Source organism: Corvus kubaryi, unplaced genomic scaffold (genome assembly GCF_017639235.1).
Source record: "Corvus kubaryi isolate FWS band 111438036 unplaced genomic scaffold, C.kubaryi_AGA036_p1.0 37396, whole genome shotgun sequence".
In the NCBI taxonomy this organism is placed as follows: Eukaryota; Metazoa; Chordata; class Aves; order Passeriformes; family Corvidae; genus Corvus; species Corvus kubaryi.
In genome coordinates this window covers 11,469,136-11,541,224 of record NW_024581135.1, presented here as the reverse complement: position 1 = coordinate 11,541,224, position 72,089 = coordinate 11,469,136, and the positions used below count along the sequence as shown (strand labels likewise).

The 72,089-nt window shown below is 42.9% G+C and overlaps 1 protein-coding gene across 2 annotated transcripts; it reads right to left on the bottom strand.

The window, feature by feature from the left end:
* Positions 1-31,928: 31,928 nt before the first annotated feature.
* On the bottom strand, positions 31,929-67,976 carry TFCP2L1 (transcription factor CP2 like 1). 2 transcript variants are annotated; one of them, XM_042040786.1, is made up of 15 exons: positions 67,806-67,976; positions 63,427-63,578; positions 50,249-50,325; positions 48,566-48,671; positions 48,210-48,316; positions 47,464-47,616; positions 46,481-46,591; positions 44,674-44,765; positions 43,288-43,336; positions 43,098-43,191; positions 42,181-42,271; positions 41,424-41,524; positions 40,304-40,446; positions 37,883-37,934; positions 31,929-37,456 (listed from the first exon to the last, which is right to left on the bottom strand). In XM_042040786.1, the coding sequence occupies exons 1-15, from the start codon at positions 67,865-67,867 to the stop codon at positions 37,419-37,421; spliced, it is 1,428 nt and encodes a 475-aa protein (XP_041896720.1). In that variant the 5' UTR covers positions 67,868-67,976; the 3' UTR covers positions 31,929-37,418. The 2 variants fall into 2 exon arrangements, with proteins under 2 accessions (XP_041896720.1, XP_041896719.1); XM_042040785.1 differs by lacking the exon at positions 67,806-67,976 and adding an exon at positions 63,853-63,941.
* Positions 67,977-72,089: the final 4,113 nt, after the last annotated feature.

The following is a 72,089-nucleotide window of genomic DNA, read 5'->3' as shown; positions in this document are numbered from 1 at the left end:
TCCGCTGGGAGATGAGGTTTTCTAGGCTAAGATTCAACCCAAAAGGTTTTAATTTTCACCAAATTGATTTGACAGTTTTTGAGTGGTGAAGGAATGGAAGAAAATACTTTTCCCATATGTTCCAGACAGAGGAGCACATTTGCTGAGAAGAAAGAATCCTTGAGGAGACAGAGGGGGAGAGGGGGCAAATATCTCTAAAGGATAAAAATATTCCCAGACACAACACCACCATGAGCTCAGCCCTAACCTTGCGTCAAAGAACACAGCAGCGATGGCATTTGCGTTTACACCAGCTGAGTATCTGGCCCATAGGAATGGAGACGAAAACTTTCCATTAAAATCTTGGATAGGATACATCAGAATCTAAACAACATGGCAAAAGCCTTGTATGTTAAACTCCCTTCTTGTTTTTACTCAAGACTAAATACAGTGTATTCAAAGGCATGGAGAAGACAATCTGCTGCAAGCCTTGCCTAGACGTAATGAGTCCCTGCAGTAAGATATCTCTGCCCAGACCTTCAGTAAGAGTCAGGACCCCCAGGGATCTGGGCTCACAAACCCCAAGGGTTTGCTAATGGCTTTGTGCTCCTGGCAGATCAGCTGCTGAGCCTCTCTGGGTCAGACCAATCCTCCTGTGTCCCACCTGTTGCCTCTTGGCTAAAGTGAGGAAATATGAAGCCCAGAAAGAAAATGGAAAAAGTCAGTGGTGAATAGAACTCAAAATTAGAGTTGCCCCAATCTTAGCAGTTCCAATATGAGAGAAAGACAAACCTTAAAACCATCAGCTTCCTGTCCTGACCGTGGAAGCCCATGGATCTATACCAAAAAACAGCCCACGCTGTGGTGCTACCTTAGGCAAAATTCATAAGGCTTGAGACATATCCTGTTAATAAGAGCACCAGGTTCTCAGAAGAACCCAGCTGCACAGCATGAAGCCCAGAAATTAAAAAACATAGTTCATCTCTTAACTTATTCTCAATAGAGCCTCTAAGGTTTGCAGATTCTTGGTGTCATATGCCAAGTCCAAGAAGTTCCAGTTTCCTCAGCTTCCAAGGAGATTCTCATCAAGAAATCATCATGAAGCTGTGGATAAATGAGACCGGGAGTCATGAGCAGCACACTCATTTTTATTTAATAATAACATCATTATTAAGTACCTGTGTCCCCAGTACTTCATCAAGATTGCCAGATGTCATGCAAAAACCTCTGCCTTAAAGAATTCACAATTTATAAAGATGAGCAGCAAATATAGGAGAAACTAGATGAGGATAGAAACAAAAAAATATATATAATTGAACATCAGTTTGTAGTGAGTAAACCTATAGGTATGCTAACAAGTACCTGTGCATTAACTCCATCTGTGCTGCCCCCTTAGCTGCTGCTAGTCCACTGGTTCTTTCCATTAGTATTTATTACAGACATAGACCTTGGAGAAAAGATACCTGGTTTTGTTCTCTGTTTCTTACAGTCTCCTTTGAAAGCCTGCCATTGAGTTCTGCTGGACACAGGCTCCTTGTAAGTGCATGAGAACAGCTGCAGGACATTGAGGATGCTCATAAGCATTTGATAGGGCACAGGTGAGTAGGGGGCACCAGGCAGGTAATGAAGGGTAAAAAAAAAGCAAACAAGGTCTGAAAGGCAAGACTCTCACATTTGGTACAGATAGACAGAGAGAAGTAATAATGAAAAAGAAGTGCAGATATCTTCAACAACATCATAAATCAGCAGATTTTCTTAGTGGTGATCTAGCATCCATACCTTTAGCAGCAATAGTCTGTGGGAGGTTAGATTAAAAAAGGAAAGCTAGCAGAAGGCTGAGAAGGAAGAGAAAAATGAGAAAAAGATGGGAGAGTACTTTCAACATAATAAAAGTAACAGCAATGTTGACATAGGTTATATGTAGCAGAAAATAGTCATAAAAATGAAAGTAGTCATTTAAGAGTCAGGAAAGTGGTAGAAAACCATTGGGATGGTATTTTAAATCCCAGCAAAGTTTAACAGTAGCTGGTCCATGATGATGAATAACCCATTTATATTCCATGCCATGGACACCTGGAGACATGAGTGTCTGTAGGAAGATAAGACAAGTCTATTCTAAAACTTTCTCCAGTGTAACTACACCAGCATGAAGACACACGTGCAGACAGCTTACAAAAGCCCTCATGCTGGGGCAGGTTAGCCTGAGTGATAGATCTCATCCAAACAAAAGGCTTTTTTTACCATCTTGCTTTTTACACAGGACCTTTGCCAGCACAGCTCCACTGGATTTGAATGTATCCAACTATTGCTGGTCCACAGCTTAAGTATGTTCTTGGAAAAGACACCTGAGATCCCAACCCTGCAACAGGATTGGCAGTGTGACATTCTAAGAAAGGTTTCCTGTATTGCAACCTGCTAATTTACCTGCTATTTTCAAATCTTAGTGATTAAAGACATGACTCACACCCCCTAAGAGCAGTATGTTTAGGTTAAACACGATGGGGTTTTGAAAACATGTTAGGTAATAAACATTGGGCTTCTTTTTTAACTGCCTTTTGTTTAGGGTTGTCAGTTGTGCAGGCTGGAACTTTGATTACAGGTAAAGGTGATTTTTTTCGTCCTGGGAACTGCAGCCAGAGCCAGGTGTGTAGGATTAGCTCGTTGTATCCCCAGAGCAGAGCAGCACTGCAGTGTGAACCCAAGGCAGCACCTACAGTCTGCTCAACCAGCCACCCCTCCAGGTCCAGCCACCAGTGGGGACAGTGGCATGGGCCACACAAGGTAGTGACCCTGAGTCTGAATGTGGTACAGCCCTCTTTCCCAACCACTTAGAGGATTCCTGTGCCTGGCCGATGACTCTAGTGAGGACATGGAGCTCCTTGTGTGGCCTTGGCTCCTTACAGGACCCTATATGAACTTAGTTGAGTGTCTTTGTGTCCAAGTTTTCTGTCCCTCAAAGGGGACACTAATCCCACATGGGACCTCACTTGTCTCAACTATCCAGAGCAGCTGAATAGTATGCAAAAGAGTTGAGAGCTTCACCTTCAAACACAATTCAGTCATGGGTATAAATTCTCTTTCATTTAATTCAACAGCATACTTAATTTTGGTCCAGGATAAGCACATTGACTTGCAGACAAGCACCAAGGCACTAAGGTGTGATGAGCAGTACTTTGCCACTTCCAAAGTTCTCAACCCTTGTGAGACAGAACCTGTCTCTACACCAAAATCAGCTACCCTGAAGAAAAACAGGACGGTTCTGTGCTATTACTGCAGGGTCTGGGCTGTAGGTAGGTGAGGAAGTCCCTGAGTTTAAACATTAGGACTATAGCAACCAGGAAAAGGCATCAGCATGAAAAGCAAGCCCCAAGCAGGAGAAATCACTAACTTGCTGCAGTACTGCAGTAACTGTGAGCACATATCCTCTGAGGACATCAAAAGTCTCTAGAAGAAACTGGTTACCGTGAAGTTTTGTGGGTGAAAAGGAAAGAGAAATGGAACCCATAAATGGTTCCATTTACTTGATGATGGGGCACGCTCATCCCCACCCCTCATTTCCTGTACCACCAGCATATCAAGGATTGTGTTGACCACAGAACTTCTGAGATCAATCCTGATACCCAGCTGAGATGTGGAGAAAATCTTCCCTGGTTTGGATTTCAAGACTTGGCCAGAAGGGAGCAGAAGAGTCCTGCAGAAGTGCCCCGCAGAATGCACGCACTGGGCACAGTATCCTGCACAGAGCCAGGCTTTGCTGTCAGCATGCGGCAGCCAGGCTCCCAACAGATATGACAACTGCAAGATTAAGCAAACTCACCAACATCACCTCACAGCCTAGGAAATCGTAGCTTTGCAGTTCTCTACATGTGCAAGTTGTATGCCTATAGCCATGCCAGTCCCTGAAGACAGTAAAAGTTACCCATTTCCTATCCCACTGCTGATATACTTTCAGTTTATAAATACATGTACACCAGAAGAGTTCAACCCTATATAAAAAGGACACAAACGAAGTCCAATTTCACATACTTTTCTAAAAGTGGAACTGTATCTATGCTTATTGGAAGGTCAGGTTAAGACCAAATCTCCCCTTCCCTACTGAGTTGGATATATCAGTTCCTGTAATAAAATTTCAGTCAAGAATTGAAAAATTGAGTTTTAAGTGAGCACCATGACAAGAATGGCAAGAAGGAATCTGTTTCAAATAATTTCTAGTTAGACACAATATTTCAGAACAGGTTTCACAATAACACAGAACAGTAAACACAGAAAAGCAAGGTTTTGCCTTGTGCAGAAGGGTTTCCTAGACACCAGTTCATGAGGCCCTGTCCTGGACACAAGGCTCCAGTTGCTGTCTGGCACACAGTTGCAGAAGCAGTCCTGCAGCAAGTTTTACAACAGGTTTCTTGGAAGATCAACATTAGCAAAACATTCAATGTAAATATGCCAGCCTTTAACTGTTTAGAGACCTGCTCTTACAGCAGACTCATCTGACAGCAGCTCCCCTTCAAGCATGGTCCAGGTCCCTCTACACTATCACTGAAGAGTCAGTGCCTTATCTGGGGCATTTTCAGACTTGTATCAGAGTAAAGAAAGGTCTTGTGTTTCACATCTGGTCCAAATTCAGGGTGACATTCTTTGGGAAGGCTTAGAACCATGGGCTTTTCTCAACATTCTCATATCACCTGTGTTAGTCACACTAGTGGATGTAGTAGCCAAGAAACTTTGGACACCCAACACAAGCATCCATGAGCATGTTATGGTCCATCTGCCAGAGAGCACTGTGACCACTCACCTGGATCAAACAGTTTCGGTGGCAGCTCTGAGCTAGCCCAGCTGATTTTGCCTGTGAAGGAAGGCAGAATCACATCAGCACAGGTAACACTCAAATCTTGACTGGGCATCTTCAGAAGCATGGTCAGGAACCCTATGGGCTGAGTGATGGATTCTGTTTATCCCCTAAATTCAAAGCGGAGTTAGAACACATCAAGCTTTCCTAACAGCAGGGCTATATACACAAAACTGGGTGTTGATGTTTACAAGAGCCAGAGCTCATTTCTGTTTATTTCTATGCACAAAGAATAAAACGTTTAGGTACTTTTCCATCTCAAATAACTTCATTATTGTCTTTTTGCCTCAGCTGTCCAAGAATGAGGGCTCTGTGTGACCAGAAAAAGGGAAATGCTTGGAAATCCATCTTGTTCAACTGTTGCTGTTCCTTGCTGACATTTAGCCCAGACAATGTGAGCACCACCCTCAGTTACACCCAGCTGGGCTCAGTGACTTCACTGGGAAGCCATGGTGCAGCACGGCTGCAAACAACAGCAAACACAGCTCAAGTATTTCTCTGTGGAGCATGAGATTGTTTGCTAGATTGATTCTTTGCTCAGTATATTTTGGGTGTAAAATATGTTGCTTGCACCTTGCTGCACTGCTCCTGATCCCAGGGGTAATGGCGCAGGGAAGAAGAGATGGGAACAGAGATTCCCTCCTCCTGGCTCTGCCCCAGGCAACGCTCTCAACTCTGCTCCTCTGTTCTTGTAGCTTTGCAGGACCTTGCAAGCTAGAGGTGGAAGAATAGTCTGAAGAGCAGCCTACTGCAGCTGCTATCACTCACACCTTCCAAAATACCCAGTGTGATAGTGAATCAGAGAGGGGTGCTTAGGGGGGACATAGTAGACCCCGTGCAAAAGGATCAGGGACTCAGACTGCTTCTCTGCTGATCAAGTCATGCTGTTTCAATGCTTCAAATACGCAAATCTCTGAAATCAATCAATGTGGCCCAAACACTGACTCAAACCAAGATATGCCCCAGCTGAATAGTAAAATGCAGCATCAGGTGAGGAATGAAGGCAGAAGAAGGGATCATCTCCCCACCAACCACCTCTAGCCAGAAGTGAGCTGGAACTGGCTCGGAATAGCCTAAGAGAGAGCTCTGAGCCCCAGTGCAAGAGCCACAAACCCCACATGTTGGGGAAAGAAAATCCCATCTGCACCTCCCTCCAGCCCTCCCCACACCACACCACCCCAGCCCCAGGGATCCTCCAGGGATCCTCCCACTGTGACATGGTTTGGTTTTTGCTGTGACAACCCAACTCTCCACATGCAGGTGCCCAAGTCCTGGCTCTGGCCTTGGCTTTTCCCATTGCAAGGCAGGCTCCTCGTGCTGACACTTGCAACACCCAGCACGGAGCAGCTCCCAGCCAGGACCTTCAACAAAGCCAGAGCTCTTATGAGTAACAGCCGGTTTTGCTTCACTTTGTCACTGGAAGCTCTGCTTTCAATTCTGGCCAGCCTTGCGCTGCTCAGCTTCATGTACACAGGGCAGAGCACGTCTGAGCTCCAGAGCTCTGTGTGTGTTTCAGCCTGCCCTGTCCAACAAGTGTCTCCCCTCACAAAAATCTAGACATAAATAAAAAAGTTTAACAGCTAGAATGTCCCAGTTAATGATTAAGCAGGGACAGTTGCACAACTTCCCCTGGAATGTCTATGTTGATGGCTGCGGTACACTGACGGGCTGGAATGGCAAAAACTGTCTGACAGCGAGGAGAGGATGGGGTCCAGGTGATGCAGCTGCCACAGCAAGTCTTGGCAGGAGATGGGCTGTCCTTCTGCAGCAGGAGACTGTTTCGCCTGTTAGCGTGTCAGCCCCAGGCTCCAGGGATTTGGGGCACAGGGCTGGTGGTCACCAGCGTCAGCAGGTTGTGGGAGTCCTACCATCATGGAGAGCAGGAAAATAGAGCACTGCTTTGTGTTTTATACAGCTGGTTCACTTGCAGGCATGGGTCAGTGCAAAGCAAATGAAAACCTCATGCCTTAGTGTCCTCACATAGGAGTTTAAAAGCACACAGCACACTTATAAAAGGGCTGTGTCTCCAGGCCTAACCTATAAGTGCCAAGCAAAAATCCATCGAGATTGACGAGTTGGAGGATTTTTACAGCATTTAGCACATCTGACATTATACTGGACTTTAAAAAGCCTTTCAAGAACAAGAGCAAATAAATATCTAGAATAAATACAGTCAAATAGGAGTTCAGACACCCACCTCTTAGTTTGCATGGGCATGTCCTGTACTTGGAAATGTGGGAAGCTTTCAAGTCAAATTCCTGGAAAGATTAGCCTGATGCACAACTCCCAGATCCCACAGCTCATTAGGAAGAGGCTCTAATGCAACACCTTCTGAGCAGCCCATGCGCGTGCTGGCAAGGCAGTTTCCAGTACACAATTGTTGGAGACAAAAATCTGCTTGGCTGGTCACTGGGTCATTTCAGCTTCAGAGACATCACCCAGACACAGACAGCATCCACCCAGCGCTTCAGGGTGACAAGGAACAGAGAAACCTAATGCTGCTGCTAGAAAATGGGTTAGTGAATTGATTCATCTATAGGAATAATGTCCTTATGACACACCTTTTGCTGGTTCCAGCGGAGGGCAAAAGGGCACACGTGTAACAGCCAGCACAGCACGTGGGCTATTTAATGATGTCCTGCAAAGAAAACTCTCCATTGCCAACTTAATTACCTAAAGAAAATACATGAAATTCCCTGATGCAGCCTGCATGAAGGCCTCTGGAGGTGAAGAGGTCATTTCCAGTTTTAGCAATTTTTTCCTCTAATAAATTTCAGATGGGGGATTGCTGTAGAGGCTGTTGAAAAGCAGGCTCACAGAGAGCCAAGGCAGAGGGAGGGAGGTGGTCCCACTGGCAGTGGTCAAGAAGGACCATTTTCAGGCAGACTCCAACTTGCAAGCTCAGAAACCACCCCATTTTTCTCATGCTGAAAAAAACACAGGTCTATGGACAGACATCTGTTGCCAATAATCCATCTGCACCACACAGATGCCTGACTCACCTTTAAATGAGCAAACTTCTCAGTCTTGAGACCAGTTCTGTCCCTCAGCCATGCCTTGGCCACCCACTGGTTCCTGCCTGGTTGAGACTGCAGAAATGCTTCATAACTAACAGCAATTATCATTCTGGTTTCATCACTGCTTTTCCAAGCAGCTTCTGTCTCTGCTGTTTGGAAACAATGCTCAAGGCTACCAGCACCAGATCAATAATTCATCTGTGAATAAACAACTGAGATGAAGGAAGACGGTCAAGGGAGGACCTTTTTGCCGTGGGAAGGTTTTCCGCCCCATGATAGGAACCAGAGACGGTCATGAGAACACAGGCACAGAGAGCAGAGCACCAAGATGGGAGGCCAGACATGGAGCAAAGGGAACCACGTGCTGGGGAGCATTGCTACATTCTGCTGACATTAGTGCTCCTCACCAACTTGTCTACAGTCAGCTGAGAACACATGATCCTTGTAGCCATGGGGGCATCATATATAGACCCCAAAATTCCAGAAAGAAAGCTGATGCAACTTTCTTTATAATGAATTAATGTACACTCATAGACCACTCATCCAAGAGTATCCAAAGTACTTTTCATATGTTCTTGTTTCTTTCCCATGTTCTGAGAATTGAGCAAAAGGTTTTCCCATCTAATTTTTTCCTACCAGCTCATATGAGGATTTTTACCAAATGGACAATGTGTTTGCCAAGAGGTGGAGCACAAAATACTGTGCATTTGTAACAGTATTAGCCAAAGACTCAGATTTTGACAAATATTCAGCCCAATATTTACACGGGGCTGATGTCTCATAGAAATCTCAGCATGGGTCTCTGTCATGTATCCCCATCCTCACAGCAAGGCCCATCCCTCTCCAAAAGAGGGGAAAACAACACAAAACATACATATGCACCTACCTTCCCAGGAAGGGTCAAGGGGGCCATATCATGAAGAATACAACAGCATAAAACCTGCTGACTGGAGCAGAAAGGAATAAACATCAAACATCAATCTTTGAGCATCTGGCCTAGGACATAATTGGGTCTTTTCCCAGGAGTGCACACTGGAGGAAGGTAGACTGAACTTCATAAATGGCTTGGCTGCAAAAACCAGCAATACCTTGATAATTCAGAGAAGTTAAAGCCAGAAGAACGCATACTACTTGTCAGTTCTCTTTCTAATACTGAAATGGCTTCTTCTGTTTAAAATAGTACTTTGGTATGACTAAAACATACCTTTCAGCAAGGACCTTATTCAGTAGTTACCAAGAGGCAGATAATCAATGCCATCCCATAGTAGTTTGGTTAATCACCCTCCCATTAAAAGTTATGCTTTAAGTTCCAGCATCACTCTTCACCTGCAAACCCTTCACGTTGCTGCTCTTTCCAGAAGAAATGGCATGCTGCTCTTGCTGCTGCTTCTACTCAGGGTGATAAAGTGAGCCTGCCCTGCCATGAGCTAAAGACAGAGAGAGTTTCTCACATCTCTTAGTGTAAAAAAGAAGCTTCTCCCAATGCCCCCTTTTAGGGTGCTTTTCTGTGCCCCATTCATTTTTTAAATTTCTTTTGAAAGCTCTAGAGAGGAAGGAAGGCTCTATGCCAGTGTCAATCTCACCTATTCCTGATAAAAGCAGCACAACCCAGCTGAACAGGCAACTGAATGATAGAATTAGAAGCTACAAATCTACTGAAATTTTAGTCACATACTTGACACTTCACCACCACTGAAATGCAGCCAACTTCCAAAAGCACTATTGGTGCTTTAAAACTACAAATACACACCAGTTGCTTTGGCCATGAAAAAAAGCACTGTAAAATAAAGTATGACACAGTATAATAAAACATAATTACTAGAACTGTGGAGATTAATATCCCCCCATTTAGAAGAAGTGCCTTTTTCAGTCTTTAAGAATCATATCTTAAATCCTTTAGCAACCACTTGATTTTATGGTAGTGCCGCTATGTCTGTGCTGCTGCACGTGATTCAGTCTTTCATACAGCCATGTACAAAAGATTATGCTTTGGTAATATTTTAACTGAAGCAAAAATACAAGTCATACAGCTCTTTCATACATGGTAGTATCTTGCTTGTGTACTGTAATTGAAGTGCACTCAGAGCTCATATGCCTGCTAGAGATGTCTTTGGTCAGTACACTTGGACTACTGGTAATGAATCAGTTATTAAAATCACTGTGGAGATCTATAGCACAAGTCACATTAGATCACAAAACCACAAGAACAATTTTTCTAGGTCACAGATAAATATATTTGAAACAACTGTTGGTTCTCCCCTCAAAAATGTTTGCAAATTCCTCAAGTATCTCATAAAATCTGTATTTCTCAGACTGCCCTGGCAGGGATTTCAAGTTTGCACTTTGTATCATCACTGAGGAGTTCATAAAAAGCAGACTTCCAAACTGGACATACTTTTTCTCTTTCAGCCACACAGTGATCCTAAAGGCATTGCATTTTTTCCCTGGATCCGCCATAAGAATCAAATCAAATAACTCACAGCTTGTCACTAGATTAGAAATTAAAGATGAGCAGGAGCAACAACCAGACTAACAACTTGCTAATCTGAACAAGATGATCTGATCTTATTACAGGAAAGGTTTTTCTGGAAGCTCCTGTAAGAACAAGGGTGTTCATTGCTACTCCAGACGCTCTGCAGAAAAAACACCAACCTTCAGCTAGGTTTGTAATTGCCCCTCAGCGTGAAAACTGCTGTCAGCAGGTGTAACTGGTGGGGCAAAGCTGAGAACTCGAACCACAGACCACCTTTGCTGTGGAAACTGATGTTGTCTTATACAGCCCAGGTAAGGAGAAGCCCTGTAGGAGTGTGAGCACATGTGTGCAAATCATGTCTGAAAACACAGCTGGCCAGCTCTATAGTCAATTATTATTCATGTTTTCTCAGAACAACTTAGAGTCTCTTTAAGTGTGGCACATATGAAATTTTATGTACAGGTGTTTAAAGACTTAAAATTAGGACAGAGGAAATCTGTGTTTCATGGAGGAAGTCAATGCTCTGATAGGGATTATACATTGTTGAATATATTGATTTTCAAATATAGATGCTCAGAACTCTTATAAAACTGATTGCCAGCCCATTGTAAAGCAAGCACTATGATAAAGGAAGGAACACAACATTTTCCAGACAGTGTCAGCATCAGCACACCACGTCTTATCTCTAAAAAGTAAAACAGAAGATTTACAGCAATAAATTTCCAGTTACCATATCTGTGTGAATAATTTCCATCTTGTCACTAGACGAACAAAACTCTATATAATACTGAGCAAATGACCAACACAGCAGTAAAATACCATTGATATTTCTATAGGTATTTGACAGCTGAAAAATGAGTCGAGATTATTTACTGAGCATTATGTAAATGAAAGTACTACCTATATGTAAGCATACACACATATGCATACATTATGTTTACTATGCAAAAACTTACCCAAAATTTCTTCAGCCATGTTGGTTTGAATGGATGCCATTCCCTTCTCACCAGCTGCTCTAAAGAGCATTCCTTGGCTTTAAACTGTAATGTGTTTATGGAAAACTGGCTACAACCAGCTCAAACAGGTTGAAATTTATGTCCTTTCTATCAGCAATCAGTCTCTTGCAAGGAAAGCCAAGGGGAAATGATCCTTGACACACTACTCTGGGTGGCTGTGAAAATCCTTCTAATTGTACACTACTCCCAACAATGACAATAAGTAGATACTATTTGCCAATAATACTGATTGCCATCAGTCTGGGGTTACTATACTTTCACACATATAAACTGCATCTCAGATAACCCATATATAAGAGTAGGAGTGGTTGTGAATGTGTCCTCAGTTCACCTCAGCATTAACTACTTCCCACAAAGTGGGAGGTGGAGGCAAGTGCCAGGCAAGGGGTTCAGGTATTGTGGTGATGCAGCTTTCCCTCATGATGCATTACATGTCTGTGGTCTCTTCTACTGCTAAATCACAGTGACTTTTCTGCAGGTGACACATGGATTTATATGTTGCTACTTTAAAATACCCATAAGATAAAGATGAGGGTGCCCGATGACATGTCTCTAGCTGGGCACACAAAATCCTCAGCCACTTGTCCCTCTAGACAGTTTCCACACACTGGGGAAGATAAAGGAGTGATATCATGCTGGTTTAGGTGGTATCAGGAGAACACTCATAGCCACACAGTGGGCATGGCTGCACCGTGCAGCAGGCAGGGAGTACAGCAGGCTGCAGTGACAAGCTGAATCACAGAATCTGTCATTTAGCTTGGAAAAGACCTCTAAGATCACTGAGTCCAACCATTAACCCAGCACTGCCAAGTCTGCCTCTGAACCATGTCCCTAATCACCACATCTACAAGGCTTTTAAATACCTCCAGGCGTGGTGACTCAACTGAAATACCAGACATTTCCAGCAAACTCGAATCTCCACAGACTAGTCCAAAGCCTGGCAGAAGTCCTGCAACAGGACTTTTTCCAAGGGAGAATCTTATCTGTGTGCATGTTTGCAAAAACATCACTAACTAAGGTTAGAAATTAGGGACCCACTGGGCCATTCAGACCAATGGTCAATATTGGTCAAGTTGGCAGCACAGGCAAAGACCTCATGCTGATGGAATAAGAAAAAGTGTCCTTCCTAGGTCAATGCATGTGCAGTTCTTTAAATTTAATGAGAAATTAATCTGCATTTTTATTTTCATTTCCTTGAGCTGGAGATAACACAGCCCAAGCAATGATTTGTGTCAGGTGTATTTTTTGTGGGACAAAGTTCACCTGACTTGGGGGCGGCAGTGACATAGGCTACAGCTCTGTTGGGTTTTAAAGAGCTTAAGGTGTTGTTTAGGCAAATACCTGCTTGACCTCACTGCTAGCAATCCAACAAGCCACTTTAAAACATTTTAAAAATAATTAAATAACTCCCAGAAGGATTTTGACTGATGCATGTTTAGCCCTTCTAAGGTACATTTCAGTTCCATTAAAACCTGCAGATGTTTTGTGAAACAGAAAGCTGAAAATAAAAATGCTTGGAATGGCAGAATCCAGGACCAAAGGAAGTCAAGATCTGTAAACATATTAAGAAACAGCTAACATCAAGCTTAACTAGGAACCTGCCTGAAATTAGGCTGCAGGAATGCTCCCATTTCAACAGTATCACTCTGATCCACCTGAGCATAAAAAACTGCAGCTTTGCACAGGGAGACACTCAGAGAAGACTGGGGATAATTCCCCACTTTCCAGAAAAAAAGAGGGATACGCTTAAGGAGAACTGGGCTCAACTAATTCAATCTCTAGCATTTAAAAGCTAATCACCAGTGTATGCTGGTCACATAGGCTCCTTCTGCATATCAACAGGATTCACCCCAAATGTGTGGGGAGACCTGAGCAGGCTGGAGTAGTTACTCCATGCAAGCTGACCATAGTGGGATATGAAACCCCCAGCTTAGATACTTGACTTTTGGAGGACTAAAGATGACTCCTAAGCACAGTTTGCCATTTTACCTGGAATGGTTTCAGCACCAGACAGCGCAGGACTGAGCACTTCCTGATCTGCTGGGAACAGGTCCAGTTTTCTTTACTGGGTAACACCATGGCTTCCTCCAGGCCGATACATCCAGGTTTTCTTGACATGGAAAACCAGACTGTGCATGTCAAGATCTTATCTCTGCCAGGTCTTGAGACACAGCATGATTAGGCACTGGGTCTGGCAGTCACAGTAAAACTACTTTTGATCCCATGCAGTTCCAGAGCCACTGCCTTTTTTAAGTATTTCAGTTTCTCAGGCGAGGGAGATGGCATTTTTCTGGAAGGCAGATCTGTGTGGAGCTGCATTGCTGAATACTGAGGGTTTCTTTCAATGACATCTGTCTGGAGTGACTGTGGAATCCTGTTCAGCTTAGCTAAAGTTATCATCTGACTACCTCCAAAATATCATAAATTCATCTTCAAGGAAACGTTTGTTCTGAGCACTGACAGCCTCTCTCTAATAAATGTCTTCTAGAAAAGGCAGAGTATAGTAAATCTCATTTTAAAAATAGGAATTATGAACATTTAACAAATCTGGATCTTGAGAAAAATACCCAGTTAATTCAGCATGTTTGGTAACAGCATTACACTGTCACGTCCCAGCAGATATTGTCATCCACCACAAGCAATGTCTGCATTCCTAAGTCAAAAAAACTGGCAAATATTTTTCTCTGAAGACTTGAGTCTAGTGCCTCATTCCTCTCATCAACCACTAATGTCTTCCTTAATGTTAGGAGGCATCTTATTTCCTTTGTACACATCAAACTTTTCCCCCATATTTTCCCCTCAGGAAGGCTTCACTCCTGTATGTTGAGCCACTTTCTTCCTTTCATTTTCATCGATAAAAAAAATCACATCACCAGATACTCTCACATGAATAACCCAGATCATTGTTTTGCCTCATTATACATTGCTACAACGTTTCGTTTCAGTGCTTAGATCCCATGATCAGGTTCACTGCTGGTAGAATTGCCTTTTGCCATTCCTAGTGTCTTTATGAGCTTCTCTAATTTCACTGCTCTTTGAAAGAAGCAGGGTGTCTGGGTCAATAATTTCCATCTTTGGAAGGTCTCATTAATATTTTGTTATTTCTTGTGGTGTCCTTGTGACTATGTTGAGCTGCTATTCCTAAAACAGTTTTAGCCTATTTTATTCTTCCCCTCCAGGGATGAGAACACACCACACATACTCCTAGTTCACATCATCTTGAATCCATTCCTCACAGCACTGCACACATTTTCAGCACTTTCCTCCATTGTAGCTCATAAGCCATAAGTTGTCGTGGCTCGTGAAAATCATTGGTACAGCTTCACCAGCTGGTACTCAAACTAACTTCATCAATTGATGAAGGAACTAATCCATGCAGTCATCTCTTTTCAAAACAGTTCCATCACTTTATTTTATTTTTTCATTTCTGTCTACACCTCTGATCCTATGTCAATCTTCAAGCTGCCAGCTGAACTGTTCCCACTTGTTTCAGTATCACTGACAAACCCTTTTTGGTAACACTAACCATTGTCTGCTGGTCTGGGTACTTGGCTTATGCCCCTTCACTATTACCAAATTTAGCTTTGCCATTATGTTGCAGCTGGTGGTTAATGCCATATGTTAACATTCCTTTCTAATTAGCTTCTACATTAAACACATGTGACAAAAAGAAACCTTTTATTATTTTAGGCACATACTGCCAAGAAAAATTAACTTACAGCATAGCCTTTGTGTCTTAAGTGAGAATGGTGTGTTTATGGCCAAAATACCAACAAAGCTATGACAACACAACCCAGGCGATTACAGCATGAAATCTGCCTGCTGATGCCACAGGCTGGTTTTTTTAGCTTGTGACTCAAACACAGGTAAAGCAAAACAAAAAACAGAGAGAAAAAAGATAAAGGCAAAGAGGGGATGAAGGAAAGTGTTGTTTCTCCTCCCCCCCAACTGCACAAGAGGGAGAAAGGCATCTGAGCAGGTGACTCAGCTAGGTCAGGGAGAGTCATCAAAGGCTGAGAATTTTGGCATCATGAAAATATTTTCCTGAGAGTTTAGGAGCCTAGAGCATCTTCAAAGAATTACAGACATAAGTTGAGACATATGATCCACTATCATGGTAAACCTGACCAGCTAGATCCCATGCAGATTCCATTTAAGACCCCTGTATGCTCTGTTATTGCTTTCCTAAGTCTCCTGTGCCTTTAGTCCAGTTTGCCTCCTGTTCTCCAGCACAATGACACTTTGCAGAGATGACATTATCAAGTGTCAGAAGGTGCTCATGCAAACCTTGTTTGCTACATAAAAGAGTCAGTGAGAAAGAGATAGCTGACCTTCTCTCCAAATTTCAGTGTTCAGCTCAATACTGATGACCCCAATATTGCTCGAGTTATCTAGTGTGCTTTGTCACCTCGGTAAGCCCTGTTAGCTAAGGACAACCAGGAGCCAGGCAGCACTCAGTCTGCGTGAGGATGGATGGGAGCCACAAAATCTGGATGCAATCTCATGCACTACATGTCTCATGGATATATATGTCTTTTATTAAGTCACATAAGGTGGCTAGACAAGACAGTCTGATTCCCACCTCTTTCAAGTCCTGCAATAGCCTTTTTGAGGCCTCATCAGTGTTGCCTCTTGCACAACCAAAATTTTGCTTGCTTCTTTTCCATGCTTAAGAACCAGGCAGTCCTCAAGCCAGCACTGTTTAAGGACCAGGGAGTCCCAGTGCTCTTTCCATGGCACTGGACTGCAGACCTTCAGGAGGAAACTGTGGAAGTGGTGGGTGCCAGGTTCTCTCTGCCATGTTAGCCCCAGCAGGCAGGACCCAGAGTCACTCCAAGGCATCTCTGAGATGCTGCAGTGACGAGAACACGATGACCAGGCTGGATAGAAAGAAGAGAAAACCCCCAGTCCAACACACATGGTGAAAGTCTGCAACACCAGCACGGGTGCATAAACCAGAGCCAGTTGGAAACACGAGCAGATCCTTGCAGGAAGGCAGACAAACACTTAACACCACTGCTCATAAAGGGCAAAGCAGAAACAGGGAGGTTAAGTAGTTTACTTAAGCTATGGAGCAGAGCCTAGTTAGACACCCTGGAGCTGGGCTCAAGCCACTGTTAGACCAGCAGCTTTCAAATAATCATTCCCACAAACTTCTTCTGTGGTGATATTTCTGAACAATACCAGGGAACATTCCACCATAAATTGTGCTGTGCTCCAGTTTCCACATTATAGCTATGATGTAACTCAGTAACACTTTGTCCCATCAAGCCCAACAATAATAGATTTAATCAGAACATTTGTCTCAGAGAGACAATGGGGAGTTCTGATTAACCTGGCACCAAACTCTGGCAGTTGCCTGCAAGGGATTTTTTATTTTTATTTTTTTTCTAAATGCTTGCCCTTGGCAGCTCTTCAGCCTTCAATCCGCCAAGCCTGTGGCTGCCAGGAGAGCTGTGAAAATGCCCCATGCCATTTGACATGCAAACAACATACTTCATTTCAGAAATGCAACATTTCTGCAGAAGTGCAAGGAGGAAGACACTGTTGCCTGAGCATCCCACCAGCCAACCACACAAGCATCAAGGACCTCAGACCACTGTCAGATGCAAAGAGTCTGTCCTGCAAGAACTTGCTGGTAGAAACTGAACAGCAGGCACTGGGCTCTCAAAAGAGGGAAGAAAACAAGGGTAGCACTGTAGCACTGCTCTGCAAGGGCTTGGTTGGCTCCTTTTGCACCTCTGCCCAGACCACAAAACCTCTATGGGTTGCTGCAAGGTGGAGAGGCCCCTTCACATAGAGTAGGTGCAGGTGGGAGCCCAGGTGAGAAGTCAAAGCACAGGCATACTTGAACACAGTGATTGACAGACATCAGTCAGTCATCAAAGGTACAGGAGCACAAGCTACAGCCCAGTGTGACTGTGAACAAAGCAGGGCTCAATTCTGCATCCAAGCAGCAAGTTGCACCAAGCAGTTCCCTGAGGCCCCAGGGTGGGATAAAGTATTTTTCAGTTTGGGCTTAGGGATATCTTGTATTGTCCCCTCACACTCACAGCCCATCCCAAACAGCTTCCTCCCTGGCTTGCATGCAGCTACCACCCATACATCTTTCATGCATCCACCTGTCCCACACTTGTGCTGTTCACATCCCACAGCCAGCCTGGCTCCCTGCATACAGCTGCCTATCTCCCCAGCACTGCAGTCACAAAAGCCCCTTTCCATAAGGGGCCAAACTATATCAAGGCTGAGTCTCCGGCTTGTCCTGAAGTGGATTACTGCTGGGCACTAATGCTTAGGAGTTGAAAATGTAATGTGGGTGTATCTCAAACTAGCCCTTGGCATTTGTAATCTAAGACAGTTTGACATAGGTTGGGGAGAATATGAGAAAAAAAAAACAAAACAGAAAGACAACAATGGATAACAAAGAAGAAATGCAGTAACCAAAGTCTGCAAGAAGGTCCCAAAGCAGCTATCAGCCTCCAGGTCTTGCTCCGTCGCTCTTCCTCCTGCTCAGCCTTGCTGTCACTGCTCTCTCTGCAGCAGCACAAAGGAAAGGGGCCAGTTCTGCTAGAGAAGATTTGGGTCCAGAGAAAGAAAGGGGAATTCCCCAGGGCTTCCCATCAGAGCGCCTATAAATAGTACTTCAGCACAACATCTTCCGCACTTCCTTCTTTTCCCACCAAAAGATATCAAGGCACTTTCTCCAATACTACACAAAATTCCAGGTACCCTTGTTTTCACCAACAGTCACTTCCACTCTCATCCTTTTGCCTTTCTCATGGCTGGCATGAGTGGTACTTCTGCAGTTACAGAAGTTCTTGTGTGTGTTGATGGAGTTGAAGGAACTTTGGGTGGATCCAGTCAGACAGAGAAGCTTGAGAGTTGTTATAAACATGTTACTCATCCTGACCAGCTCCTGCCTCCCTTCATTTCAATAAAATATGTTTGTTTTGTTATAAATCTTGATTTGATTTTTGGGACATGAAATGCCCACCCCTGCCAATAAAAAAATGCTACATTCTACATATCACCACTATGTTCTCTTCTTAAGAGCTTAATGTTGTGAAATAAAAAGATCAATTAATATTAAGGCCATATTTTTATCAGGCCAAGGCTTGTAATGGAAGGAATCCATGTATGGTAAAATATATTAAAAATGGCAGTTACTAAAAAAACCCACCAAAACAGTCACTGCTCAAAGCATGCAAGCCACTACCTAGTTTACTCTATAATTTATCCAAAAATCCCTAACATTCTCATGACAGTTGTATTATTGTTTCATCCACCACCAAAATAACATCCTGATTCTCAGATTCATTTCAGTAGCTCTGAAATTTTACAGACAGGTCTCTAAGTGTGCACCCAGGAATTAAAAAAAAAAAAAACCAAACCAAAATTAAAAAAGAATTAAAAAGAATTAAAACCACCTTGTTTTGAGCTTTCTTAGAGGGCCTTAAAATACCAAGTGGAAACTCTCCCATTTCTTAAGGACCTGGTTCATTTCAGGAATTGTGTTCCTCCCATGGAGATGTACAAATGTTTCCAGTCCAGGAATTTTGGAGCTATGCAATAATTAGAGTTTTTCTCCAAGCTCAGGAGGTATTGGAATATTCTGAAGGTACCCATATTTAAAATATAATAAAATCTTCTCCACATGGTTGCAGAGAGGTTTGAAAGCAGACAGAGAACATCCAGCTGTACAGACAATTATCTTCCAATATTATCTGGAAGCCATTCAGGAGCTAGTAATGGTGTGTATAACACCATGGTTCTGTTCCCCCCCCCCCCCCCATCAGTAGGCTAATTCATATGCAATTACATTTCCAGCCATCATTATCCACATTCCTAATTCATGGCATTTCAAGGACACTAATGTCATACTTACCCTCTTTGTTACTAACCCTATGGATATTTTAAAACCATCTCTGCAGTTGCTCTGTATCTTCATTAGAGATGGTTTCAAATCAGATTTTTATGCCCCAGCTTTGGGGTCATTCACTTGGAGACCTCAGGTCTATCTCTTCCTACAAATAAGACCTATAAATCAGGGCCCAAAGCCACTGCTCCCCAGGCTAGCTCATCTTGATATGTTATTTACTCACTCCTCACTCCCTTTAAGATATTTAAAGTTCTACCTCCAGACGTTTTCTTTCCACATGCATTTCTTTTTGAGTCTAGTAGGTTTAATTATTTCCAGACCTTGCAGCCAAAAGTGAAAGAAACCTAAAACATACCTTTAGAACATTTGTTTCTTCAAACACCACAAATAATCCATTACAATTATTCATGTCTTTGGATTGAGACAAAGCAAGACAACAAGTATGCCATAAATGACATCTTGATGTATTTCAGTATACCACAGAACTGTGTCAATGAAATTACTTTTAACTTGTTCTGTTGAGGTTCCTGAATAATCTTATCAGGATTATTGCTGAACACAAGCCAAGGTTGATATTGTTTCTATTTTGAGTTGCAGGAAACACAAGAAGTGTTTTGGGTGATGCTTGAAGACTACTAAAAGAATGACTGTTTTGAGAAAACAGCAGTGGTTGTGATGGTGTAAGGGCAGAGGCAAGGCACTGTCTGTAAGGAGAAGGCAGTATTGCTGAAAATGTTATTTCATGCCTCAAAACCTGCCAACTTTTTTCAAATATAATAACAAAAGATGATGTCTTTACTCAGAAACTTTGCCCTGATTACCTGTACCCTACCCTCTACCTACAAACCTTCTCATCCCCTCAGGGAATCCAATTGCTTTAGGTCAAGTGGGATATGAGTGAAAAATCAAGTGATGCATCTTAATTCACAATAGGTCATAACAATAACAGTAGTCACAGGATTTACAAACACCTTTAGAGAGCTAGGGTGAAGAACATCACAAATGGTAGCATGTGCCTGCATCCCTTTTATAGCAAGAAATCATTGAATTGACTGGTCCTGTTCTCGACTTTGAGTTTGTCATCATAGGATAACTCAAACCATTCTTTTCTTTACCAGAAATTTTGATGATACAGTACATTCTTCTAGAAAAAAACCCTGGTCCCTAATCAGTTCTTATTTATTAGTCCTACAGAAAAATATTAACTGCATTCAGCAAGCAACACTCATACTTAAAAAAAAATAAATAAAACCAGAGTAAATTTTTCAGTTCTGGATGACAATTTTCCAATTCCAGTGTTACTAACAGCTTTCTTCTTCACTTCTGAAAAATCTACAATTTCTCTATCACTGCCCATATTCAGAATGTACAAGGAGCAATTTCTGCCTCTGCAATCAGCATTTAGGCTTGAAAAGGTCTGGGAGCAGCCTAAAGCAAACTAGTTCGTTCATTCCATGCTACCCTGCAGAATGACAAATGCTCTGGGTTTGGGGTTTTTTCCCAGCTAAAATACCTAAAAAAAAAAAATACTGCAGTGTAAGGATCTGGTCTGTGCATCAATTATTTCACTTTTGCCAAGCCACCACATCTCACAGTTTGTTCACTGCTAAGTCCCATGTGAAAGTAGTTTTGCCACAGCAGGGCTAGCTGTGATGATCAACCAGCACATGCACCAAGCCTCCACTGTGGTCATGCTGAAGTTCATGCAGCCATAATTCATCTCAAAAGAGCAGTTCTGATTCAAGCCTTGTGGAAGAAGTTGCACATAAGCATTTAAGCAAAATTAGTGGTGCTGGCATTTATATGTCATTGCAGGTAGAAGATCTTAAGACTTCTACACACTCTATGAAATTTAGTAAACTGACATCTTGAATGCTTTAACACATTATTTTGGTTAAAAGAGAAACCCACATCAAGCTGTTTTGCAGCTTTATTCCTAAAAATCCATGACACAATGTCTTTTTTTCTTTTTTTTTCTTTTTTTTTTTTTTCAGATAAAATACGAAAGAGAGCTCTGTGTCAGGTTTCCTGGTTTGAGCAATCCTAAAGCTTTACATAGTGTGATGTTTTGAGACCACTAACAAAATCACTGAGAGACACTGAGGGCTTTGGCTGTTTTACAACTTTATCTCAAGGGAAAATAAAAGAGCGCACGAGTTTGTTTGTCTTTTAAGGAGCTGTACTTAGTGGAAGCATGAAAACAGGGAGAGCTCCACTGGGTGATTAAATAGTAGCCCATATCAAGTAATAATGGTACTGACATTGCTTTTTAAAGTAAGTGTAAGGAGCTGGGGTTGCACTGTAATTACTGCAGGAAGCTGCACGCAATTCTGGATCCATGCTGCTGCCTGCTCCCTCAATAGACTTTTGTTCTCTCTATGGGCCTGTGGTTTTTTACTAGTTAATTGCCTCATCCCTAGCTGAAGACTTCAGTCAAATACACAAACCACTTGATGAGCTCATGCTCAACTTCCCTATGGAGCAGCAAAGAGTTAGGGTTAGCCTTGGCCTTTGCCAGGCACAGCCAAGCCATACACCCCAGCTCTTCCTGCTGATGGGCTTCAGCAGCCTGGGATGGAGGCATTAAGGATCAGATCAGGCAAATGACCCTGCTTAAAACATTCTTCTTTAAGCCTTCACCCCTCTCACAATCCAGGTTTGCCACCACCCGTGCCAGAGACACCCTGGGATATGAGGGGACTGAGAGGGCAACCACAGTTTTGTGGTTGCAATGTGGTAGGAAGAGAGTGAAGTTAAACCATCACAGGGGTTACTTGAAGTGGTTGTAGGAGATGTGGCCCCTCACTCACACTCCACTGAAAAACAAAACCAGACCCCAGGGTGTAGCACAACTTTGTTGCTGACCTTTCTGGTATTGTCTGAAGGAGGACAAGACACACACTTTTCATTTGAGGCTGCTACTGTCATACTTGAAGGTGCATTTTCTTTCCCCACCCACCTCAAACAGACTGTCTTGGACCAATATACCCACTGTTGTAACTATGAGATTAATCAGATTAAGAAATTCTCCCAAATCACAGCCAGTCATTTATTTCTAACCTGGAGTAGTCACTACATAGACACTGGCACAGAGCTCACACCACAGTCCAGGCAGAAGTGAAACGCAGGGCAGGAATCTTTTGTGGGTCAGTGCAGCAGCCAGACACCTCCTGGTGTGGGAGCCCATCCCCAAGCACAGACAGCTCATCCAAAGACAAGCAGTGCAGAATCAGCAGTAAGAATAGGGCAAATTGCACGTAGAAAAGCTGAAAGAAGAATAAAAGGGAGAGTGGGGGAAGCAGAGGAAATTCTGTGGAAGAGGAAGCCACATGACAAATGTTTTCTGGTCTTACCTACAACTGCGTAGTGAGTGGTCATTAACACACCCATCAATTCCTGGGACTGTCTGGCCACACAACACCCTAACCCAGGCAGTACAAGTCCAGGGAGAAGGAAAGATTTACTTTCATCAGCTAAGCAGTGAAGAGAAGGCTCACTACGTCTACATGACAATTTCACCTCTTGCTAGTTCACAGGATCACAAAGTCTCTGAAGACATGTGGGGCACAGGCTGGAAATGTCAGAGCACTCACTGGTGACTGCCCATGGCTCTTACCTTACCTGTGCAGCACGATCAAATATTGCTCTTGCCTGCACAGAGCAGGGAGTTTCACCTCTGAGCTCTAAATCTCCAGCGACAGTGGGAACAGGTGAATCCAGGGCTCTCTGCTCCTTGTCCCAGGGGTGTCCCTGGCTACATTTTCCCATGTGGAGGACCCAGCCTGTAGAGTGTAACATGCTGTGACTGCTTGGTGCTGATCCAGCACTCTCCATCTTCTCTTAGAGTACACTAACCTCTACTTTTTGACCCTCATCCAAACACACTCTTTATCTCCCCAGCTGGTAATTGCACCAAAGGAGGCTCCCAGATTAATATCAGTAGTAACACATTCTCCCTCACTTGTCATTGTTCTTCCATGATTCAAACAGCTTCAAATGACAGGTTTGAAAAATGGCAAGGGCTTGCAAAGTGTGGGAATGGAAAGTTTCTGAATGCTGGCAAGTGCTTATCAACCCCTACACTGTAATATCAGTAACCAACTGGCAACAGAGCTGTGCCAAATTAGGTGGAAAAGGAGCGCGCACTAAGAAAGATCAATAGATCTAAAGGCAGAATTGCTATGAGCATCAGTACTCCTGAATAATTTTGCCCACTATTTGCTACAGCAGGACTTTCTCTTCAGTAGCATCTCTAAGTGTTGTTCCAGTGACTCTCAAGGAAGCTGATACAAACATCCAAGTGCTTCAGCTGCAGTACAACATATACCTCATCCACTGTTGCAGCTGTTCAGCAAAACGAACCTTATAGCTCAGTCATAGTTCATTGTGGAAAATATTTTATCAACCCATGAATTCTTTAGATCTGCTTAGGAATATCAAAATGCTCAGGCAGCCCTTCAAAGAGAAATGTTACTGGGTATCAAGTGCTACAGAAAAGTTCTTACTCAAGAATATACAGTGCATATGTTGTTCAGTGTGGTGGGATGCACTGCCTGGCCAGCTCTGTAACACGGGGTTATTTCACTGACCACCACTGAAGTGATGCTTTTGGGTGCAGTGTGTGCAAGCCTTGAACACCAAGGAGTCACATCCATCCCATCTTCTCCCTCCAGTAAAGAGAGCTTAGCCATGCTTCCCTGGTTCAGTCGCTGCCACAGGATTCTGACAGAGCAAAACTATTTTTACACTACAGAATTTCTCTTTTCATAAAGATTATGTGCAAAAGAATGACCATCAATCCTCCAAAATTCCATCTGAACATTACAAAAGTGTAAAAAAAAAAAAATCTGCCCTTTATTTGGCAACTTTTGCAAGAACTAGGGCATATTCACCAAGCGTGGCTGCCTCTCATATGCTGAGAAAACTCATCCTTAACAACGTTAAATCCCCCAGACAAACACCATGTCTTTCTAAGCTCTTTCAAAGGCACTCCACTAAAAAACCATAAAGAAATAAAACATGTTCCAGATTAGTTAGTAAAGGCTGGGCTTAAACCTAGTGCTAAGAAAGTTCCTATTAACCCTATAGATCTCAGCTGAGCTGGTCTCAGGGAGGCTGCAGCCATAGTCAGGAGGCATTCAGATCTGTCCATCATAATTTCATGGGTCTTGTGGCCAAGCCATCACATCAGGTACCTGTTCAGAAAAGAGTTTGTGTACTCAAAGCAGTGAGAACAAAGTGTACAGGCTAAATAACTTGATAAATAAAAATGTACCTTAAGCAATTGGTGTTCCACTCTGCTCTGCTGCCCTGAATTTACTGAGGTGAACAATGAATTAAATAATACTTTGCCAAGGGAAAAAAAAGTCTGTGTCAGAAAATCCCATTTAAAAAATGACGCAGGAGTAATTTTGAATAGCAAAACCTAAATTTTCCATTTGCTGAACTGCAGTTTTGAAGTAGTATTTTCACCCCAAATATAGATTACTCAAAAAAAATTATTACCAGCTATAAAACAAAAGAAGTCTTCTCTTTCTCAGAAGCTGTTTGAGGCACAGGTCAAGTGTTTGAAGGAAGTTTAAAATGAAATTCCATAAAGCATCTACTACTGAACTGACCACGGTGCCTACAGATCCTCAGTGATGTTGGCAGGGAATAGTCAGAGTACTATGTGTCAAGTAAGATGTAGAACACCTGAAATATATAACTGGTTCTATAATCATCATCAGATTACGCCATTTTCCGCATTTTAAGTCTTTCAAAGTTCAAACCCTTTCTAGCATGTGTCTCACATTCATCTGAGAGTGTTGCATTTAGAACTGGACTCTTCAGTGTGAAGCCATGGTCACAACTCGGGTGATTTAGGAATTTTCCCATCAAGCACCCTCTAGAATTTCCCCTTTTTGAAGGAACACAATGCTTTTCCTCAAAGAAAAGGCAAAAAGGCATCATGTAACGCTTCCTGTGCTTACAGCCCATGATCCAGGCTCAGCTTCTAAGACTTATCTTGGTTTCAGGGTAGAAAGCCCTGCCAGCTGCAGCCTCTCCATCCAAACTAAAAAGCACTGAAAATAGCTTGTATCTTTACTTCAAGACTGTAACTTAAGCACCTCTTATCCACCAACTCCAGAGCCATTTCTCCTCTTGATTGTGTGTTCTTTCATTATGCATTAAAAAAGCCATGTTAATGTCACCTCTCACATCTACAGACACTGGAACAAGCAAACAGAGCTGGGAATTTGCAGCGCACATAACCAGTTGCACAAGAATCCAGTTTGGAGATTTAATGCATTTACAACACAGGCACCCCAAGCTGCCCAAAATGTAGACTACTCTGCCTTGCACTACAGCACATGTGGAGCATGATGGTATCTATCATGAGTGTAAAAAGCTCATCCACTGAAGCTTCACCCCAATTTAAAGCCCACCAGACCCCTCACACTGCCAATCTCACCTGTCACTGTGAAGTAGTACTGTTAGCAAGTAAAATCTTAAGATTTTAGTGTCCAGCTCCACTGGGGCTAGCTACATGTTAGCTAGCCAGCACACCATCACAAGAACTGCCCAACTTGGTAGAAGAAAGTGGTTGCCAAGTTATATTTTTTTCTATTCACTGGGGAAAATGATTAAATGAACAAATATATCCCAATTTAATTTTTAAATAAACCTTCTTAAGGGATGAACTGAAAGATAATTATGGCTTGGCACACCTATGTTGTTTTACTTTTCTCCCACCCAACACTGGAAAGACAGAAAGCTTTTCTTAGTGATTCATGAATTGAGGCAAGAATGGGAAATTATAATCTCTGGTTGGATTCCTGGCTAGCACTGGCCATGGGCTTCCTCTTGCTGACCCTGCACATGACCAAGCAGCCTTTGGCCTCGCCCCACTTTGAGCTAGGTCTAGGCCAGATGACCTTTGAAGATTCCTCCCACACTAAATTATTTTATGAGCCTATGAGTTTATAGCCTTTGTCACAATCACAGGTTGACGTCAATCACACTTTCTGGCAAGATGGTGAAACCTGACATTAAGGCTGGGAGCAAGTTTCATCTACACTGCCAATTTTCAAGGGTAATTATTTCATTGAATGCAAAATCACCAGCCTGTAATTGACTTAATTGCATCCTTCTACAGTTCCCACCAATGCCAAGCACTGCACAACCAGCACTGGGCTGGCAATTCCTTGAACACTCACAGGTGAGCCCCGCTGGGAGGGATCAGCACAGTTTACAGCTGAAGGTGATACTGCTGGCTAGCTATACCAAGACTTTGGCTCTATGATCTGGGTACAGAAAATTACTTGCCTGTGTGACCATTTTTATCCCCTGGATAGCTTAGACAAGATGATTTTTGCTCTGAATTGCTCAGGATTTGTCTCATTTACACAACCAGATAGGCAAAACCTCAAGTCACTCAGACCCTTAAGGAACACAGCAGAAAGAGCAGATGGAGCACCGCTCACTAAAAACAGAGCATCACTACATGTTCCCATCACAGAACTTCTCCAAACTCTGCCATTAGCTTAGTTCCCAGTTCTTTAACAGCAAAGCTTTGTATCACAGCTGGCATGGACCATGTACTGCCAGCCTCTAGTGAAATGAGAGAGAAGACCAGAGAAGTGGGGAAAATACTGTCAGGGTGGGGAAAGCAGCAGGGATTTTCATGCTGTGAGACCTGGTACAGACCTCTTAAGGACCTTTACTGCAGCTTTCAGTACTTAAAGGACAAACATTTTAGCAAGGCTTATTGCAATGGGACAAGGGGTAATGGTTTTAAACTAAAAGAGGGTCAATTTATATTAGATATAAGGAAGAGGTTTTTTACAAGGAGGGTGGTAAGACACTGGAACAGGCTGTCCGGGGAGGTGATGGAAGCCCGTTCCAGGAAACATTCAAGGTCAGGTTGGATACATCTCTGAGCAACCTGATTTATGTGAAGATGTCCCTGCTCACAGGAGGGGGGTTGGAGTAGATAACATTTAAAGGTCCCTTCCAATCAAACAATTTCATGATTCAATAATAAAGTCCAGCAAGAAGCACAGTGCACACGAGCTGTTAACAACACGCAAGTTCAGGCTCTTCAGCCACTCACCCGAGATGAATCCCCTACTCCCACCCCAGCACTGCCTCTCCTACAGCCTCTGAGGAAGGGAATGATTTGGTTTATAAAGCCAGGTCGACTGACCAGGTGCAAGGAGGGTTCCTTGTCTCTGAGCTAGTAAGGCTGATCCCACCATGGGCCAATCTGGGAAACTAAAACTCCCAGGAACACTTGCTGGCTCATCTGCACCTCCCAGGATATCCTCCCAGCTTTGGGAGAAAGAGAATTTCTAGCCCTGGCTTCCTCGTAAGATCTCCCAAAAAGTCAAATGGGTAGGTAAAAAAGTGTCATTCTTAATTAAGGGCCATCAATTTCTTCCTCAGCACTTACTAACAGAAGGCTTCCTTACCCTCCACCCACCTGGCACCCCGCTGAAGGTGTGTCTTGGGGTGACCTTATGATGTGTATCCCCTATTGCTCTATGCCCAGAAATTAATCTTGTGCCTTTCTGTGCCTTTAAACTGAGCCTGAGAGGGGGGAGAGACAAAACCGAGAGAACTTTTCAAAGCAGTAGTTCAAGGACACAGATACACACTCCTCTGCGTCCTGCTGCAGCAGCAAGAGCAGGGGAAGCACCTTTCTTGCCTTTCAGCCAGTTTCGGCTCCTTTTCTAGGGAGGGAGATGGAGAGTTGAACTTTGTTTTCCTGGGACTGTGGTTTTTCCCTTCTTCTCTTCTGGACTGTTTCAACATCAGAACAGATTGGGAGAATTTTCCACCAAGGTCCCCGAGGTGGGCCCACACTGACCCAGCTCCAAGGAGGAGGAGAGAGACCACATCTACAGAAGGACACTGAAGTCTTCCCAGGTTTCTCTCCACAGCAAGAGGTTTTATTATTTAGCATTATTATCCTTTTCCTGTGTGTTTGTTTAATAGTTTTTTATCTCCTTCACTTTCCTCAGAGGAAAATGTCTTTTTTCCCGAACCTGGTGGGGGAGGGCTGGTTGTAACCTGCCTTCTATCAGAGGATATTTTCCTCCAAATTTGTCCAAACCAGCACAAGCTGACAAGCAAAACACCTGAAAAAGGAGCCCGGTAGTGTGGCTTTGACACTCTTGGTGGGATGGGGTTTAGTGTCTCAACAGACACTGCAGACAACAGACATGTGGCTGAGTGATACTATGGTGTTTAAGTTCTTACCATTCTTCCAGTGCTTAGTGGGTGCATAACGCATAATTTCTTTTCTAAATTTAGGTGCCTTATATTTATTCCCTTATTCACCTGAAATCACCTCCACACGAATTAGTTTAACCAAGATTGGTGACAACCAGTCAGGAATGTACCAGGAATGGGATGGTTTGGGGTTTTCTGGGTTCCACAATACTGCAATGACACGAGGATTTCATCTTATAAGCAAGTGTCAGGCTAGTTCTTCTCCATAGCCCCTAAGCCCTGACAAACACATAAGTTTCTTTGGCCCAGGTTCTCAGTTCAGGCTCCTCATACTGCTCTTTGCACCACTGGGGCTCAGGTGCTTTGCTCTAAAATGTAACTTTAAGGACATTTTCACAGAGAGACTAACAGAGTCATCACCTGTGGGCATGGGAGCCTGAAAGGTAACAGATTAACACCACTTGGTGATGTTCATGAGAGAGAAAAAACTGTTTCACTGTTTTAAAGTGGGAGTCTCCAAGAATCCACAGGCTCATTTTCGCAATTACTTTGCTCGTGTAGCTGGCCAGCAGGTGACCACAATCATCACCACAATTAGATTGAAAATGCAACTGTTTGAGAATTGAAAACTGCAAAGCCATCGGCAGGGACTGGAAGAACCAAAAGGGAACCAAAGCTTTAGAAAAAAAGAAGAATGTGTCTCCTTTTTTTTCCCTAGTAATCACTTCAATAATGACCAAATTTATCCCCATGTTTTCATTTGGGGATACATGTCTTTCCTTGTTTCTTTCAAGCCATGCATGTGACAGTAAATAACTATGGCTGCTGGAGAAACAAGAGCTGTGGCCTCATGGGCTCTGCTGTGAAACGAGGTAAATCTGATGGGAAAGGGAAACTGTGGGCGGCTCTGGAATAATTTTGTCTGGGACAATGTCTTTGTCCTCAGGACAGCTGTGCAGCAGCACGCACTTGGCTCAGCGTATGTGGCCTCCATGCCTTTGTGCTGGGTTTCCTTTCTGGGATGCTCTGGCCATGTACCCTCAGCCACAATTTCCTACCTGCCCTGAGTCATGTGTTCATCTTCTTACTTAACTTTCCCCTTATTTTACTACCACAGGTTACACTATTAAGATCATGGAGATCTTAATCCCCAAAGTGGTGCCAACCCATCCAGGAACTCTTTCTTCTGGGAGATACTAGGCTTTGAAAATATTTTCAAGGAGGAATTCCTCTCAGCATTGCACTTTTTTTTTTAAGTCTATCCAACATAATATTTCTAGCATGTCTCCTCTCTAAAGCATAGTCTTCAGCATTTAAATTTTCACCATTGGAAAAATTATTGCTCAGTGCACTACTGTGCTCAGCTAATTTTGGATTCTTGCTAATCAAACTTTTTTTCCAGCTGCATCATACTTGCTTATTACTTAATATCAGATAAATCAGAACTGAGGCTTTTCTAGACAGCAAAATGGATAGTGGCACTGTTTGCAACAGACAAAAATAGAAGATTTAGGATGGGATAGGATGGGACAGCCCTGCCTCCCTGGACCACACATCTCTGGGGAGCAGGGGAGACAACACTTGGCTGAAGCTCCAGTTTTATCAGGACAACCATCCTCTGCTGTAATATTCCAAAAAACCCCCTCAACAATTTAATTTATTGCAGTGTCAAATCTTTCCTACTCAGGTAAGCCTGGAAGCATTTAGCTTCTTCACAGAAAGAGTATGACAGGTGTTATTTCTTTGCCAGGTCCATAGTTGTGACTAATCTAATTAACTGAGAGACTGCATTGTTTTGTGAATTAGAAAATTAATTTTAAAATGTCTACTTGCTGTTGAGGATTTAGATGAGAGTACGCCAATGCTTTGACTAAACAGCTCCAGTCCTAGGTCTTGTTTTTCCTCACTCATTAAAAGCTCTTAAGAGTTCCTGTTCAGTCCTACAGTTGCTGCTAACTTCTGGGTCTGTTCTGAGGTTGTTTACATGTGTCTCCCATAGAAATTAAATTGTGCAGCATCACCACTTTCCCTGTCCTTGAACCCTGTTTATTAGGTAAAAATCTTCCCAGTGTTCCTTTCTGCATTGACCAACCCCTGCCAGCACATGGGTCAAGCTTACAGAAGAAGAGGGATAATGTTGTGTAGAGTTTGGTGGGAACTATCCATACACGTGATACTCCCCTGGCACTCCCACTTCGCAGTGAGTGGGATTCACCCTCTGCTCCCAAAAGCCCCAGGGATGGCCCCTGCAGCTGGCAGGGCTCATACAGCCACCAAGTCACCAAGCACTTGCTGCCAGTAACCCCCCAAACTTAGCACCCTCCGGACAGCCCTGGAGAACTCAAATGCCAGCCTTGAACCCTCAAGAGCCTACCAGCATGTGCCCTCATGGCACAACCCACACAGATCCCTGGCTGCAGCCTGGAAGTGGATTTGAACCTACACTGAAGCCATGTTAAACCCAGCAGCCCTGTGGGGCACGATGGCGCCTGACCATGCACGGAACAGCTGACTACAGTATCAGGCCTCAGATGGCTGAATTTCTGCCTCCAGAGGAATTTTAAGCTAATAGAAACTGGGGTAGATGGTCCCTTTCCTCTTCTCAGGGATGCCTGAGTGACCAGGAGGGAAAAATACTAAATTCTCATCTACCTATATCTAGGAGCAGTGTCTGTGCCCTTGTACTTTGCATATGAACAGATATATATACAGGCCCAAGCTGCACTTTCTTATTTTGTGATTAAAGTACTTCTTCAGCACAGGAAAGGAGCTGAAACTGCTTATGAGATGAATTCAGATTAAGGAGCACCCTTCCACTGGTTGTACATCCATCCATACTTTGCCTTGAGATGAAGTTTGGCTGCTGGAAGATACTATCTCCAAACTGGGCTCCACCTTCTCCAACTGGAAAATGACACTGAACGAACATCTGCTCATTTCCTGACTACGGAAGTTACTAGATCTATGGTTTAAACCTTAGAGGATACTGGAGTTCTTCCAGCCAAACCACTGTGAATGCTTCACATCCAAACCTCACTGCCACCATGTGTCTCACAGCTGCTTAATGGGACAGAGCATTGCTCTGAGGGACTCTGCTCATCTCTGATGTCAGTGAGGACCAGGCTCTGAACCACTGTGCCTTCTGAGCATTGCAAGACCAAAGCCAGCTGCCATCTGACACAGCTGGTGCCTGCAGGAAAGCATATGACCATTGTCACAGCCTCTCCAAGAACGAGGCATTTCTCCTGGTGCCTTGACCTGGATTAAACACGAACTGGTCACTGCATTGTGCTGTGGGGAAATGAAGACAGTCCTAACTCAAAGAAAATGCTGCAGGACATTTGGCTGCAGCTGACATTCTCTGGCCAGCACTTTGCAAACTCTGCTCTTCCCCTCACCCTGAGAGGGCACCCAGCCCCTTGCAGCTGCACACTGAGCAGCAGCTGATGCCAAGGCTCTCCTGTGCCCAACCGCACCAAATAAACAGAGACCAAACCCGTGCTTCTTACAAACAGATTTATTTGCATTTTGACTGGAGCACAGATTCTAGATACGGATTTCTTCTGCACAACAGTACAAGAGCCAGTGCAAAATATGCTTTTTTTATTTATTCATGTACAAAAAAACCCAAAAACCAACATAGGAAAAGACGAAGAGTGTGGCAGTATTTACTCACAACTGGTACGCCTCAGCCTCCCATCGACCCACCTCCACTCACCCTTGCCCATCATGCCAGCTTTGTGGCCAGCACTGCCTGCCTCTAACAGCTGCACTGTCAGTGAAGAGAGCTAACTCCCCTTTGAAAGATAAACACTCACCCCAAGCAAACCGGGACAACAGCAGGCTACTTTAAAAAGTTGGGTACACCATCTGGTCACCAATGCATACCCCGCCAGGGAGCAAAATTTTGAGGGAATGGCAAAAAAAAAAAAAAAGGTACAAATCAAAAATGCACAAAAAATTAGGCACTAGCTTAACCCTTTTGTTAGAGAGAGCCAAGGATGTTAGATACACCTCCAGTCTGCCTTCTCCTATTCACCCACAGTAGTGATGATGAAAGCGAAACACTCCCCACTCTGAGTACCCTGTGCTGTCAAACATTATAATCTTAAGAAAGTATTTCTATGACTAGCATAAAGTTAAACCATTTCATAACTGTAAGAGAAAGAGAAGCTACAGTCTGAATACAAGCATTTCTTTGAGAAGTCAAAAAACCCCAACAGACACAGACAAAAAAACCTGTTTCAGTCATTCACCAGATGATTGTTAGAATTACAGCCAATGCTTAAGCAATACAACATTGAGCTAGGAAAAGTCATCATATGGTTGTTCTGCTTATGGAGTAGCCTTACTGGTTCACAAAACATTGGGCAATCTATTCTCTGTTACTCTAACTAATTTTCAGAAGCTGCAATGTAGAACTGCAGTGTCAGTGAAAGAATATGCTCATCTTCACCAAGGCCTGGGATTTATATCGCAAATTCATCAAAAATTCATCAAATCTACATCATTCCAATGTACCGTGTCCAAATCACCTAGTTGCTACTATGGACTTTTACATTTCTACCCAAGGAATGGCTGGGTTTTGAAGCTTGATCAACCAGAGTCTTTTACATTGAACTGCAACTAAACAAAGCAGAGTACCAGTCAAAACCAAAGAACACATGTACTCAGCACAAATATGTGTTGATACAGTACAGTATGTATGTGGATATATATGTAGATATATGCATATATATGTTTATGTTACATTATAAGGAGAGTGCCATTCAGGGCTTCTCAAATGCAAGAATCCTTTTACCACCTCCAAGTCTTGAAACTTCAGCCCATCAAATTTCACACTAAGACAATGAGAACTCCAGTATTTTCCATATTGAAGGATCATTTCTATTTTAGCCAGTTAACCATGCAGGGCCAGTAGAAAGAACAGGAGCTTTAATTTTAATAGCACCGGTCCTGCTACCCCAGTCAGATGGCCAAATTTTTATCACCAGATCATTTGCCCTCTCCCTGCCCTGCAGTTGTGTATCGTGGGCATTACTGTGAGTTTTCAGGACATCACCAAAGTCGTATTAACTGATCTGTATCATTTTACTCAGTTGATAGAGAAAATGCCACAATTTAGGAAATTTCAAACAGACAGTACAGATCTGACAAGAAGTCAAGTTTATACTTTGCAGTATTGGCTGGAGTCACATTGGTATCAATCACACAATGATTCTGCCTTTTCATCCCCAGCAAGCCCACTTTTACTCATAGTGGCTGTCATCATACATACAACTGAAAAGCTGGACGGTTTGGGAAACCATGTTACTCACTGTTATCCTAAGCTCCAGTCCTTATAAAGTTCTGCTGTACAAATTTCACATATAGCTGAAAAAAGTCTCATTTAAATCACTTTGAGCAGGTTTTCTTACTTTTTAAAAAGCAAGAGCAACAACAACAACAACAAAGTAAAAATAAGTCTAACAGGCATTTAAGAACAAAGTAAATGCTATTTAGATGAGTGGGAGCTACTCACCTCCCTTGCCTTTAGTCTATCTAGATTTTAGGTATCTATCCCAGACTAAACACTTGTGCTTCCTCCAGTCTTGAGGAAACAAAAGCTTCCTTCTGGAGGCTGCCACTTCCACAAACAGGTCAAACAGGTCAAACAAGTCCCTCCACGGATGGCAGATCCAAGGAGAGTCAATAATTGGTGAGACAAGTCTGTCTTTCTCTCTTTGCCCCTTTCTCAAGGGCAGCAGTGGAGGGGAAGTGCTGATCTCTCTCTGGTGACCAGTGACAGGATGCGAGGGAATGGAACAAAGCTGAATCAGGGCAATTTCAGACTGGACACTGGAGAAGGGTTCTTCACTGGGAGGGTGGTCACTGGGACAGGCTCCCCTGGGATGGTCTGGCTGACACTCATGACACTCTTAGTCACAGGGATCAGTTTTAGGTACTCCTATAAAGACCAGGGCATTAGATTCAGTGATCCTTATGGGTCCCTTTCAACTCGAGACAGTCTATGATTCTGAGCTGAAGTAACTCAGCAGTCTCCTGGACCCCAAACCAGATGTGCTGTGTCTTCATGGGTGTGTGTTTCTTAACCACAAACCTCCAAATTCCTGCTGGGACTACAGAGGTTCAACAAGGACTAGAACTACTCTGTCAAATAAGTGTAGGTATTACACACCCCAAAGCTGTACAGCTTTACAACAGGCTCAAACAGACAAAACAGTAGCGCCCACCCATTGAAAACTATTTATAGTCTCTGGGATTGTTTACTCTGGAATACCATTTTAGAGCATGAAAGCAAGATATATTGTCAAATTCATCCTCACATCAGTAAAATTATTTTATTTTTAAAAATCTAAATACAGCAAAGCTTTAACAGACTTCTTTTGGTTCAAAATTGATCAAGCAAGTGCTATTGAAACACTATGAGAACTTTGACATATAATTCCTCATGGGCAAAGTTGTTTTTTAAAGACTCAAGAAGTTAGACTTTTTAAAATAAGCAAACAGTTCTCAGTCCCTAGCTCTGGCAACAAAACCACCTCTATCCTTTCTTCACTCTACTGTGTATCAGTATTGCTGTGTCCCCTCAGCTACAGGCCTATCACATCGAAGTGGATATGATACAGGCTACACTCCTGGCAACTTCAAGGTCCATTTTGAACCTTCTCATGAGGTCAGATTCACCTGAGCTGCATGCCCACAACAGCCATACCATGCACTGGGACAGTATTACAGAACACGATGAAAAACCACAGCCAACATCCATCTTCCAAAGCACCTTCTACAAAATAAATCAAGCAGCTCCTGGTACACAGGGGCACACTGGTCCCACCTACTCACAAAGGCATCTGGAATTCATTACTGTCTTGGAAGGCAGCTCTAACTGTGTGGCCACAACCTGGATTCCACAGCCAGGAGCTCCTCCTCACCTACACAGCCTGGTCCTCAACCAAGAAGCCTCAATTCCTTCATTTCAGAGGGAGGAACCATGTCCCAAAGCCTAGGTATTCTTTTTGGATGCCTACAATTCATGGAGGATCCAGGACAGCCAGTTGAGCAAGATCGTGCCTAAGTAGGCACTGCTGCTCAATTAGCAGAGTTGGCTGAAGGTTTTCCCATTGTAACACAATTTTTCTATTCTAGTATTATTTTCGGTGTAAAAAAATAAAAAAAAAAAAAATTCAGTGGGGATGGGTGGGGTTTTTTGCGCAAAACTTGATGCTTTTAATGAAAAAAAGGTTGCTTTTCTCAATATTTTGCTGTTTATTTCTGTTGGGAAAACTTGAAACACATAACTTTTGTCAGAGAAATATCAGTCCGTGTCTATCCGAATTCCTCTAGTCTCAGCTGGGAGCTGTAATTCAAGAGCTCCATGGCCCCCTCTTTCCCTGGGCACCTCTCCAGCCCTCATGACGCATTCCCTGTTTGACTAACCCAGGGTAGGAGCATCATGGGATCTGTAATTCAGCCAAAGAGCTCAGCCCCAAGGGAGACACAGCGCGCAGGGCACTTGAATGACAGTTTCTGAGGGCTGCAACAGTAGCCCAAACTGATGCTGCTTTAAAGGACCAAATGGATTTAATTAAATGTTTCCATTTCAAAAGGCTGGAACATTTTATTCAGTGTTTTCCAGCTAACAATTTCTCATTTTTTGAAAAATTTCCATTCCAGGAAAATGTTTGGTATTTCAGCTTTCCCTGTCAGTTCAGGATGAAATGAAATGTTCAAGAATCAGATTTTGATGGTATATGGACACTCAGTTTGGGGAAACAGCCTTATTATTTAGCTGTCAAAACTGAAATGATTTCATCCACGCAAGAAAGGTGTGATCCAGTTTGCCTTTGACTTCAATGGAAGCCACTTCTTTAATGGAGCCTGCATGGAGTCCCAAAAGACCAAGGGAGGGTGGAGATGATCATAGTTACAGATACTGAAAACAGGAGTCAAGAGTGAAAGAGCCAGAATGTAAGAAGCAGCAACTAAGATGATCTGTTACCTGGTCTTTATCAAAACTCAGTTTTACTTCAGTAACAGGATAAAAATCCATTAAGATTAAAACATCTAATTCCCAGTTACAGTAAAGATAGCAGCTACTCACTACTTTGTAGAGTAGAATAAATCCATAGTATGAATTTGTCATGAGCACTAGAGCTTTGAATGTTCAAAACACTTCCTCAGAAAACCTTCATATGCTCCATTCACAGAGGCTACTCTAAAGCTAAAGATAATAATATGGTACTGAACTGCTTGCCTCAGGTTATCTGTCCTCCCTTGAACCCCCCCAAAACTGTTCAGTTGGATTGGTACTACAGAAGGTCTGTCAGGAGGGACCAAGGTCTCTGGACTTTGAGCACATCTGCAGGTGGAGAACAGCCAAGTGTGGGATTCCAGAGTTGACACTTCAAGTGAAGGCTGGGCACCAAACCCATCCTCTGCATTGCCCAATCTGTTTTGGGACGTAGCCCCAAGCCTTCCACCTCAAAGCATACAAGAGGAGCCTTGGGGAGTCCATGTCCATCAGCATCAGGGTAATGTGTTAAAAGCAAGAGAACACTCAGAACTGTAAGTAAATCAATTCACCCAAACATGAGGGTCAAGAGAATTGGGATTTGTTTATCTTTCATTTCCCTTTAGTACAAGGCAGATGTTTCTAAGTAATAAGCAGAAACCTCTACAACTTTTAAGACTGAAGAGGAAGGGAGGGAGGAAGAAACATGTACAAGCTTTGAGGATGTTCTCAGCTCCAGCTTCAAAAAAACAAAAGAACCAAAACAAAACCAAACCAAACAAACAAAAAAACCAAACCCACCAAAATCACACACCACCAAAAATTTCTATCTGTAAAAGCAAGTTTTTTCTTAAGCTGTTTGGTAATTCTTAGTTCACAGGAACATTTATCCAGAAGGTTCTTCATGTTTCCAGTCTAGGTTGTAGCAATCTCAGTGAGGCACTAAATTTTAGGCTGTTAAAGTCTCTGTGTGCAGCACGGTCATTTTAAAATGATGTGGTAGCCATCATTGCTTTCAGCTGTAACAAAGAAATGCAAAGCATATTTATATTGCTTTTAGGAAACACCAGAAATACAGAACTTTGAATTTTCTTTCTAGTTTGTATGCTTGTTTCACAACCCACTCATGAAAACCAATGTTGAACATCTAAGTCAAATAATTTATATAAAGAACCCTACATACTGTCATATTTTATCATTTTACTCCAAGGTTTTCTGCTCATTTACATCAGTGGTGTCAATGGACTTACGAAATTTTTGTAACAGTGTAACAGAGTAAAGCATTGATCAATCAGTCTATCATAGTCTAGCCAACACCTTGACTTGCACTAGGTTAGATTACTTATCTTTTCAGGATAACAGCATTGAGTTTGTGATAACGTTTAGTGCAATTGAAAGGAGGAATTATCTTCAGAGCAGCAGGTAATAGCAGCAGCAATACACACCTTTTAATGTGCTGATAACAAAACAAGATTCATCTTGGAAGTTTTGCACCATCTGAAGGGCAGAAGGAAAAAAGCCAACACAACATATTTTTAGCAATTAAATTCACATTTCTTTCAATGCCAGTATAGACTTAGAGGAGAGGTATCAAACAGTATTTGGAGTCTAGTCCTACACAGTCCTGAGTAACCCTGCCCATGAGATTATTAACATACATCACTGATTAATTAAGGTCCTTGCAGTTGCTAGTGTGTTGCTTGCCTGAAACTGATCTAGTTTATTCAGCACTTTACCAGCCTCTTTACAGCTCTTGATCCTGAAGGTTCTTATACCACTCCAATTATTCTATTAAACATCATGCTCTTTGTTGCTTTCAGTGAAGCTGTAGTAGTTTAGACTGGATGAAGGTTGTCCCTTTCCTAAAATTCCAACAGTGGTAATTACATGTTCAGCTAAACGATGGAGCTCAGTTGAACTTACACTGGCATTTAAAGAATACCTGGAGATGGTAAACCCCAAGGAATGGACTCCCTGCTGAATAAAGGAGTTGCTACTGAAATGCCACCTCAGCAGCATCCATCTGGCTATTGACCAGACATTAATACAGATGCTGTGCTCGCAGGAATCATTTACCTGCTTGTATTTTGTCAAGGAACAGGAATCATAGTGAAATTGTTACTGGACGCAAGGCCAATCATGGGAAGAAAGACTAGAACCTAAAGCCATTTCAGTTATTCATGAGAAACAACTAGATTTTCAGAACAGGTGCAGGTTCTAGTGACACCTTTAAATAAAGAGATTGAAATTACTTCAGATCCAATAAGAAAAGCCCATTTAAGGTTCATCCTTAGTCAATGCTTCCTCCCATCTTGGAGTAGCAATGTGGGACAGAGGAGGTGAATTACCTTCATACAGTTGAGGCAAATGCTGGACACAACTTCAGAGAAGGGCAGTGTGACCAGAACCTCTCTGATCAGCTCATGAAATCCAGCTTTGAGAAAAAGCTTTCTCCTAGCTCCAGAATATCATTGAAGTAGGGCATTTTTCAGCTGTAAGTTCTCACATTAAAATACCCTTTTCAACTTAGGCTAATCTCCCTATACTCTTTTGGACTTAACATCCAGCCCCTACTCCTTCAAATCAAACTTCTGTGGCCAGTCTGTGTGCCTTTTCCTAATGATGCATGAAGTACATTCACAGAGTGCCACACTCTTGCCACTATAGTACTAGAACAAGAAAAAAATATTTAAAAAGCAATAGACCTTGTTAATAATTGACTTAAACAAATACTTAAAGCCTTATACCCAAGCTGGTTCATGCAATTCCTCTAACAAGAGTTGCCTTCAAGCATTTTGCATCCATAAAGCATCAAAGTTTCAGATTTAATCAGGCTGGAATAGCAAGGAGACTTCAGGAATAAGCATTACAGCCTTGAATTTAGGCTCCAGTTGAGACCTATGCTCTGCTTCATTTGTTTTAACAATGCTTCTTATAAATGAGGCTCCTTAAGTGATTCTGGTGCATGAATGAGTAAGTAATTTAGTAGGGGGAAAAGAGGAAGAAGGGCAACTTACTGTTAACCTGCAAGTTAATGGAATGGACTAAATTAAGGCATCATATAATGGGACACAAACAGTAGCAGAGGTCCATAAATTATAGTGTGCATATAGTGTATATAGTGACAGACCCAGTGCCTGGAATCATGGGCCAAGATGTAAAACTAATTGCCCTACAGATTTTAAAACTTACCTTCTTTGGGAACTTACCTATTTAATTTTAAAAGCTCTTACTTTAGATCCTCACTTCAAAATTTGTGTAAGTAGCCAAAATGAAAAGAAATTCATAGAATCATTTAGATTGGAAAAAATGTCTACGATTGTCATGCATGAACATTGACCTAGCACCAGCAAGTCCCACACAAAACCATGTTCCCAACTGCCACAACTACATGACTTTTAAACACCCCCATGGATGGTGAGCAGTCTGTTCCAATGCTTAATAACCTTTTCAATAAACAAATTTTTCCTAATACCCAATCTAAACTTTTCCTGGTGCAACTTGAGGCCATTTCCTCTCATCCTGACATTTGTTACTTGGGAGAAGAGACCGAGCCCCACATTGCCACAACCTCTTTTCAGGTAGTTGGAGAGAGCAATAAATGACCAATTTTGCTGTGTTTTGTTTTGCTTAAAAAAACCCAAGAACCTCAGCATCTTTTACAAAGCAAAGGTCTTGAAAGCACACCGAAATCAATGCTGCACATGGCTGATTCACTCAAAGTATTTACTTTAACTTGTTGGGATTAGTGGCTTTGCAATTCTCCCTTGAAGATGCATTCCATAATTTGAAAGCTCATTCTAACTTCAAGAAGTCAGACAAGTGTTACATCTATAACAAAGATGCAATCCCTTTAGCCCCCTCACCTCATTGCTCACTAATACATGGATCCCTGTGGGTCCCTGCCGGTAGATCCGATTTATCTGCTGTGGAGAAATGCTGTACAAGTTTGCAATCTTCTCCATTAATTCCAGCGTGGTCAGTTCCTCTAAGAAGATTGCATGATACACTGCAACAATTGGAGTGCAGTTACAAGACAGCAAATACAGATGGCACCAAGACATGGCTCAGCATCAACAACCAAACGGGTTTAAGATGAAGGTTCAAATGGAATTAACAAGCTTAGTATTTCAAAGCATCCCCCAAAATATCTGGCTTGATGATTTGCAGAAAAATACCCACTATTTTTATGCAGCAGGCAATTAAAGCACACACAGCTTTTACCCAGAGGAAAACACGGGGACTAATGACAACTTGCATCATGGGGCACTAAAACGGCCTTCTCATAAAGCTGCTAACATTTTTGGATAACCTTCTTTTACTGATTTTGAAGTTTAAAAAAAAAAAAAAAAAAAAAATCAGTCAAATAGTAAAACACACGCTATGTCACACAGAAGCAGTATTTTATTAGATGCCATCCACTGGCACAAACAAACATACAGTGTGTAAGGTAACAACACAGATGACAATACTGTTCTGGAAATACAATCCAAATTATATCTACCAGGTAGGAAAGCTGTGCCTGTTTATTACTAAGTGCAAGATTTAAGGACAATCTCTATTCTCATCTGATTGTACACTGTGTTGTGAGGGATGACAAGTTCCCAAAAATTTTGAACTTTCAAGAATTAGAACCTCACTTTAAGACATACCAACCTTCCATTTCCCTGAATTTTTTCAAACAAGACATAATCTAAAGAAAATTGTGGATGGAAGGGTAGTTTTTAATGCTACTGTCCCTACAAAGAACTGAATAGAGATTTTGCTGTGGCATTCTGCAGATAACTTGTAAGCTGGATCTGTTCCGCAGGCAGATGGTGCCACCTGTAACCTGTAGCCATGAAACCATAACCAAAGAGGCAGAACTGGGATAAACAGGACCCCTTCAAACACTCGGGACACCAAGCTGTCCCACACAGGAGCTCAGGCAGGAAGCAGCATTCTCACCAGGTAAGTGTTTCACAAAGACCATACATAAGAACTTACCACAAAGACTTCCATCTCCATTTTCTCGTTTTTGGTGGAGATGAGACCTGTTTTGCTCTGGTTCTTGACAGACATAAATTGTCATTTTGGGCCTTACGTTTCTATGGATTAATCAAAAACAGTAGTAAGTTATTTAGTAGATCTAAAATTGTTCCAAGTCAGCTATCAAACAGTAAGAGATGAAGCCATTCAGGCTGTCCAAAAATAACAAACTAAGGGATAGTCTTGAAGCTGGTGACTAGATGGCTTAGGATGTCCAGCAAGAGACTCCTGGGAGGTGATACAGAGTACCTTAATCTTTCAAGATCAGATAAGCATAAACAGTTTACAGCACTTGCTAAGCAGTTCATTGTACCTGCCTCTACTGATTTAAATCCTGCTCAGAATTTATGAGGTTATTGCAATGAAAGTAAGTTTATGAGTCATTTGAGGCTCCAGGGTTTGTTTTTTTTATTGTTACCTCTGATAGAGATGCAACATAAGGTATTGTAGGCTGTGTCCCTCATGAAATGGATGTAAGCTATCAGCTGGTAGCAAATAAACCACTGGAGACCCACATTATGCTGCTTCGTTTTGGCAAGATTTCTGAGCTGTGCTTGGATTTGAATATCGTTGTGATCTCCAGTCCCTGAGAGAACCTCTTTGAAGTATTAAAAGGAAGTCTAAATGCTACAGCTTCAGGATTAACTTCCAGTTAACACTGAAATTATCAAGGGATGCTATCATAACAAAAAAACAGGAAGGAAATAGTACAAACCTTCCTTTAATTGCATTAAAGAGCCGAATTCCATCAGCAGGCCCACAGATTTGAACAAAATCTTCTTTGGACATCTTCAGTAAGTCGGCACCTACATATTTCAAATTAATTTTTCTTCAGAAGTTAAGCAAATCTTAGCTTCCAAATATGTATGGGCAGCAGAAAAGGGCAGGGGTAGAGGGGGTAGAGAATCCACAAAGCTAAACCAGACAGATTTACACAGAGAAGCTTCAAATTCAGAGAGGTGTGCACCTCAAATCAATCATTGTGAAACAAAGCTGGAAGCTGCCAAAAGAAAATATTCCAGACAACTCAGGAACAAGCTAGCTATTTCGCTCTGGCCATTAAATGACCCAGTTTACTGTAACTGTCACATTCACTGGGTTATTTCATCATATTGCAAGTCAGAGAGCCTCCTCATGGTTTCAACACCTCTAACTGCCCCTTCCACCATCTTACTGGTGTGTATAACTACTTAATGGGAGGGTACAGTGAAGCTGCCAGATGCTTCTTAAAGGTGCACAGGGACAGGGTGAGAGGCAGCAGACAGAAGATGAAATGTTGATTAGATATAAGAAAAGAGAATAGTTAAGTATTTGAGGAGATTTTTTAGAGAGACTGTGGAATTTCCAGCCTTGGAGATACTCAAAGGCAACTGCACAAGGCCCTGGACTTGCTTCAAGGTTGCACTTAATGAACTTGGGAAGTTCTTTCCATCTTAATGTATTCTCTTCCATTTTTACTTACTCTATATGTCTACAAACTGTTTTGACAGACGGTAACTAATCTAAGAACAAAAGAACAACCACACTGGATCAGACCAGGTGTCCCATCAAAAGTGGCCAGCAGCAGATGCTACATGAGCTGCACTTTCAGAAGAGAAAAAAAACCAAAGTAATTGGACTGTTTAAACTCACCCGAAAAACTTGAGAAGAGTCTACAGAATGGAGAGAACCTATTACGATGAAGCCACTGCTGGGCATCTTGAATAGAAGCAGAAGGAAGGAGATGCTACATTGCAAAAAGAATAAGAAGGTCTTGAAATGAACTGTTCACCAGTGTCCTAAAAGAGAAAAGCACCACATTAACATGATCTCAAGTACTTACATCATTGCTGGGAGGCAGGAGCTCCATTTGGTGGGTTGGAGAACTGTTGCTAAAAGAAATTATATAAAGTTGGAAGAGAAAAAAAAATACATTATTTTAAATTTTACATTGCAGTGTCTGTCCTCTTCCCCCTCCTTACTTGACTCAACTTTCACAAGTTACATCCAACTTGGCTTTTTTTCCTCTATCAGATTTTTATAAAGGTGTCCAAAATCTGGAACAAGAATAAAAAAAACCCCTCTCTACCTGAGTCTTTTGCTGGTCAGTTGAGGTCCTCCTCAACAACTGAGAGAAAAACTGAGGTTTACTGACCTCAATCAAACTTTTCCATATGGCTGACTCACTAATGTGACATCATCTAAGCAAGAAAATTGTAACCTACAGGGTGGCTGAACTCAAAATTTCTATGAGCCAGAAATATCCTAACTAAATCCACCATCTAATAATAATTCTTTACAAAAATTGAAAAAAGGACCTTATAATTCAACCCTGGTGTTCTCTTAAACATAGTCAAGTGCCATAAATTATGCAAAACCACATTTCTACTAAATTCTCCTAAACACAGACAGGACTCCTAAACATGTCAGGGATTTTACCAAAGGAAGAAAATGCTCAGCAGATCTCTCTACTAACACAATTTTGTAATTTCAGTGTTTGCCCTTTTTCATAGGTTGAGGGGACTCATTGAAAATTAGTGATACAACATGGATTGGTAATTAAGTTGTGTGGGAAGGCAACAAGATGGTAGAGTCCTAATAAAAGAAAAAGGCCTTCACCAAATTCCTAAGGGAAAGTATGTAGCAGGGAGGACTCAGAAGTACTGAGGGACACTGCTGTACCTTTCTGACACCAGTTATCTTGAGCATTTCAGGATGACTAGAGCTGTCTCTTTATGATGGCTATTTAATGAATTAAACATGCCTTCATTAGTCCTTTGTTCTTAAAGGACTTCTCAAAACCCAGGCTGTTTTGACCCAAACAGGATTTCTTTACATCTCATTCACCTGGGAATTCAGTACCCCAAACTACCCTCAAAACAGACCGTAAGGAAGAAATATCAACTCTGAAGAGGTGCTGAAAGCCTCTAACACACTTGTGAGAAGATACTGGGGATTGCAGGTACAGGGTGTGGTGTGTTCTCACCAGGAATTGCTCTGGAGGCCCTCTGATGCTCACCTTCCAGCCACCACATAAACAGTGCACATACCAACAGTACTCTGAATTACAGGGAATTCCTGGATGGAAGGTCTTAAAGACCTTGGGAAATACCTTCCCCTTCCTAGAAAGGGTGGTGGTCCTTAACTACTTCTTCCAGGGTATGAAATGCATGGACACACAAAGGCTACGATACCAACAGGAAAGATAAAGCATGTATTTGTTACATACCCATCTCCGAGGTTGAAGCTGTTGGGAGAGCTGTTGTAGCTTGGAGATGGAGCATTGTTCATTTGATAAGGCACATCTGGCCAGGGAGAGCACTGTTGGAAGAAAGACAGCAGGGAAACTTTCATAAGGATGGAAATAAAGGCTTCGATTCTCCTCTAATACCACATTCATGCTGTTGCCACGCCACTAGCTTCAGCTCATCATTCCTGCTGGGAGGAGGAGATGGGCCATGGATTTTCTGCACTGCTCTCCAAGCGGGCTGTCAGGGGGCCAGATTGATTCCAGTTGTGCATTCCACATTTCTTTCTCCCATTTCACAAAGCCTGTCCCCAAATAACACTGGGCCAAAGTGTGCACAGCTGTAAGTCAGAGCAACGCCAGTAAGTCAACTCAGACTGAAGGCAGCATTGATACAGAAATACCCCTGGTCTCAATTATAAATCCCTAATTAAATCCAGGCAAGAGTGACAAAAATGCTCCAGTGGCATTGCTTCAGGTTTACACCCGCGAAGGAGCAGAATGTGAACCGGCCTGCTGAAATCTCTGGCCATTAGTCAAACAGCTCAAGTCATAAATGGGTATTAAATGGAGAAAATTTAAGATAGACAGACAGACACAAAGATACTAAAAGCCTTCACAAATATAGGTCAGACTCCACATTCCATGACAGTAGCGTAAAACCAAAGTAACCCAGCTAGAATTGGTGACTCTGTTCTGAATTTAAGCCACAGTAATCAGCAGAAGAAATCTAGCCCTGTTGAATCCCCCACCACCAAGAGCTCAAGAAAATGCTCTGTAGGGGCCTTGCTTGCAACGATAAAAAGACAGCAAGTGTAGCTTTGGAGCTTTATCATCTCCACAAACACTAGCAAATATTTTATCATCTCCACAAGCACCGGCAAATATTTAACTCTTTGGCAACCCGTATTTCCCCATGCAATATGTCAAAGTGCATCAGAGCTCATGGGGAGAGTCTGGCATCTGCCAGCTCAGTAGAATCAGGTCTGTCAATCAGAAAACATGCTGGTTGCTCCTGGCAACATGAGGAAAATTGAGTGGGAGAGACTGGATCTCACAAACAGGAAGTCGATTTAAATAAAGAATAATTAACATCATTTTTGGAAGTCCAGCAAGCTGGTCCAAAAAAAAAGAAAGAACTAAATCAAACAACAGGACATTCCCATAGGGAGACTGAACAACACTTCTAAATCCCTTTCTTGAGTCCTGTTTATGGTGAGTTTATACAAATATCTTAGTAATGACAGGGAGGGGCAGAAGCACATACAACTCTACACCAGATGCATCAGAATATAAGACACAAGATATTCCCAGAGAATAACCCAGAATCTTCTCAGATTTTGCATGTAACAGCAGCTTCATAGGCACAATAACAGAAAAACAAATTATTAATTTAATCAGACAGTCTATTCATCTGCTTAATGCCCCATCTCCAACATGAGCTTTTGCCAAGTAGTTCTGAAAAAAATACAGACAACTGTATTTCCATACAGCTGGCACCTGAGGGCCATGACAAGTGCCCAGGAGCACAGTGAAAATGGAGAAAGTTGTTGTTTTTTTTTTTTTAAAGCAAGGCTGCTAAGGGTTGTTTTATACCCCAAAACACAAGAAACTTTGGCATTTTTCATAAATTTCAACAGTGAGAGTCATTTTATAATTTCACTCCACTCTGTTTCACTCAGATCTGAGCATACATGTCTCCACAAGACAATCTCCATGGCTCAGATGCTGTTTTCTTTTAAATTTATCTCCCAACATGATGCAGTATGATGTGTCTAAAACACTTTACCTCTGTCAGAATAGTTGTCTCATAGGAAGGCTGATACTTCTCCTTCTCTTGGGTGGTCTTCTTTTCCATTTTTTCCCTGTCAGTCTTCTGTTTTCTGTCTGCTCCTTTAGGCTATAAGTACAAGCACAGGCTCTGCCTTATGCCAAGTATTACAAATTTGGAGACAGAGGCCAACAGATATATCTAATCTGTTCACAAAAGTCTCCTCAAGATTTACAGCAATTCTACATATGAAACAAGATCAGATCTGCATTTTCTCGACAAAAGAATTAATCAAGCATCTCTACTGTTTCTGTACATCCACCACTAACACCTACTGCAATTCTAAAATAGGCTGACCACAGTCCTGAGATGTGATTCCAACTATTTCAGACTGTAAGTTATGCACTTCAACTGGCATTTGCACCATCTTTCCAGAAACAGGAAAGACACTGCTCCAGGAACAAAGCTGGAGCAGCAGATCCTTTGAGAAAACAGGCCTATGGAGAGTTTGTTGTTAAGTAGCTATAGGTCTTCTATGCCCAGATTAGGAGCTTTGAGATGCTTTCTGTCTGAATCTTTTTCTCCTCCAGGTATCATGGTGGCAAACTCTGCTGCAACAACAACGACAAGGTATTTAAGATCTCCACGATAAAATTTCATTGTTTGTGGAGAATTCAATCAAAGAAACTGAAGATGCCCTAATATCTTGATTGCCTAGGAGCATCAAAACGCAGTGGATACTCTATATATCTCAGTATTTTTGTAGTGTTTGAGGCACAACGGACTGGCACAAGTCTTGGTGCAGTATTTCAACTAGAATTGCTGTGTAGGTCAGTGTTTATGCCACCTTCGGCACTGAAGTCCTGTTTAAGATCTTAAGCATACCCAGTCAAAAGCCTGTTCTTTTACTCCAGTATTTGCATCACTCCTACGCAATCTGAAATCTCTGCATGTTTCTGTGCCTTAACCTAGTTGATGACAGAGCCAAAACTACCTCATACCTTGAACACTTTGATCTGGCAGCTTGCAGAATGCAGGTGTTCTGTGTATTCACCATTTTCATTCTGCTTAAAGGTGTCGATTTGCACCCGGAAGGGCACCCCTTTCTCTCCTCCGTGTTTCCGTGGAGTAAACTCTGTGCTGATGCAATGTACCTGGCAAGAGAGAAGCTGTGCTCATCTCTGGAGACAGTTGGAACCTGTGCAAATCTGAATTTCAGATACTGACTGAACATGAGGTTTTGCCTCCTCACAAAAAACTAAGAGGCAGAAGAGTTCATATGTTTTCATTTCTGTTCCTTTGGACAAAATAATCAGGAGAACAACCAGCTCAGAAAGAAACAGGGCATCAGGGAAAGCATCCTTTGAGTTAGGTAAATTCCTCATTCAGATTAAAGACAGCTGATGCTCAGAATGTGAAACAGTCATGAAAGAGGAAAGCAAGCAAAACTAACAGGTTATGAACAGTTTTCTCAAGACAAAACCTATGCTTAGAAAGCAATACCAGTGTCTGAGTATTTTTTTAAGGAAGATCCTGGCAGTAGCAGGTAGTACTCCAGCACTAACAAGTAGCTAGCAAATTGATTTAGTGAGTATCCTACAAATTAATTACACATGACTGTCACATGAGTTAGTAATTATCATTATCATCCTTCTCTCTTCTTCATGTACTGGCTATTTTGACTCCCCAGGTCTTTAAAACTTATCTAACCACTGTATTTACCACAGAAATATGACTTATCTCTTACCTGAATGAATGCTGAAGCCCTCTTTGATGGATCCCAGAGAAATTCAACAGTGTTCAACTGGGTTGGGCTAGCCCTGGGATCCAAGATACCAACTGACAGCGGGATATCTGTAGAAGAAAACCCCTAAAATTTTAAAAATATTAAATTGAAGAAGAGAAAGCATTTCCATACAATCACAAGATGCATGTGAAAGCAAAGCCACCAAAGACATCTCTACTTGGGACCTACAGTGCTAGATCTCCTTCCCTCCCAAAGATACATACAGGATTCATAAAAAACCTAAACACAAATGCAAACACTCCATACACCACTCATCTTCCCAACACTGCAGAGGTGCCACAATGAAATAGCCTCACCTATATCAAGGATGCGGTCCCCAGGGCGACTCCACCTCCAGCCCTCGAGCTGCTGATGCTCTGTGTACTGCAGGCGGCGGTCGTGGAAAACTACACGAATTATGCTCTGTTAAAAAAAGACAGCAATATGAACAGTGTGATCCAGAATCCTCTCTCGAGATGACTTTGGTTTTCCAGAGTAGAAGCAAAAGCTGATCTGTTATGTTTCTCACCCCCATTCATTAGGACAGTAGAAGGGTCCACCTAAGAGACCCATCACCATGTGTATCAAATTCCTATGGGACCCCTGAGAGAGAAAAACACACTTTCCCCTTCACAGGGCACATCTTGGAGGAGAAACACAGCCCTGGACAGCTTTCTGGGATTCACTCTGGAAGCACTATAGCAATGTCCACCTAATCTTAGGTGTCATGGCATGGAAACATCACCATATATACTGCCTCAACACCCAAAAGGGCTCATATGGGGGTAAAATTTAATGTGTCTGTACCATGTCCCAACCCCAGTATATCCCATTCTGATTTGCAAATGTGGAAGCCAGCTCACCTGTCCCTGCACCAGTGGAGCTGACATGTCCAGACACCTTGTCAGCGGGAATTAAACTTGATTCCAGCCGTTAAGAGCCAGTCACTGGATTTGCCCCAGAGCAGTTAAACAAGGGTAGAGTAGGAAAGCATCCGTAACAGCAGGCTGGTCTGCAATGGTGCAGCCATGCCAAAAACTGGAGAAAAAAGGCTGGAATAAGGGCAATCCCCAGGGCAGACAAGTCCTAAGTACTCCTAACTAATAGAGCCTTTTGTATATTCAGAGTGCTACGCTTACATGAGCTAATGACCCCTAACATCCCAGTTTCTCAAGCTCACACTCCTGCTGGGGACTTCCGTATCAAATGAGTGAGCAATTTTTGCCAGTGAACCTGAGAAATGCCCAAATCAAACCCTAGCTTCAAGATGCAAACAAGCCACAGTGGGAACACCTGCAAAATTGGAATCCAAATCCACATACTACCTGAAATGGGCCAGAAGACAAATAGGGAATGGCCTAGACTTGGACAACATTTGAAATCCAAATTGGGATCCAAATTTTGCAACTAGTTCCCACTTGTCAAAGGATATCCTGAGGCGGAACAGCCAAGAATTGAAGGTTGGATCCAGAACCAGGGTCCAGACCAAAATTTTTGAATTTGAACTGTTTTGGCAGTGGAGGAAACAACAAGAAGAAGTCCCCCAAACCAAATGATCAAATTCTATATGTTCATGATTAAGCCCATTACCAAAGTAAACTGGAGCTATACAGAATCTGCCTGGCAGAACAGTGTAAACACCTGGGCCCTCCATTTGTCACGTAACAACCCAGGCATGTTGCTGGGATTGAGTAGGGAGACAAGTCTGCCTCTCCACAGCTTTGACTATGTTCACCACTGAACTTTGGGATTCCCCTGAATCCAGTATTCATAGTGAAACTCTGGGGTCATGATCACAAACAGAATAAAGGTTCCCCTGAAGCCCTGAAAAGCCAAGCTGCATAGTCCCGTGAAACTGTCACTCAACAACTCCATCACCCCTGCTCCCACTAAAAACAATGGCAAAGTGTTTTCCATTGTCTCAGTGGGAGCAAGGTCAGGCCCTTCATTAAAGGCTGTATGTAGTAGCAGGAAGAAAAGAAATCTATATTTCTCCTTACCTTTACAAATTTTGTGTTTAAATCTTGAAACTCTCCCAATTTCCTATTCTCAAGTAGACGGATTTCATAAGACTGACCTAGAGTTTAAGGAAACATTTCCAAGGTGTTTAATATGTTGTAGCAATGAGAGAGTCATGCTGGCATTTACGTGGCTGATAAAGCATACGTTTGATCAGGGAAAGCTTATTTTTGCTAACATAATGCATTTGCCCCAGTAATCGATAGGCACTAAAGCACAGCAGAAATCTGAGGGGAAGGTTTGCCTTTCAGCAGCTAAAAGCTCTCCATTAGGGCATCAATTATAGTTATCTCCTGGGGCTGCTATGGTTTTCTGGTCACCCTCCAGAAAGTCATCAGGGTGTTTAAAGCAGCTGTCCCCCCATGTCACACAGCTGTAACAGCACTGCCTTTGTCTGTCACTTCTGCTAAAGCAATCCTACCAAAGCAATGGTTGTGTGAAGAGGTGCTGGCACAACAGGTCCAGGAATGATCCTGCAGAGGATGGCAACTGGGGAAAATCTTGCCTTCTTCACAGAGCAGTCAGGCCTGTAAGGTGTTTTGGTGAACCACAAAACCAAAATTTGTTCCATAAGGCCTGGAAAGTCACTGCCAAGGGCATAAATATTCTTCAGACGTGTGGAGGGAGCAACGGGTATTACAGCATGTGCAAGGACCAGTTCCGGGAAGGGAACTCAAACTCCACCACCCCACCACCACCCTCACATAAGGAATTTAGTCAATTCAACAGAATTCAGCTAATTTGTTTATAAAATAACATCTCTCTGAGGCTGACAGCAGACAAAGGAGACTGATGTCTCAATATCTTATGCATAGAAATGACTAAGACAGTACAAAAGCTCATTGTACAACACCAAGTCTTTACAATAAACCTGCAGCCAGTACCAAGGCAGGATAGATCATTAGGATTAACGGATCATATGTGTACCTTACAGTTAGCTTTTTTTGTTCATCTTGCTATCCCCCCTTTTTCTGAAAAATGCACAGGGTATGACAAGGCAAGCACCCAAGAGGAGAACAGCTTGGATTTTCTGGCTCAACCAGCATCTCTGCAGAACTGGCCCAACAGAAAACTACAAAGCAGATCTATCTCCCTCTAAGCAGCTTCTACCAGCAGAGACAAAAATGCTAAATTTTTGGATCTGGATTTAGAAATGGAAGACTTATGACAGCAGATGTGTCAGAAAGGCAGAGCACCTTTTGAGAATCCCACCCATGTTAGTACAGACCATATCCACAGAGCACAGAGATATCTGTGCTTATTCAGCTGGCTGGCAGATAAGAAAAGAAAAAAAAAAAAGGAAGGACAAGAGAGGCCATATTGAAGCTCCAAATGTTTGCACAACAGTTCTACTGATGTTAGTAGGAGTTCTGCAAACAGGAAATGACCCTTGAATCCAGCAAGTGACTTAGGGCATGGGGAGAGCAGAGAATAAATCATATGTAGTACCAAAATAAGCATGGAAACATGCACAGATCTTTACCCATCTCTTGGCATGTAAGTAAAACAAAATTACAACAGTGACCTGCCTTTGAAGACTGCTGGACAACAAAACTGGATTTTGTAAACCACAGTCCTGAAATTGAGGTCTTCCACACTTTAACTCACAAGACTTTCTAATGTTCCCACTGACACGTTACTATTGTTCACCTGACTACTTTTAGAGATATGTACATAATCAATACTGCTACATTAGTATAAAAATGATCAGGGTCAGGTTAACAAATTGGGTTTTCTCTCAGAATGATAGAAAAGACCCTTAAGACCATCAAATCCAACCATTAACCATGTCCACCATTAAAACATGTCCCTAAGTGCCACATCTGCTGTACTACATACTTGTATGTGCTGTACATGTTTATCCATGTTGTACAAAGCACTTGGCTGCTCAGTGATTCAGTCTGAAGATACACTTCACCTATACACTACACACCTATCACACTATACTGTGATACAGTTCATAATCTTGAACCCATTTACACAGCCAAGCATCTCTTGAACTTACAGCTCATTCCCATGCAAATATGAGGCTAATTAATCATTACATAAAATTAATTTAGGTTTTGAGAGCAAAAAACAGTAAAACACATCTAACTACTCAGATGGAGGTAACAGGGACAGTGAAATGTAGTGGTATAAGCTGTGCTATGCAGGAAGGCAATGGTCAAACTAGAAGCACTGTCAGCCACTCAGCAAATATCTCAGGAATGAGCAGATTTTTGGGACACCTTTGTGCACTGATACACTCTTGCTCTTTGGTCAGCCTGATCTGCTTATCTGCAGTTACAATGAGACAAAAGAAAATAATGGGCATAAAAACATCACCCACGTTCCTTTCAAACTAGCATCAAGCACTCAAAAACTCTGCAGCGTGCCATCTCCGATCCCCTGCATGGGATAGGGACAGAACTGCAGCCTGGCAGGTAGTGGGCACCTCACATCTCCTTCTGACAGGAGTGACTCACCTTGGAGGGAGTCAGAAACAGATCCTGCAGACCAGTGAAAAAGAAACTGCAGTGTAGACAGAGTTAATATTAAACAGAAAGCCAAAGAGGAAATAAAATGCTTTGATGAAAGATATATGGGTCATCTGATGGAAGCCCTGGAACGCAATTTATTCCATGAAAAACCTCAATCAAAATGGTATTTTATGCTAACTGCTTTCCCCTTGAACTCTGAATGTTTAACTTGAGTTGCTACACGATTATCCAACAAGACTGCTCCCAGCCAAGCTTCAGAAAACATGCGGCTTTTTCCCCTCTCTGTGAAACTCTTGTCAGTGAGAATTTGGTCCTAATTCCTCAAAGTTCCCTTATATATCCATCTTCTGGTATTGATTTTTAGTTTATTCTCCTTAAAGCTTTCCAGCAAATTCATTGCTTTGTGGCTTATGGTACCCAGAATTTATTAGCATGGACAGCATTCAGATACTTGTACTTTCATAGCACCAAACTGCTTGGATTATACTCTGTCCTTGAAAAATAACTTCCAAACTTTGTTCACCCTGTATTTTCCACCATCGCTACCAGCGAAACTCCTGAAATGGTGAATTACAATCTCCACCCTGCAATTATTACTGCAGGGAAAAAAGGCCCTAAAGAATGACCACTTGGGTGTTGGAAAACGAAGTCCCTCTGTAAAATAGCGCAAATAACAGCAACCTAACCTGAAGAAAGCTGAACTCCCCTGGCGTTAAAGAGGGCAAAGAAGTCACACAAGGCTCTGATCCACAGATCATTTATGAATCCTGCATCACTGACTCACCAGCACTAGCAGGCACACGCTGACAATTTTCTGCTAAAATTAAATCAGTAACAGATCATTCTTAGTCAGGTACCCCAAACTGTAAAGAAACATGTCTGTGAGACTAAAACAATCTGCATTTCCAGTTCTCAAGACAGACTACAACTAGCTACGCCCAAAACATACAGCTGAAATACTCCCCCATAATGAGTTTTTCCATTTGTCTCAGATGGAAATACAGATTAATATAGGTCAGACTGCAACTTTTCAAGTCAATACTTGGTGGTGAAGCTGGAGACAGGGGCAGAGGGTACCAATGCTTAGACTCTGCAGTTATTTGATTGAATAGCCCAGGTCCAAGACCAAGGCAAGTATCTTGTCCTCAGCTGACAATGGAAGAATGGGGCTCAGATGGAAAAAAGAGCCTGAAAAAACAATTGTGGCAGTGGAGAGCAGCAGTGCTGTTTTAGATCAGTCCCCTTCAGCAGGATGATGGGGCTAAAGGCCAGCAACTTGCTGAAACCCTTTTCCTACCATGCTCTCAACACTGGCCACAGCTGCACCATCACAGGCAACACAGGATTGAGATCACCTCAAAGTCGATGACCAGCCTGGTCTCTGGTCAGGTGTGGTACTGGACACATGCACAGGGGCACCTAAAGCACCTCTGTCATTACCTGAAATGAAGGGGACACTTTGCAAGCCATCCCCAGCACAGCTGAGGCTGCAGCAGCCTCCTGCACGTCTGTGTCACCACAACCATTCTTCCCTACCTCAGGCAGAGAGCAGGACAGTAATAAATATTCAGAAAACCACAGCAAATTCTTGAGATGCAGTTTGTCTCCCAACTTCATTGAAAGCTTCAGGGGCACCAATAAAAACCCGGGCGAGTGATGATACACTGTAATTTCTATTTTAAACAGACATTCTCTGGGCAACAGCAAATTTATGTAATCTCCTCCTAGGCTACAGTCTGAGCAACTTGCTTTACAAACAAAGTAGTACCCAGTAAAGTAGCAACCACCCAGGTCCAGAGAGTTCCTGGTTTGCAATTCATGAAGCAATTCCACCTATCTGAGGGAGGATTTATAGGCTGCTTACTTTTTTTAAATTCATTGTCTTTGGTAATTAACACACATTAAATGTGGGCATGACCACTTAAGGTGGAGACAGAAGAACTGAAAGTCAACCACTTACTACAGTGGAAGAATAATTTAGTTCAACACAGGAAGGATTTTACCTGCTCAAAAGGTACATGTTTAACAGCTTACTGATTTCCATGAAATTTAGACAGCCATCAGAAATTTTAGGTAATTTCTGATTACAAAAGATTATCACCATTTCAAGCTCAAAGTTACATTTTGCTCAAATATTATTTACTACACAACCACAATATCCTGCTTGCTTTTCTTTGTTTTTGTGTTACATTTCAAGGGCCACTTGCACTGTGCATTTTGTGGTTTCCTGCACAACATACCGATACGATACACTAATTTCCAATTAGGATGCTGATGTTCCAGGCTGATACGACTCAGGCCTTACTTAATCTAACAAAGTAGCCTTTCCAGAAATTAATTAAACTCTAACCTTTGAATCAGCAATATCCCCAACAAAAGTCTGTAGGAAAGGGGGAAAAAAAAAAAACAAACACCCAACAGATAGTCCTCTTTCTCAGAATGGATCCACACAGCACTAGACAGAACCAGCCTGGAAACTGTTTGATTATTAAGCCAAGTTGGCCAATAAAAATACCATTTAGCAACTTTATATGGACATCCTAAAGAGTGCACAGATAAAGGCAAAGGAATGCTGACAGTCAAATGCACCATGCAGAAGGAGGGGGAGGGAAAAAAAAAGCAGCAAGCATTTATCATACCAAACCAAAGCACATCCAGCAGGCAGGAGGAACGCCTTTGAAACAGCCAAGCACAACTATTCAGGGCATCAGGCACACACAAGATTTTTCTGACAAGAAAGATTAATGAACCTTCAGGGTAAATAGACAAGAGTAGCAGAGCTGGCATGTGAACTTGCATGCTTGATGACACACACCTTTTTAGCCAGTCACAAGCAAAAATAAAAACTAACATAAGACTTGCTCAAGCGTCCCATGCGCGGACACTCTGCAGGACAAGAAGCAAAAGCAGAACCCTAAATCCCTGAACCACAAATGACAGCAGATATTCTGCAGTTGCTTGCTGCAGTCTCATTTGACAAGATGCTGTAGATGTTTATCCAGTGGATATTATGAATTCACCAGCTACACAATAGGCCACCCTGGAAGTTCCCTCTATGCTAGGAACATGGAAATCCTGCAAAGGAGGACAAGCTGTGAGCCAGGAAATGCAAAAGGAACATAAGAGTCATTCTAACACTGCAGGCTCATCTAGCCCCACATCCCACCTTCAGCACAGCACCCAGAGATGGAGCAGGGTAAATACAGCCAGCCCTTTCTTCCTTGCAGTATCTTCCTGGTTTCTGGTGTTCAGTGTCCAGATTGTATCTACACTGAGCTGCCCAGTCATGACCAATGCTCATTAACGCTTTTGTGTGGTCTCCTTCCAAATTTGCTTGTACTGTGGCAATCAGAACCACAATTTACACGTGCCTTGCTTTAGCGTTGACAGTCTGGCCCTTTGCCTGCCTCCTGCCTCTCCCCTTGCACAAAGCCCCCTTAGCTCCACTTGTTTTGGTACCCAGGAGTTCAACACCAAGGGTTCCTGCCCTGCTTGCCCCTACCAACAGGGCAGCAACACTACAGGAACACTGCACACCAATTCAACTACTAATTCTACCACCATTCACTGTCATCATGTCGTTTTTATGTTTTTCCTCCTTTTACAATGTGCCCCCAACTCAAGGGGATTTCTTTGCCCCCCCTTTTTCTCCTTCCCTACCTCTTTCTTGTGGGAAAGCCAAAGAGCTGCCTCAGAGCCAAGCTGGCTGCAGGAAAATTTCACTGCTCATTTACTATATGAACATTTGTCTGAGTCCTACTCTCCACAGACTTCTGAAGATGGTCTGTTCTACAGTGGTGACACTTCGTTGCTAACAGGCACTAACAGAAATAACCCTCATTTACAATGGTTTCCACTCAAAAGAGAGGGAGATGCATTTAAATCCCCAAAGCCTACAGTCTCACTTTGAATCAAGGACACAAAACAAGCCAGCAGACACAAACACTTCTAGTTGCTAACTTCACTCTGTGCACTTGGGTTTCTTTTGCATAGTCTTCATCCACTTGATCTCACCTAATCTAAACCATGTTATAAACTTTGATTTTTAATACAAATTAATCAGTGAAGAAATTATGGACCTCCAATGGAAAGCTGAAAAAAGAAATACCCTGTGAAAATAATTTCTTCCTGTATTTCCACTTCTCTAGCATGTACTCGAAACATTCAGGATTATCTTAGTCACATCTGCCCAGCTCAGAAAATCTCAGCCCTCTCTGTGTAAGTAAAAAATACAGGCTTCTTCTGGTTTCAACCTGTTTTAAGTCAATTTGGACAACAGGTTTTATAGCTCTGTAAGAGTAGCTTTGTGTGTAATATTTACTTGAGTTTCAGATAATTAAAAAGAATGGTCCTGGGTGAGGGTGCTGACAAGGGATGCAGAAGAGCGGAGTATGACTCCTGACCCCACATAGCAGCTCCCTTAGATGCCCTCAGGTTAAATCCCTTCCTTCACATTTCTGCAATAGGAAACTGGAAGAAGCAAGTCCCACTCCCACCTGTGGCTGCTCAACCAGTGCCTACACAGGGCAGGGAAGGAGATGGGATCAAAGCTGACTGTACCTTCCACACTGGTCACAAACATGGCACCAAGCTGGGACAGGAAGAATCTCACGCTCCAGTGCTTGCTGTCTAGTATCAGGGACACATAATAAATCCTTGGTAGGAAGCAAATGGGAGAAAAATAATTGCTCTTTTCCATACCTCTTTAGGAAAATAAAAAGTATATTCTCTTAAAAAAATGTGTCTTACTCCTACAAAAACAGCTAATCATGTCAAACTTACAGTATTTCTCAAGCTTCTGACTGCTACCTAAAATGTGGTCTTTTAGGACTACAGATTAGAGGAAGCTAATTGGAAAATTTCTACACATTGACAGTAACATTCACACAAACATCAAATCCTGTAAAATCACAGGCAAAAAATTCTCTGTCATAATTAAAGGAATCTCAAATAGATATGGATAATGGGATAAAGTAAAAAAATTATGTGGACTAGAAGGAAAAAGCCTTCCCGGTATTTTCATACTTCTTACTACACTCTGAGGAACTTCTGAGCACTCCCTTTTTTCACAGATATTGGAAGATTTACGGGAGAACAAAATGCATTCTAGGGGCTTCCAGTAGGAGTTGTGCACAGGCTACAATCCAGCAAGTTCACAATCCCACTTGAATTTCATCCAGATGTTAGCAACAGAAGAAAGGATTACAAAAAGAATAGAAAACAGCCTCTTGGTTAAAAGACAACTGAGATTCTAGCTTCCTAGGGACAACAGAAGTCAGATGCTCTACTTACGCAGAGGTGCCCTGTCATCTGAAGCAAGATTCATAGTCAGCTTTGGGATAGTGTGGTTTGGAGAGAGGGTTGTTTATCCTGGGCTGCCAAGTGAAGACAGAGCTGCCAAACATATGGGGAAATTGCTTCTAGCACAATTAATGGCTTCAGCTGAGACACCAGAACCTACTCAGAGCTGTCTTCAAAGTCAGGCAGGAGACAAATTCCTTCTCCAAAGATGAAGTGCACCACAAGAACCAAAAACACCAAAAGCCACTTTCAGAAATGGGAAAGACAAATTAGCTTTGTTAGCCATTTCATTTTTTAAGCCATTCAAACCCAAGAACAGACTGGAAAGGGGTCAAGGAGCAGTATGGTACCCCACAACGATTAGGGAATAAGGATGCATGGGTGGGTAGGCAGGCACCAGGGAGCACCTGGTACTCAAAGTCTCAATGACACAAAGGCACTGCTGTGTCTGTGATCTCAGGCAAGGGTGGAGCATTTGTCGACATGTCCACCAGCAGCAGAGCTTCTACACATGCCCAGGGCCTGGTCAGTGATGGAAGTTACTGTCAGGAAAAGAGGCAGTTCATAGCACAGGACAAAGCAAAAATATCCTCATAAACAGAGCTATAATTAAACCAGAAGCACACCCAGCCAGAGCTGGTCACTCATCCTTCTCTACACTTCATTTAGGCAAATAAAGAATTGTTCCAGGAAAAGTACAAACATCCAGGCAGTTGTGACCCCATAAAAACTCAATTACGTAGGAGTTAACGTCAATATAAAACAGCTTTTTTCATTTACTGTAAATCTCAGTGTTTAAAACTGGGTTCTCTGGCTATAGAAGATTAGACAACCAAATTTGAACTTTAGACTTTTTAAGGGAGGCAAAGGTTCTCTTTTGCCTTCTGCTGTAAGCAATTCCATCTCCTACCCAAACAATTAGCAATGCACTCCAAACAGTCCTCTTCAGCCGTTCCTTGCCCAGTGCTTCCTGCACCTTTCTTTGGAGAAGCAACCAGAGCATATCTACAGTTGAGCTGAGGCAGGACAACACCCAACAGATTTTAAATGCAGCACCATTTAAAATGTACCAGTTTATGCATATGTATCTTGGACCTGGATATATGCCTTGGCACCCTGGGCTTGAAATTCAGGGTTTTTGTTTAGGTGTGACCCAGACTCAAACTAAATCCATCTATAGGTTTATGAGCTAATGCACCTCTACAGCAACACTCTCAGTATCACAAATTCTCTCAGATGTTAGGGGTTCTCCCTCATGGTTTGGGCTTTTGGCTTGTTTGTTTTCTGAACCATCTAGGACTGGCACTAAGGCTGACTCCTGGAAGACACCATGAAGCAGAGGTGTCCAGCCTTCCAAACCCCAACCAGCTGTACACTAAAATGTCTGCATGGCCAAGAACCACAAGTCACACACTGCAGACTGGGAGAGCTGAACAGAGCCCAGGAAAACTTTACAGGCAGATGACGGCAAGTTACTCTGAAGTACCACTAGGGGACTGGGCTGGATTTCTCACACAGCCTGCTCTCAGTGACCCTCTGCCACCAAACTTAACCTCCCTCTAGGTGAAGTAATTAACATCTGAGGTTCTGAGCCAACCCAATGCTGGTCATGAAACAAAATCATGACTTGAACAGCTCACAGTCCACATGTGGTTCTGGCACTACAAGCTAATTCCCTTGGGCAATGACTTTCAGGTTTTTGTGATTTTTGGCATTTTGTTTTTTAACAGAATGACTTTATTTCCTCACATTTATTAGCATTCAGATCTACTGTACACAGTGCTTGTTTCCTCCACATTCCTCCTGCTGCAATTTCTGGAACCACCTTTCATTGCTTCCATTTCTGTCCATGTTTGAAACTGGTTTCAACCAGCCATGGTCAAACCACACCCCATATGACTGCAGACCATGGAATATGCACTGCATCAAGCTGTCTTGCTGAAGCAGTGGTTTGTAATATGGTTGCTGGTTGATTGTCTGAAAATCCCTATCCACAAGAGACACCGAAATAGTGCTAAAAGGCAGGCTAGTTCCAGAAACGTTAGGATGTTTCTGCTGCAGACTTCTGGACAGTGTAGTTCTGTTGACAGATGTGATCCCTGGCCAAAAGAGCAATGCCAGCAGCAGCTTCCAGTGCAAGGACAGCACCTTTACCAGTTTCACTGACTGAAGGTGGAGTGGTATTGAGACACCATACTAATAAGCCTATACTTTGTCCCATCAGATGAGTAATCCTTCTGAGTTCCAGTAAAGAACTCTTAATGAAGGAACTGCCCTAAGGATCAGCAAACTAAGACTGTGTTCAATTTGGCTCCAGTTTCCCAAGGAATGTGGGAAGGCAGGGGGGAAAGAGATCAGGAAAGACAAGTGTAATGACTCAGTCTTTGGAATCCAAGCAACAGATTTGACTCTAGTTACCTCATTTACAGACTGGTTCTAGAGCTGTGGCCAGAGAGCACTCATGGTTTCAAACTGGAGCAGACAAACTTGGGACTCTGCCACTGCTGAATGTCCCCAAGTCAACTTAACAGTACAGCTAAGCTCACTCCATTATGCTCCCTCACAAATACTTCCCCTGCTCCTTAGTGAAAACACTGGTCTCTGGTTTCCAGCTCCAGAGTCCTCTCAGCCACCGTCCTTGTGGAGACCCCAGACCAAAGATCTCTTCCTCCAACACCACTGACCATCCCTCTAGGTCTATCCTGCAAGAAGCAAGGCTCAAGAAAAGCCACTATGCTCCACAAGTCCAGAACCCTCTTCCAGCTGTACACAAACACAGCCACTGGACCAGTCCTCCTTCCTAGCCCATGTGAAATCCTTTCAGATATCACATGAAACTCTCCACTGATTCCTCTTCTATCTCTGCTATGCAACTTGGCCTTTTCAATTTGCTATCCAGTACTTCCAGGTTTCCATAGCCCACAGCTCTGTCAGCCCTGACCTTTCTTCCATGCAGTTCTGTATATGGACATTCCTGAGCTGGTCCATTCACCACCACTGAGCAAGTCATGTGTGGAGAATGTGTGGAGGGCAGGAAGCAGAGCTGCTTCACAGTGACAAAAGGTCAGTTACTGAGTGGCAAAGAGCTAAAGTCAAGAAGGAACATTTGAACAGCAAGTTGCAAGAATCACCCAGCAAGCAGAAAACCCAAACCCTTTACTCACAATTTGGGAAATTAACCACGCCAGATGTGAATTGCTTTGTTGGTGCTAGGACAGCCAGTGTGTCTTTGTATCTACCTTACTACAAGCCAGCCATGACTGACACACAGGCAGAGCCAGAGGGACATTCATTAATGAAGTTACCCATTTGCTAAAGTAATCCATCACAACACTCAAGAAGGGAAGTTTTATGTAACAGTTCTTGGCCAATCTATGATAAAACACAGAGAGGTTAAGGTGCAAGAGGTGTCCCTTTGCTTACAGCCAGCACAAGGTGATAAGGCGTAGGGAATGGTCTTAAACTGCTTCATGAGATGGCTGTGGCATTGCAGCTGGGTCCAGTGCTTTGGAGTCAGCCAGTTCCTCTGCTGTGCCACAAGTATTGGTTTCAGAAACCTCAGCTGCCTCAAGGTCCCCTTCACACACCTCCTCAAACCCACAGAACACAACTCTACTAAGGAGATTAATTTTCTGACAGAGCCTTTCAGTCCTCATCCCTTTTTAACCCATGGCAATGTTCTCACCAATAACCCACTAACAGAAACTAGACACTCCAGCTTCCCAGCCCTGCCCCTCTGCACAGCTCCCACCAGCCTCACCCCCACTTTGCTCTTCCAGGCCGGCCCAGCTTCACGCTCTTCAGGGTGTATTCTGCAAAGACACACCCCACCTTGAGGGATGAAAGGGATGATATCCAAGAAATGCCAAGGAAGCAGGAAGCAGTGTCAAGATGTAGCAGTAGACAACTCCTTGCAATAGTAAGCAGGACAAAGCCTAACACAGCACGACATCTATCTAAAAGGCAGTAAAAATCTTATTTTGCAAAGGAAAATGTGGTCACACAGGTTTTTTTTAAAAACTCATGGTATTGTGATAAGAGTTGTCTAACTTTTTCCACTGCCAAAGTAAAAAAGTTTGCACTGCTTCATGTATGCTAAAATATTTGGCCGTCAACAGATTTTCATAAAAAAAAAAATCTTTTATTCCAATACAGGAAAGAATTGTGTTTCATAGGAAGATTCATCTAAATCTCACAATTGATACACCCTATTGCCACCTCCTGGGATCTGCTGTGTTTCGAGGGATAAACTGAGATGACACAGTCGCATATCCCAAGCATCTTTTGATCCTGAGAGACACAACAGTGCCAGCTTATGTGACAGGAAATACCTGGCTCCTTGGGTAGAGCCTGCAGTACTTCACTGATCTTTCTGTGGGGGCTCTACCAGCTACCAGCACAGATCCAGCAGCCAGATGCACCTGAGGTCAGAGTCCAAGGGAGGTCAGGGCTCCAACACCTACCAGCATTAAGAGAAATCTACCCAGGGAGGTACCCACCCAAGGGAGCATCCTACTCAGTGCATGAAGCTCAAAGAGCTGAGGCAGTATCCTGAGGCAGAAGAGGATCTCAGCAAGACAGCAGACAGCCTTCAGCTTGTTGTTAGGCCCTTTTTTGCAGCCTGGCAGAAAATGAGCCTAAGTGTGTTTTAGCATAATTTGTACATGGAGAAGTCTGATCCCCTCAAGACCCACACACAGGAGGTGCTGCAAAGTGACAGCCAAACACCAACCACAGATGTGCCTGCATAAATGCTGCCAAAGGGGGAAAAAGAAGAGAACACAGAGAAACACAGTGCTTGTTTATCCAGGAGTATGAACTAGTCTGTGAGGTCAGTGATAGAGGACCTTGCTGCACTGAACTCTGGCAACTTGTCAAGTTAGGCACTGAGCAGAGCCACACCAGCCTGCCTGTGGGAGAGATGTCACTGCCCAGCCCTCAGAGCAGCCTCTGGATACCTGCTAATTCACCCTCTGGCTATGCCCTCCAGCAGTGCCAGGGGACTTGCAGCGGTAAGAGCCCTCCCCAGTCCAAGCTGGCCCATCTGCTTCATCAATCTGGCTTTGTGAGATGAAGGCAGGAGGCTGCACCTTAAGCTGTCTGAGATCAAGCCAGTACTTTGCCACAGGAACCTGTATAAGCTATAACACTGCTTTAAGTCAACAGTTAAATCAGTCATACTTCATTATTTTAGAATAGTTGATAATCTGGTATCTAAATATAGAAAATTAAATATTCCTCCTTTCCTCCACCCCCCTTCCCCACTTCTATCCCTCTTCTCCCATCCCGCTGCCCTCCCCGTAAGGCAAAGTATGGGATAAAATCTCATTAAATGTTCCCAGGAAATACCCTCTCCTTCAGTGTACTGCAAACCCTACCTTGGTTGAGGTAGGTCAGGGTTTCCTCATGCAGTTTCACGGCAGGTGAGGTGGCTGTGCAGAGGACATACTGAAAGGGTGGCAGTTTGGCATCGTTCTCAGGAGACAGCTGCGGTTCTTCCTGCTTGAAGATCGGCAGCGCAAGGACATCTCTGCAACATACAGTTCATACACAGTCAGTTGCAAAGAGCAAAGACTGCCCCAGCTTCAATCTGCATTTGGTTCTCATGATCTGAGATAATGGGGGTGGTCTCTGGAGAAACACTGGGTTAAAATGGCTAAAAGAGGAAGAATTTGGTCTGTTTAATGTAACCAGGCAACTTCTGCCTCTAAGATACCAGCACTGCACACAAAAGAACATAGCACTGGCGAAACAGAGTACATCTGAGAATTATGGTAAGTTTTTAAGGAATAAATCAGATTTACTTTTCAGTTAAGCAGTCTTCTTGATGAGGAAAAAAACCATCAAAAATAGATTCTTCATCCTTGTGGATGTACATTTGATTAAGAATTCTCAGGTTCCCAGATGAAAGCCTTTCAGGAAAAAAAAAAAATGCAAGAAAGGGCACTTTGACAGCTGAATGTCAGATTAATAAAATGTCTTCAAGTAGCAGCCACGGGTGAGAAGCAGACACAGCTCTGGTGTAAAAAGGAGATGTTTAGGTAAATGATGGCATGAACTGCCGGATTAATTTACTCATAATACCTCCCTGAATTCTAATAAACCTCGACCCAAGGAATCACACAGCTCTTAAGTCAGCACTGGACTACCTTCATAAATGCACACACAGGTGTGTGGCAGCAGCTTCACTAGGACCTGAACACAGCCCCAGTTCCCACTTCTTTACAAAATGTTGATACTGACCTGCCTGCTGATTTAGTCCCAGACTGATCCCAACCCACACTAATCCCCAAGCAGAACTGGTATTAGCAAGGCTGAGAGCTCAACAAATGATCAGTTGATCAGTACAAAATGAGATGTCAGGAATAAGCATCCTTATCTCAGCCTGTCTCATACTGAAGAACCACATTAGCCTTTCCTATGCCACTAGCATTGCTGATTATTGTGTCCACCTACTTAAAACATTAATACCCTTCCGAATTAGGAGGGTTATGTTGAACACGGTGACAATTCAGAGTAAGTGATTCTTTTTCTCCTCTATTTCTTCCAGATGTGTGAAGACTCGAGATTCCCTTTACACAGGCTGCAGTTCTGCTCCTTTTGACAATCCCATATACAAAATGCTTTAAGAAAAGCCATCCAGCATGTACAGGCATGCACCCTGAAAAGGGCATTAAGAATTTTTTCCTTGCCTGTTCAGTTAATGATCCACTCATAGCACCCAAAACCTTGAAGGCTACCCACGTCATCAGTGAAACAGTGCAGCAGTTTAGAGTAAACTGCTCAAGTGCCGGGTTCAAACACAGGTACTCCTATTTATGGGGAAACAATGCCAGACAGCAAACTGTGCCATTTCAGATGCAGGCAGGAGAAAAGAAACACCCATCTCTGTTTCCATTCTCTCTTCCAACCCCACGCCCTCCATATTATCACCCACTCGAAGGCATCCAGCCCCATTTGCTTCCTGGCATTACTGACATAATCACAGCTCTTGCCTAACTGCTGCCACAGAGAGGGTTTTTTTCCTTAGTGATGATTTACTACAGTAATGAAGTGACAGAAATGCCTGCAGTAGATTTCTGAAATAGACAGCATTGCTCCACACACATGCAGGATCTGATCCTGCTCCGGAGTCATCTCACTCAGCCCGGATGCCAACATTTGCTCCTAACCCGCTCATCTGCACAATGCCCTTGGAATGCCTGTGACTTTACGGATGAAACAGGTCAAAAACTCCGGCACCCAAAAACTTCTGCAGTTCGGCAGAAACAGTGCACAAAATCCGGCCTGGATTTAACAATTAGGGGTGAGGAATTTGTACACCTACTCACCTGAAACAGCTGAGGAAATGTGGGCAAGGGGAAGTCAAAATTTAAATACCATATTTCACATCAGGCTCTTTGCACTCCTACACCTGCCAGCACAGCTGTCTGATCGCTGAAGGCTGTAAGCATGGAGGAATCCATGACCCGGTTTCTGGAAAGCTTCACCATATTAAAGCTCCAACGAAGCCACACAAGTCAATCGCATTTTTATTCCTAGAGCATTTGAACTATTGGCCTGTGGTACTGTTGCTTTGGGTCAAGACCTTCTTAAACATTCGGCCCTATTACAAGTGTTTGGAACTCAGAATGAGGTCAAAAGAATTTTTAAGTATATAAGCCATCACAATATTTATTCAACTCTTCACTCAAGAGTTGCAAATCAAGTTTAGGGGAAAACAGGGTTTTACAACAGCTACTATCCTTTAAAAAAAAAAAAAAAAAAAAGCTTAACTCCTGAAAACTCTCCCAAGTTTCACCCTTATGCTAAAGATTTACAGTTCTGGTCTTAAATAACAGTTAGTTTGCATACCTGGGAAAGAGAAAGCTATTTGAGAGTTCAGTCAGCTGACAGAACAGAGAGTAAAACACGTACTGGGTTTTCATAAAAAATGAATGAAGATTTACAAGAATTCTTCTGTAGAATAATCTTGCTCTAGCTACAAATACCACTGAGGTACAGCAGAACTTACACGGATGTCTCAGATACACAGAAAGCTCTTGACCTCTGCAAAATATAACTTATACAAACTTTTCTTACAGCAACTTCAAGTATTGTACTATTTCAATTTCTTGCGCAGTCAGTACAAGGGGCATGGAAAGACTTCAGAAAGCCACTGCTCAGCAGAAAAATGCCCGTTAGAAATGCATGTCTTAACACATTCTCATGGAAAATGAATCAGCCAGAAATAGCCATCTCTACATAAAAAACCAAAGGTTTTGTTCAACCAACCTTCCCTGAAACACCTGAGGGCATTGTTGCCATAAAAGTGATGTAGGGATTTTAATCCCAGATCAAACCCACCATGGTCACGGAGGCAGATGCTCACTAAAGCAGAAGCTTGTTCCTAAAACACCAACAGGTCAACTCCATACCAGCAGCCTTCCTGACAGAACAGGTATCCTTTATCCCCCAGCTAGCATCAAGCCAGCAAAAATAAGCTAATGTGTTTTCTGGCCCATTAAACAGAATTTAAATTGCAGAGTCAAGCCTCACCCAGACCTGATGATCTTGTAGCACTCCTGCTACAAATCCATGGAGTTAAGGAAGCAGCTTGAGCACCATAAACACTCTCTAATGGAAAATATGCGCAAGAACCAATGCTGATGCTCCTCTGCTTACTACCATTTTCACTGTCCTAAACTAATCAGATTTGCAAGCGCAAAGCAAGAGGGAACAAGACTTTTGCCACATACATGTTGTGAAACTGAGTTATTGACATAGAGGGAGGAGATGAAGAATCTTATATGAAGAAGTGGAAAAGCTGTCAGAAGTCAAGAATCTCCCAGTATTGTATCATTTGATAATGGGAGATTATTATTTAGTCCAAAATAAAATTCCTTTGCAAGTACACTGATAGGCAGCAGGAATACTCAAGATAGCATGTCTCCTTGAAAGGGAAGCATTATCTGCATTCGAAGTGCTTCCCCAGACAAACTCAATGTTCTCGCAAGAGTGGTTATTTGGGGGTACATTTGAAAGTCAGGGTTCTTGGGCCACAGCCAGGTTCTCCACTGCCACAATTCAGCAAAATCCCACTCCAGCAATCGACACCAGCTGACAGCTGGCCTTTACATCTTCAGAAAGCAAATAATTCACAAGCGCCCAGCAAAAAGGGAACTCCCAAAGTTGCCTGCTTTGACATCGTTTGGAGGGAGGAAACACGGGTTTGTGCTACACATGTCACAGACTATTGTTTAGAAGCCCTTGTACTTAAATTAGGCACATTTAATTAAACGCAACTGTGCAGAGGCAGGAAAAAGCTGGTTTAGGCAAGTTCAGAAAGTTAAATTCTGCGCTTTTCACACATCGTCCCAAAAAAGCAGAGAAAGAAATCCCATCCCCAGAAAACTGGGTGCCTTCATAATTTGCCAACAGGAGTTTTCCGCAGACTTTTGACAGCGCTCCGCCGCTGCTGCACCTCCTCCCTTGGAGCTGCGCTACCCCAGCTCGGAGAACAGGAAACCCGGCACAAGCAATAAAGTAACTCTGCAGAGAGCTATCTAACGAGGCGCTAAAAAATAAAGAAGGAAAAAGAGAAAGGAAAAAAGGAAAGAGGTCTCTCAGACAGAGGGAGCGGCACTAACCCCGGGCGGCGCGGCGGGGCACCGGCAGTGCCGCCGGGGAACCTAGCGGGCGGGCGGGCGGCCGCGGGACGGGGGGCACCCGACCAAACACCCACCCCGTGTCAGGGCTGTCGCCGCCCGGGACTCACCGCAGGTAGCTGCCGGTCGAGTGCTGGTTGTAGTGCTCCGGCTGCGTGTGCCAAAACAGCATCTTGGGGGCGGCCGGCGGCGGTCCCTGCGCTGCGGAGCGGCGGCCGCGCTGCCCACCACGGAGGTGCCGGGCACGGCTACCGCCAGCTGGACTCGCGGCCCCGGCGGCTCCCGGCGCTTTTATGGCTCAGCCCCGGCGGGCGCGGGTTGGCCGGGCCGGGGCGCCGCAGCCGGGCGAGACCTCCCCCAGCCCGCCCCAGCGCCAGCCCCGGCCCCCGGCGGGCACGGGCCGCGCGTCCCCGGGGCGGAGCGCCGGCCCCGAGGGAAGGGCCTGGCCCTGAGCGGGCCGTGAGGGGCCGTGGGCAATGCCGGGGCGGCTCCGGGCGAGCCCTGGCTGTGCTGGAGCTGCTGCGTGGCCTCTGAGCTGTCTGAGTTTTAAACCGAGCCACTCAATCCGATACCAGTGTGAAAGCCCTGCTCAGGTTCCTCAGGTTCCCTGTTTTCTTTAACTGAACGACAGCTGATGGCTTTGGCTCAGTGCTGTCTCTTACACTGCCCTGCGCCTCATGTTAATGCAAGCTTTGGGTCAGGAGGTATTTTCCAAGTGAGAGGGCAAGAGGCAAAGTTTGCCAGAGGAGGTGCATGAACGAGAGAACAGCATCAGAGTCTAAACTCGCCACTAAGCCGTTCAAAACCCTCCTGTCTTTTCTGTCTCAACTCCCCCACATAGTACGGAGAAATCTGTTTCTTTTCCATTTCAAATAGCAGATCCTGATCCTCACCCACAAAGCTGCCCATAGCTGTCATTTTCCTAACCCCCTGCTCTCAGGGCACCCTCCTGTCCCACCAATCCTCCTCTGGTCTGATAGTTCGGAGATGGGGAACAAAGGGTAGAGGGGCTCCCCGTTTGGTCATTTCCTATTGTCTATGCACCAGCAGAAATGGAAACAGACCCTTAATTACTCTGAGTCACTAAACACCTTTCAATCAGTTTTTCAGGAGAGGGCTTCCTATCCCTGAGGTTCCTGGTCAAATTTCAGCTGAGAAAAAGGCACTTTACTCAGGGTAGTTGTTGGCATTCACTGTCAGATGAGTTTTTTCAGACAGATGAATTTTCTATTCTCCTCCCATGACTATAGAATATTGCTATTGTCATAGCATTTATAGATCATAAGTCAAGCCCGATAGAGTCATATGCAGTATAACTATAGGCATTGGTTTTCCATATCTTGAGGTAAAGAACAAGGTAGCCTGAAAGGTAATTAAGCAGCTTTACAGAGATGTTATGAGTCTAAAAGTTTTTAAGATGCATAGTTTATATCTGCTTGTCTCAGTTAGTTTCAGACTAAGAAACAGCACAAATCAATGTGCCTTTACAGTAATTTCTCTTTCCTTGGTTACTACACAGTTAGACAAACACTGTTTCTAGCAAAGCAAAATGGCTGGAGTTATCTTTTTTGTACTCTTGAAAATATTTAGCTCTGCTCACACAATATCTGAGACCTTGATTAAGCAAAGACTATATATAGCTCTTGGACAGAGAAACAAAGCAAAGTTTGCTGAGCTGTGCAAGGACTTCTCTAAACAGTAAATATCCTTCCACAGTTTGAGTAGTTTGCTGCACCTACTGGGGAAATATGAAGTCCAGTGTAAAAGTAAATGGCCACATTTCACGAAACAAAGGATCCCATCAAGTCTGGCATGATATATTTTCTTTACTATCTTTCTAGAAAGTACATATGTTGGAGTGAAAATTACTTTAAAATAATCCCACACGTTTCCTCTCTGGCCTGTTGATGAATGTAGAAAATAAGGTGAGATCTACTTATTAATTTTACAGAAACTCTGGCAGCAGCTCTGTCTTCTAAATGTTCCTGTCCTTCCCATTCCTTTCTAAGCCAAATCTGATGAAGAAAAATACTTCTTTGTTCCTTGTCTACATCTCCTGAAAGAAATCTCAGTCATCTCCTGGTCTAACTGCTGCTCCTTCCCCAGTGCAGAAGTTTGTACCACAGCATCAAATACCTTCTCCTGACCTTCAGAACCCACCACATCACATAGGCCAAATCATCCTCTGCCCCCCTCTGGGGCTCCCAGCACCTGCTCTTCCTCTTACCTGAACACAGCCCCTCAGTGAAGAAGACTTCTCCACCACAGCTTTCTCACCCAAACCTCCCTATTCCCTCCCAGATAAAAGTAATTTCTTTGTTGTGCTGATTGCTCTTCATCTCTCATTTTAGATACTTGTTCAATATGCTATGGTAAAATACTTTGATCATATGATTAAAAGGGATTGATTGAATATTTTGTTTGATGGATTTTTCTACTTGAGGTAATGCTGTGAAGGGACCTTGGGATACTTTTTGGGTTGAAAAAAGGTATTTTAAAAATAAGTATCTTTTCCTGTGGATGTTTGTACCTGGAAACCCAAGTATTGTGCCTGTGAGTTCAGTCCAAAAGTTCATTCTGCTGCTTCACTGTTCGTTGCAATCCCTTTAGCTAAGCACTGAGTGGGAAACATCTTTCATCTGCTTCACTGAAGAGTCGAGAGGTTTTGATCAGCTTTTTGGCACCTGGAGCCAAACTAGTAGAATTTGCAGTGAAGTGACTGAGATACAGTCACATATTCAGTTCCCTTTCTGCTCTGGAAGAGCAGTGTTCCCATTAGCCAAGGGGCTAAAGGGATGTGAGCATGATAACACTGTAGAGATGGCTACCGATCTGTAAAAGAAGTGAAACACTTAACTCCCACGAAACTGAAAAGAAACAAAGCATCTCTATACCTTTATGACTTTCATCACAAATATCTGAGTTGCTTCTGGAAAGTCTAGCAGGATGTTCTGTATCAGTTAAGCAATTTTGTGTTTACAAAGCGCCAGATAAACTTAAAGGATCAAGGGTGATTATACTGTATTGAAGAGCTTCCAAAAACTGCCATTAGTTCATTATGGCATTAGTCAAGGTTATTCAGGGATTACTCCACCTCCCTCCTGATGCACAGACCATAGAACCTGGACGAACTGCAGGGGTCTGAAATGATCTTCAGAGACTTACTGAGATGGTCACCCAAGCACTGAATATGCTCTTAGGAAAAATAGTCAGCATGTGCCTTTTGTGTTGCCTTCCTGTGTATTTTAGCTCACAGGTTTCCAGCCTTTGACTTGGGGATCCTTGGGGGAGTTGTATTGAAGGAGGCTCTGCAAGATAACCAAGAAAACTGACTGGGCTGTGACTGGCTAATTTGCTCAACTTTCCCTGGAAAACAATGAAGGTACCAGAAACTAGAAAGGACTGGAAACCTGAGGTTTTAATCAACTGCAGTATTATGAATGAAGAAAGGAACAGCTTTTATACAGCCCTTATTGCTCTAAGAAAAAAAGCATTGCTTTGCCTTTGACAGGGTTTGGGACTTCTTCCAATGGAAAGTACAGGCTCTCACAGGTAGCCCACTGATCCTCAAGGTTTCCTGATCTATTCCATGCTGGTCCACTTTTCAGATGGAAACCATCCTAGATGGGTTCCCATTGCCCTCTACTGAAGCTCTGGGCAGTGGCTACCAGCAGGAGTATGAATGTAGTCATGGTGTTACAGCCAAGAAGGAGAACAGTGAACTGGAAAAACTGAGAATGAACAAGGTCTTGAAACTGTGCATTATACTGACAGAAACACAGAGCTTATTTTGGTTTTACAAGAGGAAGACTAACAGGTGACTCAAACATAGTCTATAAATACTCACATGGAAAATCAACATTTCATAAGCAATGCTCCTAAACCTCACAGCAAAGATACAAGAGCCACAGAATAAACACTGCAAGTTAATAAAGCGAGACTAAGAACAGACTGCAATGAATGTAATCAACCATGAGTGTAACTTTCCCAAATTTCTTGGTTAAAGCCACCTTCCACCATCCCCATTTTCTAGATATAATTACAGACTGATTTTTTCTCACAAAAAAAAAAAGAAAGAAAAAAAAAGGGAAAAAAAGAAAGAAAAGAAGTTGTATAGAAAGGAATTCATTTAGGTCCTGTGGCTAGTGTGACAGAGGAGGGCAAAGAAGCTCACCAGGACTCTTTCTATCTTTACGATCTCTGACGTCTCCTGCCAAAGGCTTCCAAATGCCATCTTATTACAGTCACCTCCCTCCTCTACCTCGTGAGTGTGAAGCAATGTATCCCCTTCCCTGACAGTCAAACTGCCCCTATGCTCATATGTCGTGATGTGCTGTCAACACAATCATCATGACACAATAAGAACCACATTAACTGAACTTAATAGCAAAGCA

Coding starts and splice junctions, on each gene's coding strand:
- TFCP2L1 (XM_042040785.1), bottom strand. CDS start 63,926: ATGTACATCCACAAGGATGAAGAATCTATTTTTGATGGTTTTTTTCCT. Junction 63,579..63,852: donor GAAGACTGCTTAACTGAAAA/GTAAATCTGATT, acceptor TGTATGTTGCAG/AGATGTCCTTGCGCTGCCGA. Junction 48,317..48,565: donor GGACCGCATCCTTGATATAG/GTGAGGCTATTT, acceptor TTTCTTCTACAG/ATATCCCGCTGTCAGTTGGT.